At 39.5% G+C, this 72,089-nt stretch overlaps 1 protein-coding gene across 1 annotated transcript; it reads left to right on the top strand.

Moving 5' to 3' along the window:
* The first annotated feature begins 28,221 nt into the window (after nucleotides 1-28,221).
* Gc (GC vitamin D binding protein) lies at nucleotides 28,222-55,778 on the top strand. Its single transcript, XM_051170476.1, has 12 exons — nucleotides 28,222-28,348; nucleotides 38,953-39,022; nucleotides 39,979-40,111; nucleotides 43,402-43,613; nucleotides 45,337-45,469; nucleotides 45,764-45,858; nucleotides 47,992-48,121; nucleotides 49,648-49,850; nucleotides 51,755-51,887; nucleotides 52,363-52,460; nucleotides 53,492-53,624; nucleotides 55,702-55,778. Exons 1-12 carry the CDS (start codon nucleotides 28,291-28,293, stop codon nucleotides 55,735-55,737), a joined length of 1,434 nt encoding a protein of 477 aa, XP_051026433.1. The 5' UTR covers nucleotides 28,222-28,290; the 3' UTR covers nucleotides 55,738-55,778.
* The last annotated feature ends 16,311 nt before the right edge of the window (nucleotides 55,779-72,089 follow it).

Here is a 72,089-nt window from a genome sequence, read left to right as displayed (position 1 = left end):
TGGCAAAAAATAAGTCCATTTGTCTCTTTTCATATATTACATGCAGCTCATTATTATGCAAATTTTCTCTTAATTCCAATAATTTAAAAATATATGATGACAAAGCTTTGCATTGTTATTAGGCAGATGAGAGCTATATATTTCCTATGCCAAATTCTTCCTAATATTATCTGTAATGGCTGCAATATCCTGAATATGCTTCATGTTACCTAATATTCTTTTTCTTGTAGAAATAACTATACTCATCACTTTGACAAGAGGGTCTCACCAAGTTTTTTATTCAAGATCATGGAATTTGAGTGACTGTCTCTACAGTCCCCTGCTGCCCACTGCCATACCTACCCACCAGGATGGACACTCATCCCTTAGAACCATAAATGAACTCTTCCTTGTAGCAGCTGGCTTGGTTGTGATAGTTTATCAGCACATCAAAAAAGAAACTAAAACACATATGGATGTTGTAACATTGATGCTTCTTTGATTATAAATCCAATCATGTTTTGGTATATTTATCTAGAGCACATCTATAATTTTTATATTTGATTAAACAGCCCTAAAACCCATTTTAAATGCATAAACTTAACCCTCATAAAAGTAAAAGAAAAAATTCCATGCTGAAAATAGAGACTAAGAAGATAGGAGAGATCTCAAGAAATGTATTAGCCTAGATGAAGCAGGTCCTTATATAACTGTCCAAATATTCAAGAAGAAAACACAGGCCAAAATAAGAAAAAGAAAAAAGAAAACACAAGGCCTTGTCTGTGACAGGGTGTGACAAAAATCAGAAGCCTCACATTCCTCAATGTCTTCATAATGTACCTTAGAAAATGTGTGTAATTGAGTATAATAAGAAAGAAAATTGTCAAAGAAAATTTTCTAGTTCTTCTTTGCCTCTAAGTAGAAAACAGAAATGTTTCTGTTGAGAACATGACCATGGGCAAAGTGCATACAACTTTGGAGACTAAATTCTTAGGCTCTTCATTTTTATAACATTTACAAGTTGAACAAATTCAAGTAAAGTTACCTGAACATTAGCAAGAGCTAATCTGGAGGAATAGTTGCAAGCCAGTCCTCCTAGAATGAAGCAGATATGAAGCAAAGATGAAGAACGAAACAAAGGTCAAATTAGATGACAACTCTTTTAAAAAGTATAGCTCGAATGAATTTAAAACAATACTGTAGTCTAATCATGGAGCTATGTATTTTCCTTAGATCAAAATGAAATATAAGAGGGAAAAGGTACCATGAGATTTGGAAATGGAACAGTTAGGCCCAGATATTCTAAGGCCTACATACTTTATAGCTGAGAGTGTTACTGAAATATTAGCTACTGAAGACTCTTCACACTAGCTGTGGGTGATGATATGGAGACCAGAGCTGATGGTGCTAATAATACAACTTTGTGTAAAGACTATATAAGAAAGCTTTATAGCTATATGCATACATATGTACACATATATGAACAATATGTTTCCTATAAGACAAAAACAGAGGAAATGTAAGCATAGGTTTACATGAAGACTTATACGCAAATGATAAAACTATCTTTGTTTTTCATAGACCAACATTGTAATGAACCAAGTGTTTATCTGTAGACTGATGGCTAAATCATGTGTGATGGGTCCATCAAACTGCTTACTATGCTAAAATTTAAAAATAAAATTATAAAACTATCAATAATTGACAATATTGATGAGTCTTAAAACAATTATGTTAAGAAAAAGAAAAAACTCAGAAATAATATATTCTGTATGATTCTATTTATACAGAATTCTGGATGGTGCTAAGTGTGTGTGACTATTGAATGCAGAACACTGATTGCCAGAACACAGCACTGCAAAGGGCCATAAGGAACAATGAGGAAAGTGCACTGCCTTGAGTCTTATGAAGGTTCTTCAAATGAATATTACTGTTCACAGTATAAAACTCCTCTAAAATCTGCCAAATCACACAATGATCACTCTATAGCTACAGTTTTACCACAAAATTTTTCATGTTGGTTTGATAAATATTGTGTATCTGTGCACAGTATTACAGAACTTATACTTCTGCATATTCATTCACTGCTTGATTTTTCTCATGCATGTGAAGAAAGAGTAACCCTTAAACACAATGGGCATTGCTTCCAAAACAACATATCATGATGTCTAGGGTATTTGTCAGTTCCTTTAGTCTTAGTCTGAAATGATCCCTGTTGTTAGTAGTTCTGAGTGCCTATGAAAGTTACCCAGGGAAAGACAGCTAAATAAAATTTTAAAAGTATTAATAAGAGAAAAATTAAGCAATTAAAATAAGTAGATACTGTTGCAAGTCTCTCTTTATAATAACAAAGTAGAACATGGAAATATATATATATATACATATACATATATATTCATGCATATTATTGGAAAAGAGAAAATACTAATAACATATGCCTTTTATGAATATATGTGATCTATATATAAATTACAAATTATAATATATACTTTTGTAGTATACAAAATGTGCGTAAAATCCTTAGTCATAGGCTAACCCATGGTTTCAGAGTTCTGTGTAGTGCAAATTATTTGAAAAGAAGTTGTGAGCTCTGGAGAGTCATTTCAGATGATTCGGAATGAGCTCCAATGGTGAAGAAAATATAATTTTACAGATCAATGCAAAAAAAGCCAGTAAAAGAAATGCCAGAGGCAAAGAACAAGGAATGACTGTTTGGGAGGGAAGGGCGCCAGTAGCAATTCTGCACCATTAGAATGCATTCAAGCTTCATATAATTGAGATTTTAAAAAAATAAGCAAGGGAAAAGGTAATAAACATGTTTTATTTTGTTTTATCCTAAATAAGCAGTAATGAGATAGTACTTTTTTATCAATATGTTTATATTATTAAAAATTAATTTTATACATTTGCAAAATCTCTTAGATTTACCAGTATTTAATTTTTAGTGAGCTGAAAGTTAATATTATAGAAACTCTATAATACATTAATAAATCAAACATTAGCTTATTCTCTGACTTGTCTCAATCTATCGGACAATCTATAGACTATACAATGCCATCTCCTCACTATTCTAAACCAGTGTGAGTAAAGCATGTGTTGGGTTTTTTTCCTATCAAATATAATCAATTGATTAATTGCCTGTCCATACACAGTTTTAATGGAACATCGTTATTTTTCACATTGATGAGAACTGATAGATTCGGCATCAACAATAATAGTAATAGCAACAACTAATACTTGATTTCCATAATCCTGATGCTAAGACCTACCTCATTTAAGCTCTACAATGATTCTACAGTAATTCTTACTATAGTGATTGATTCACTATCTAAGTTTGCATGAAGGCACATAGAAGAGAAAATGCCTCAGAATGCCAACTGTCAAGGGATATTATTGGACATCTTTCATTGTGTTTAAATCGGCTACATCATATGGAGCTGGCCTTAAACTCAGATCTGTTTGCCTCTGTCTCCTGGATTAAAGGTGTGTTTATATTCTAGCGGGATCACACAGACCTAGGAGATCTTTGGCTGTGATCCCTTGCCAGTGGGCAGAAAAGGCAATGAGTCGGAGAAGACTTGAGAGAATAGGATGTCCCCAACTCTCACGAGAGGAGAGTAGAAAGGGGAGCCACTTAAGAGGCAGTTTTACAGAGAGAGGAGGCAGTTTTACCAGGACAGTAATAGATGGGTTGCAGAGAGAGAGAACTCAGATAAAGACAGAATGAATCAGAAAATAAGCAGAAGTCAGAAGATTAGAGCGGATTGCTGAGTTTGAAGCCAAGCAGAGCAATTCTGGGCAGAGAGAAGCCAGATTAAATAAGTCAGTAGGGAGAAGAGTTTGGGCCATCACAGCTGAGTTGAACCAGCCAGCCCAGAGCTCAGAAAGAACAAGAAAGGGTGAGCTTATTAAGCAGTAAGTCTCAGAGGCTAAAACATTCTAGCCCTAGGTTAGATTGTATGGAGGCTAGAAGCTTCCAGGACCAGGCCCAAGTTAGCAGATGGATGCAGTAAGCCTCTGAGACAAATAATTGAGCAAGGAGAATAAAAGTCACTTTTACAAGCAGATGTAGAAAATATATGTAATTTATACAGGAGCACAGGAAATATAGTTTTGACAACATAAACACAATTCATACGAGAAAAAATGATAAATTCAACCAAAATTTAAAATATTTGCTCTGTGAAATAATGAACCAATAAAACCTTGTCCTCTGGGAGCCCTGTGCTGAGTTTACATTATTTCATGCCCTTTATTTACCGCAGGAACCACAGAGCCCCAAACTTGAACTTTGAAATTTTCAGTTTCATAACACTTTACTTCTGCTGATACAGTCTAATTCCCCTTTCTCTCTCTTATTTAGTCAGGAATCTTACTATTACTACCATAGACGAGGTGACTGACAAGACAGACAGAGACATTTCTCAGGATTCTGGAGGCCCTGAAGCAAATTGGAATTCTTGATAAGGATTCGCCTTCTGTTCGAAAGGGGCCATAGTTTCATTGTGTCTTCACATTTAAGATACACAGAGGAAATAAATTCTCTCATCTCCTATAGGGACCCAACGCAATCTTGGGGAGTCTCTGCTAATTGGTACTTTAGCCAATACCCTGAGCACTATGGTTCCATCACATGGATGTCAAGGCAGCATGATCATCGATCCATAGTATTTATCCCAACATCCATTCTTGATCTCAAATTCTGTGCTAACAAAACTTTTTAACTAGACCAAATTTTCTCAGAATGTCTCTTTCTCCCTGACTCAAATTTAGGCTCAACATTCCTAATGATAGTGAACTGTCTTGATACAGCCTGAGCCTGAGGAATAATTTCTTTTAATTGAACTTTTTTATTTTTTGCATATACATTAATATTATTACACATATATACAATAAAGCTACCTATAGCAAGAAGAACCATGACACAATCAGGAATTATATAAAGTTTACATTCTCAGTGTTTTGGGTAAGAATAATTTCTTAACAGTAAAGAGAGAAAAATAACCCAAAAGCTCAAGTACAGAAATGCAGAAATGCTATGTTTAGTAGATGAATTCAAATAAACTTCTTTAACATTTTTATTGAAACCTCTGTGCAGGGGAGTAGATAAATCATGATATGTTTTGATGAAACTAACACGCCAGGAACTGGAGTGTCAACTGAAGCTCTCAAAAGACAAATGCCTGGTCCTAAAATCCCAAAGCGCACGTACGATCCAGATTCTTAGCCCTTTCTGTGATAGCTATATATATGTTTTAATCTAATCTAAGTAGAATCATTAGTATGCATTTCTTTATATTGGGTTTTTTTTTTGTTGTTGTTGTTTGTTTTTTGTTTTGTTTTGTTTTTTTAGCTTACTATCTCTTACTTCCGGGGAATTTTATATACGAGTGCTGTATTGATATCTTTTCCATGTTCCCCATCTCACTCCTCTGTCTCTCTTCACGTCCCTTCCCACCAGACCTCAAACTCCTATGCTCTTCTTTAATGTTACATACATAGCTATTTGCTAATCTCTGTGGTGTTGAGATCAGGACATCACGGAACCTCCAAGAACTGAGACCCTGTGAAAGGTCCTTGGAGTTTTGCAACTGAGATAGTTATAATGGAATCCAAAGTTCATTTATAGGGTGAGCTTGTTATAAAAGGAGGAAGCCAGGCTCCTTTAATAGGATTGTGCATGAAGTGTTTCCCCTGAGACACACACACAGTGGCACACCCATATGCACATGCATGATTGCACACACACACACACACACACATGCAAACACTCACACATGTATACACACATTCATATACAAACACAAGCATACACATGCTCACATGATCACACACACACTTGCACACACAAAGGTTTATGGTGAAGGCTTGGTCCCCACATGGTGGCACCAGTGAGAGGTGCTTGGATCAATCAGGAGAGTACTAACTGCATCAAAACATTAATCCCCTGTCTGACAAATTAATAGCCAAATGGGATTCTAGGAAATAGTTACTGGTTACCAGAAATAGGTCACGAGGCGGGAGGAGGGTGGGGGAGAAATTGACTCTGAAAGTCAATTGTGTCAATGGCCACTCTTCTGTCTCTCTCTCTCTCTTTTCTCACCATATCCCACCCCCATCACTGGACCTCTACAGGGTGAGCAGTTTTCATCCTCATATCCGTCTATGTTACACAGACTCTCCATGGGGCCAGAAACGTTGACCTGAATGGCCATGGACCAAAACTTCCAACACCTTGAGAGTAAAACCACAACCATTTGTTTTAAGTTACTTATGTCAGTCGCTTTGTCTCAGAGAAAGACCAGTGTGCCTCCCTCTCTGCCGTTGAGTTCGTGTCTCCTTGCCTTTCACACTCTTGCCAGACCCTGAACCAAGATGTTTTGACTATCAGCCTCCAAAGCTGTGCACTAAATAAACATATTTTATCTGTCTGTAGCTTTCTCCAGGTGTTCTGTGTTATGATAAAAAAAAAAAAAAAAGACTAGCATGTTTTGAATTAAGATACATTCATTTCATTTAACACCAGATTCCTTTTTACCTCAAAAAAGGGTGAAGTTCTCTTCAAGGCGCTAACAGTATCATGAATGAAGTAGAGAAAAATCTTTGCTGTATAACGCAGCTTACGTCTCTACACTAGAGAGAGGAGTCATAACTAAACATGTGCATAGGTACTTTGTCAGGTGGTGGGAACCCTAAGAAAAAACAGAATGAACGTAGACTAAGAGCTGAGATTTACATACTAGTTACAGGGGGGACCTCTGATTGGGTCACATGTTAGTGGAGACACGAATGGCTTGAAGAAGTGAGTCTAGAGCGACACGCAGACAAAGCAGCAGGTGAAAAACCTCTGAGGCCTGTGTATACACAGCCTGCAGAAACCACAGTATATTGGACGGGGATGGAAGTGGGGATGAGGGGGAGGGGAGGGTAGGGTAGAGTTTATGAAGGACTTCCAGGTTTTCTTCTGAGTGATAGAGGAAGCCAGAGAAAGGCTTTAAGCTGAAAAAAAAAAAAAAAAAAAAAAAAAAAAAAAGATGGGATCTGGTTTATCCTGCAGGTATCATTGCAACTGTTAACTGGGTAATAGACAAGAAAAAGGCAACTTTGATAGGAAAGTGGGCAGCAAAGAGACAGGGAGGCCAGCTGGGTCTCTAAATAACCAGAGGCCAGTTGAAGGCTAAGGTTACCTTAAGTTAGAATGGTTTTAAGAAGAAACATCTATTCTTTGTGGCCAGATACATTTACGGCCTATGTAGGAGGCACAGTGGACAGACCTTTCTCATGAGTTAGTTATTAGGTGTGGGAGAAAAATGGAGGCATAAAAAAATGCATTTGTCGCACACTGAAAGAAAGCAGGTTTAGGGCTGGGAGGCTGCTATGTATACATAACCATTAGCTTCTTCCAATGTTGACAGGTGATTTTGGACATTCAAATGAGAGATTGCACACGAGTGTGTGACACAGGGCTTCTAAGCCAGGAAGATGAGGACCGCCATCTGACTGAACAAGCCATTGGACTAGGAGGTACTGTGAACAGAGGGTGGGGAAGTGGGAAGAGTGGCAGGGAGATGGGCATGGCAGCTAAGTGAAGAATAGGCCTAAAGGGAATATATACATGATAAGATATATATTCATACATATAAGATATACATTTTTATTTATAATGTTGTATATACATATACATAACATATGTATGTATGTGTATACCATATATGGTATGTATATATATACACCATATATACATCATATATACATACATACATACACTATATATATATAGCATGTGTTTGTGTGTGTTCACATGCACATGTGCCCAATGTGCTACATGCTGCTGGGAAATGAAAGGAAGGTGGATGATGGACCACAGGGTACTGTATAAATAATAACTAAAAAAAAAAAAAAAAATCTTAAAAAAAAAGAACTACAACTCCCAGAATTCCAAGAAGCTACCTGGCCCTTGGGAGGGCAGGAATTGCACACACAAATGCTACTTTGAGCATCTGTGGCAGGGCATCATATGAAAAGTCTCCTCACATTTTTCCTACTTTCCACAAACCCATTTACCTTATTTTAGCTTAAACGTCAGTTTTTTTTTTTTTTTAAAGCACTAGCTAACTTTCCTATCAGAGCTGTCATTCCCTGGACCACGGGCCTCAATCTTCTATTGACTCACCCATATATCAGTAACCAAATACTTGTGCAGTCTCTATAAACTATTTAGATAAACTCTTTAGGCAAAACCTATAACCCAGCCAGCCTCAAAGCAATGTTCAAATAACCCCACAATTATCTCATTGTTGTGACCGATAATGTATAAGAAATACTGAAGGTTTTTTGTAAGATTTAATTTAATCTGGAGGGCTTAAAAGTAATTGCTCCGTAAGCAGCTATCATGTTTCAGCAAAGTAAAATTCCCTTTGCATCATAAATTTTTTAGTTATTATATATGCCTTAAAGGATATATTTGGAGAAAAGAAAGGGGAATTGATGTGATTGTATGTTAATTAAAATTTATTTTTAAAACCTCACTTTCTTATTTATTAGCTCTTTACAAGGATGTAAATATAAAAATTATTAAGTTTTATATTCATCAGGTTCAAAATAAATTAGAATGAAATCGTTTAATTAAGTTTACATATCAGTATGAACCTGAGATTGCTCAGGCTGCCACAACAGAACAACTTAGATTGAGGAAGGTTAGACAACAGACATTCGTTTCTGCATGTTGTAGAGTTTGGAAGGCTGGGATAACAATGAAGGTGGGCATGGCTAGATTCTGACATGGCTCCCAGATTATTTCCTGTTCCTTCCAGGAGCCAAAAATGTTTCTTGAAATTGAAAATTACAAATATGACAACAAGAAATCACCTGTGTCACTTTCTATAATGTCTGAAAACAAGGTATATACTAGATGCTTGTTTATGGCACATACTCAGAAATGCTTTGATGTGGAAAAAAAAGTCACTAATATGTTCAATAGAGAGATTCTACAAGGCACAGAACATTGTTCTTAACCAATTTTCTTCATTATCATCATTAGACAAGTTTGTTAAGATATATTCTATTATAAAAATGAATAAATTTTGCAGCTGTTCCTCCAAATCTTTGCAAAATGCCTTGGAGGTGACTTGAACCAAAACCTCAAGTTCCCACGGGGACTTGATAAAACTCTGGTTTTCAGGGTCCTAAGAACCTTAGGGTTTGAGATGTCACAGCCCTTTCAAATCCTGTCCAGACCGGACTCCTACATCTAAAAAATAACGATAGTACATTTCTCTAACCCTTTCTGCAAGCACAGATTTCCTAAATTGGTATCTCTGGTAGTGAGCCTAGGAGAAAGCTTTGTCACACATACCTTCTATCATTCCAAAGCCATTATTGACAGTGGGCACAATGACCATTGTTCTAGTAACAGGATATGTATAAGTCAGTGCGTATGCCATTTTTATAGATCTGATAAAAATATTATGAAAACAGATGAATGCTTCATATATATCATGTGACTTATAGGTAACTTATTCAAAAGTAAAGAATAAGTTTTGTGTGGCAGATAAATTTGATTCATAAACAGTCACTTTTCTGGAATATGCACATATATATTGATATGTATGCTTCATATATATATATAAAATTAAAGCATAGAAAAGCACAAACATCACTCAAATATAAAAGCCATAGACATAAAAGACTAATGAGATACAGAGATTAAAAAAAAAGAAGAGATTTTTGAAATATCTTCCTTAACAGAAAGATTTACACAGAAGAAATGCCTCCTTTATAAACCAAGCTAAATCCTCCTCCTATTACCAATATATATGCATATAGTATGGACTATTCCTTTATTCTACTTACAAAGAAAAAAATCCAAGGGGCAATTAAGAAATAGCAATTCCATCACCTACATTGGACTAAAGCAGACAAGTATTTTCAAGATAATTGGTTGCCAGAAAAACAGAAAAAAGAAGGGACACTCTGGCATAAATGACAAAGCAAGAGAACGGCATTGAAAATCGGCCTTTGCCCTGGAACTCGTATTCCAGATCAGGGAAGCTTTTGCTGCACAGTAGCTATAATTTAGGCTTTCCAAAGGTCTGCAACTTTCTTCACAGTCTCTATCAACGCAAGCAAATCTGTGACTCAAACAAGCAGAGGTGTGCACAGGCTCAAAATTGACACCTGCCACCATTGCCACCTCCTCAGGGCCAAACAAATACAAAACCAGCACATGAGGCACAGCAGACGGGATAACAAGCTATAAATTGGTGAGAGTATATGTAGGAGTGCCTTTAATTGGGGTCATCAACTCAGTCAAATACAGAGAACTGGTAATTTCTCAGGATAAACATGTAACAGCCATAAATCTTTGTATATGATTATTTTGAGGATAAACATGATCTAATGCTTTGGGCAGTATCTTATAATGGGCCATAAGAAAGGAGAGAAATGGCTTGAAAGGATGTTGAGTCCATGCCACCATGCCCCTTTCACAGAGCCATGGAAAGCTGTCAAAGCATAGTCAGAGAGCAAACCAAGTCCCCTGTGCACCTGCTTTCTAGTCTGTGGCTTCCAAAAGTACAAAACCAAAACCAAACAAACAAAACTCAGGTTCTTTTTTTTTTTTTTTTTACTTGGCTCAAAATGTAGTTGAGAAAATTCTGAGTCTTTGGAAAAAAACAGTTGTTTTTAAAAGTCTCTACTAAGAATATAGTAGTCCTTTTTTCCGGCCTTCCCCCCAATTTCCAATAGTTTTGAACAACTGTGCTCTGAAAGTACATTGCTAAAGTAAAACATTAAAAGGAGACTTCCATAAGGTAAAATAGAGGTACAAAATGCACCAAATATTACTTTGTAGAAATCATCTTTTTTTCTTGTTTAGTCTTTTTTTTTTAATTTTCAAATTGGTATTTTTAATTTTCTAATGGAATGGTAATATTTAAAGAAAACCTAAATTATAAAATGTCTTTTGTAGTAGAAAAATGAATTGTAGTATGCTAAAAATAGAACTATTACCCTTCTATCTTTGAATTGTTTGAATGAAAGAATACTATGTGTGTGTGATAGGATTAAGTGTCATGCTGCCATGTTACTTGAATGTGTATGCAATAAGATTAAGTGCCATGCCACCATGTCCTCTGAAAGTCATCCTGACTACTTTTACAGATCTTTAACTTAAAATCCTCACCAGAGATGTGGTTAAGCTTCACGTACTGGGAAACAAGATGGCGTCTGTCAGTGGTGTCTCTCCTTTCTTAGTCTTGAAATCCACCTCACATGAGTCAAGTCTAACAAGGAAGACTTTCAGTTTGGTCCAGTGCGTTCACTGTATGAAACTAATCGATGTTTCTCACTTCTTATCACCCTTTCCATCTGGCAAACGGAGATAACCTAGAATCAGTTTCTCAAGTACAAACAGAGACAACTAGTTTTAAAAACACACTCAACTTGCCTGACTTGTATGTAAGAACTGATACCTTCAAAATGAAAAAGAAAACTGAATGTTTTCGGCCAACCTCTCAAACACAAATACCAAAAAAAGATAATTGAGAATGTGAGGCATTGGTTGGAACGTATCTCGGCAGTATGAGGCTTGCCTAACCTGCTACAGTATATAAAAAAAATCCGTGTTATAATCATGAGAGCCCAACGAAATCTGTCACCATGAGCACTCTGTATTGAAGTAAATCATGCCAGGGACAGTGGAGGTCATGTGTAAGAGCCAAACTGGAATAGGAGAAAGGCAGATATTTACTAGACCTCCAACTGACATGTCTCAGAAGCTGTGTGTGTGTGTGTGTGTGTGTGTGTGTGTGTGTGTGTGTGTGTGTGTATAATGTATATGTAATATATGTATATATAATAATATATATATTAATGTAACCATGAATAAAGTTATGTTCATAAATGTAATTAAAGTAGATGGAGGCTCCAGGGATACCTGGAAAGGATCTAACCTTTACAACACCACATCTTCTACCCAATGGACGTGTTTATTTTGATAGCCTATGTTTTCCCAATAGAACACAAATAGCTCCAGAAAAGTAAACTCTCTTTTGAATCAAATCCTTTTTAGTATTTATAGTGACAGTTCAGGGAGAGAAGATAGTCACAAACAAATGCAGGTAATGAAAAGGGGGAAAAAATTCTACAAACAGAGGGAAAATGTCAGTTGACTTGAATTTTTAGACAGTTGCCTCTGGCTTGGCCACAGCATTTCAGCCTTCAGTAATGGGAAACTGGAGACCCAAGCTATCCCTTAGCAGACACAGTTGATTATGGTAAAGGGCAAGCCATGCCTGAAATAAACAACAGTACACTCAACTGGGGTGAAATTAAATTTTAATGTAATTTTTATTTGCATTTTTCTGATGACTACGGATATTGGACATTCCCCCCTCCCCCCACATATTTATTGTATGAAACTAGAAAGTTCCTGCAACGCAAAGGAAACTTTTTTAAACCCTATGCAAAGTGGAAGTTCTGAACCAAGAGCACCATTCATCAGCAGTTCCTCAAGTGCAGAGTAACTAGAAGGCAGTGGAAGTTTCCATAGGAACAGAAATGAAGACGAGGAAAGAATCAGCATTCGCCATTCACATGGAGCCACGTGGCAATCTGACACAGGATGCCGTGACTGGGTTGCATCATAAATACTCTCCACTGGGAACAGTGCTGGGAAAATTAAAGCTGCACGGAGACTTCTTCATGCCACCCCAGTGAAAACAACCAAGAGGACAACATAAGCTTTCAATGATTGTGGGGGAGGTGGGATGGGGTGTGGAGCAACTCCTCTACACTACCGATGAGAGTGTGAATGTGTCCAATCAACATGGAAAGCAGTATGGAGGGAGGGTCCTAAAAATTCTAAAAGCAGAAACAGCGTGGGAGTCAGCTCTACTCCTCCTGAGTATTTAGTTTACCATGCAGATTAAGACTGAAGAGAGACTATATGAAAATTGAATCTCAAGTGTTTACAAGGAGCACTTGATGGGTAACCATGTTTGTCCATTGACTGTTTTCTACGTCCCTATCAGGCTATCTTTTATGTATAATATTTAAGAAAATCATAAGAAGATAAGATAGTAAGGTACCAGGCAGCAGATATTATGTTATAGAGGAGTTTATTAAATAAGTATGGGGGGAAATAAAGAGGGAGGAGTACCCCAGAGAGAAAGGGAGACAGAGATAGAGACAAAGGAAGAGAGAGGGAGAGGAAGAGGAAGAAAGAGGAAGTATAAGGGGTGTGTGTGTCTGTCCTTTTATATAGTCCTGGGTAGGGCCACGCCCCCATGGCAGGTAGGCAATGGCATCACAGGTAGGCAGACCGAAGTAGAATCCTAACATTCCTATCTTTTCCTATAATTAAGAAATGAGGAACCCCCCCAACCCCCACTCCTTTGTAAGCATTGGTGAACAACCAAAATGAATGTTCCTTTGCAGACAAATATGGTCACCGCTTAGGAAGTCTCAAGATGAGTTTTCATGGGCTCATCCCACAGGGGTCTTCTTCCCTTCCCTATTGCTCCATCCATGAACAACAGCTTTCTTCTCTGCTTCATGCCATCCAGTGCAATGAATCCCTATTGAAGTAACTCAAATAAAGTCATTTCCTAGCTTTCTAGTATGTTTGTGTATTTGCCTTTCCCACCTTGGAGGTCATCATTATAAAAAGACTCATTTTTTTTGTATGAAATTATACATATAGATTTGGGGAGGAATAAGAAATCTGAAATTATCCTGTATGGACTTCAAATGTTGTTCTCTTTACTCCCCAAATACATATTATTTCTTACTGAATGCTTTTCTATTAATTATGTGTATGTGTGTGTACGTCTGTGTGGGGGTCTGTGCATGTGACTGTAGGTGACGATGGAGGTCAAATGGAGGCATCACCTCTCCTGGAACTGAAGTTAGGAGTCGTTGTGAGATGTCCAACTCGGTGCTGGGAACTGAGCGTACGCGCTCTTCCACACTGAGTCGTCCCTCCAGCCCTGTACCATCTCTTCATCCTATAGATAACTACTTCAACTGAAAGCTGAGTCCTTTCAATTTTGAGATGTTAGGCCTCCTTTTTATTGTCATTTGTGTGTGTGTGTGTGTGTGTGTGTGTGTGTGCATGTCACAGCATGCATGAGGAGGTCAAAGGACAACTTTGTGGAGTTGGTTTCCTCTTTCTTACAGGTTCATGATTTCCAGGGACTGATTGCAGATCTTCAGTCTTGTATAGTGAACACTTTCTCCACCAAGCCATCTCCACCCATCTCTAGATTTATTTCTATGGTGAATGTTGACTGATTTTAACCAGTCAGTAATACTCCAAGAAAAGCAGTCAAAATGGAAAACTTTTCTTCCAGAAGTTTAGATGACTAAGTTTGAGCTAGCCCCCACAAATTCTAATCCTTTTATTTCCTAGATCATACGCTGCCCAGACATAAGAGACGCCTTAAAATGCTTAGCGCTCCTCTTTGGATCCTACAGATAGTGAGGTTCTATATGAAATGTCAACAGTAAAAACACCCAGATTACATCATTGTCAGTTTTGTAACTTTTCTTTTAAAAAGGAAGAAAGGAAAAAGAAAGAACAAAAAGTATTATTTTGTTGACACCTAAATGAATTGAATTGGCTTTCCCTTGGCCAAACTTCATTAACAGGAAATAGTCCTCCATACAATCTGTATAAAGGTTAAAAGGCCCCTCATTAGCATTTTAGTAAATGAATGCTCAATGCAGTGACCACTACCTTGCATCACCTTTATAATCAGGTAGAGGGCAATTGAGGAGAAAGTAGCCATGCGTCCTTTATTTCTAGGCATTTTTAACTTTTGCCCTCAGACTGGAAATGACTGACCACATCCTGTAGCAGTTTAAGAGAATAGAAAATAAGTCCGTTTATGCTCACTTAGTCAGGGAGTGACATCAGCTCTCCATTCAGCCAAACTTATGTCACATTTTTAATTTCCTTTTGGAAAATTCCCTTCTCCTGGTCTGACATTGTATCTACAGAAACAAAATCATCAAAGGTCAGGTATCCTTTAAGGCAGCTCTCCTAACTCAGACTAGCCTAAATGGCCCTGCCACCATTCCTCCAAGGCTCTAAAAGGAAACATGACTTATTTTCCTGCTTCACCCCTTTGTATATGTTGAAAGTTATTTAAAGCTGAGAGCTTTGGATTACGTGGAGAAAGCACTTGGCATTTTCTACTTCCATTAGAAAAATATTTTTTTCTCAGGATGGCTCACTTCTGAGATAGAAGTGTGCCCTCTGGTAAGCTGTCTTGCGTGTTAATTCTACTAAATTTCCGTATCTAGAGATTTTTGATCAGTTGATTTGAAAACCCATTGTTAAACTTTGCTTTGGGTGAGAAATGCCTTTTATGCTGAAGCCAGATAGTCATAGAACCCTGGCTTTCCTCTTTCTACAAAGCATCACATCAGATCAGCGCAGGAGGAGGCAGCTACCCGCAGTTTGTTGGTAGGGAGATAAGTAATGGCACTAAGATTAGGGGTGATACTCAGAGCTTCACTGCAAACCTTTGCTTCGCATACTATATAATGCATAGTAAAAGTCACAGATTGGATCTTCTACTTGTTGTTAGGTCCCTGCCTGCTGCATGTGTCTGGCATACCCTGCCCTCTTCCCTGAATCCCCTAGCCCAGGGGTGGGCCTCTCATCTCCCAGAGGCTCTTCACTGTATAATACAAATGCTTTGGTTCCCCCTCCTGCCAATATCACACGTCTCTCTCTCTCTCTCTCTCTCTCTCTCTCTCTCTCTCTCTCTCTCTCTCTCTCTCTCTCTTTCTCTCTCTCTCCTCCCCGTCCCCTGCTGCTCTCAATAAAACTGCATTTATATAACTTTGTCTTGCCATTAGCTCATTCCATTATAACCTATCACTCATCCCTAAACACAGCCAGTTGCCTTAATTTCATCCTGGCTATAAGGACCAGAGAGTGGAATGGACAGCTTACATATACTACAGTATTGGTCTTTAGTAGGTTCACGAATGCCAATGGTTTAAAATACCTATTATTGAATGGTTACATGTGGTCTCATATATCATAAAAACATAGTGATCACTCTATGAGAAAACTCCCTGCTTTTCTTTTATAGAGCTATCAAGGTCAAACTAAACCTTCACCTTTTACAGCAAACAGTCATTGAGCACTTGGGTATTCCGGGTACTCTGCCAGAAACTGCGTGCACAGTGTCTACAAATCTGAATAGTCTCCCTCACCCTTGAAGCCTGAAATCCCAGCTTTTAGGATGATAAAGCCGGTAAGTGTTAGGAGAGCACAGATGAACAATCAAATGCCTCCCTCCATTGGATGTTTAAGTTGAGACAAAGTAAGTGGCTCAGTGCTAAGATGCAAAGAGAATAAGAGGAAAAAACAGCATGTGAAAAAATACAAAGGCCAGAAGGGAGCTGAAGACACTTGGGAAGAGTGATAAGGTGCTTGCAGTGATGACAGTAAAATGATGTATTGTAAATAAGAGGCACAGTTAAGACCAAAGGATACAGGCTCTTTCAGGCCACGCCAAGAACTGTTTATGGTGACACAGATGGACAAGATCTGCATAGTTCTAAATATTAAAGTCTATTCCTAACAATGATGAGTTAATACATTTTAGTAAAAGTAGAGAGCAAAACATATAAACAGATAAAATCCTTTGAATTTTAAGATTCTTAATATGGGGTATGAGAGATGGCTTGGTGCTTAAGAGCATTACACTGTTCTTATAGTGGACCAGAGTTCAGTTCTCAGAGTTCAGGGGCTCACAACTGTCTTTAACCACAACTCCAGGGGATGCAACACCTTCTTCCAGCTTCCATGAGCACCCCACACATTTAGACATACTCAGACATAGACATGTGCAAGTATATACTTTTAAAAAATGATTTTAAATATAGAATTTAAGTAGGAAATGCCCACTATTTTTGTGTGCCCTGCCCCCATAACCTACTGAAACCACACGACTTCATGTTAAAAGGAATACAATAGCTATAGGGTAATTAACATATTTCTTAACACTAGGAACAGAGACTTTGGTCATGCTACAGCGCCAGGTGCAGGTAAATATTCCATTTTTTTGCTTAGTGTCAGATTGCTCAATGAAAAGTTCATGGTTCAACCAAGATGTTCTGTTTGCCCTTTTGAACTGTGAGGACAAATAACACAAACTAAAAATTAGAAACTAATGCTCCGTGTTGAAAATAAGGAAAGAGGCTCAACCCACAAAGCATTTTCTTTGAACACTTATCTTAGGACATTTGTAAATTCATTCTATAATTCTTCGAAATGTATAAAGTCTTGTTTTTAAAGTACAATCAACTTCATGCTATCTCTACAATTCAGAAATGACTTTTTAAAATATCTGAAAGCTATCTCCTTGAAGTTTCTCAACAAAACAGAAGACAGCCCGCCTACATTCTCTGGAGAAATAACCTAATCTCACTTTGTGTCTTGCAGTGAAACAGCCCCCTGTCTCAAAATGAAAAGTCTGCTTTCTCTTAGACAAAAACACTCAGCTAACACAGGGGGATGTCAGATCACAAATAAAACAGAACTCTATGTGCACTCATGTTATCTTACCTGAGGACTAGTCACCACTTATCTTGAGAACATGCATGTATCTGGCTGGCTGTACAGTGGGCTAAGATTTCTGTCTCTTCACTCACTCCAACAGACTGCCTGTTTTCTTTCTCTCCAACTTTGATGGAGAACTTTTATTTTAAGGATGAAGAGGGTAGTTGGTACTCTGATGATATTTTCCCAACATCATTCACTTCAGGCTTCTTGTTGTGTCTTTTATATTTAAGTGTATTGCGAGAATCATCCTTCGACCAGCATCTATACTTCAAGAATGGATTGGTATTGAGTCCCTGGGTCTTAAGGCTGGCTAGGAACTAAGCCTGTCACTAGGGCATTGAGCCTTGGACCTTCATCTGGTTAATCAAGATGATTATGAGGAGAATGGTCTTTCATTCATTTTTCTGACATCTCTTTAGTATACATACTATAGCCATTTTCCTAGGCGATAGCCGTAATATAGTAAACCAATGAATCTATATTTTAAATCCTGCTCTATTCTAGGGAACGAAAGTAATAAGTAAATAACTAAATCACTTTTCACATGTTAACGTTCTGACCATTTTGAAACTGAGGAGCAATGGCGGCAGTGACCCTGACTAGCCAGGCAGAGGGACTGCATGCCACTCATTGTAAGCATTTGCCTGCTTCAATCCTCTTCAGCCAAAGGCTGTGTGTGTGTCACAGTAATGATGTTCTCACAGCTCAAGCTGGTACCTGTGTCAGGAAGTCCCACCAGTGCCATGCTGAGTCAAGAGAAAACAAGGACTGTAGGACAAAGACATGCAGCAAAACTATTGTTAGGTCCCCACTGAGTGACTGCTGACTGGTGAGACACCACCACAGTGATGACATAAAAAAAAAAAAAAAAAAAAAAAAAAAAAAACAAAAACAAGCTGGCTGTGGTGTGGAGAACTCACAAAAAAGATAAAATAATTGATCTGCCATATGACATAGATATAGCATTCCTCAGCATGTGACCCAAGAACTAGGCATCCTACTCCACAGATGCTTGCTTAGCCATATTCACCACGCCTCTGTTTACAACAACTAGGAGATAGACATAACCTAAATGTCCTCCACCTGGTGACATATAATGAAAGCATCCTGCACAGACACGATAGACTACCTTTAGCTGTAAACAAACAAATTAAAAGGTGAAGTCATAAACTTTTCAGGCAAATGGATGGATCTAGAAGAGACCATATTGAGACACAGAAAGACAAACATTGCATTTCTCTGTTGTCAGAGGCTCCTAGCTCCACATCTTCAGGCATGAGTACCTATGCTGGTGTAACTGCAAAAACCAGGAAAGTAAAAAGGACCCAGTGCTGGAGTATAAGGGTAGAAAAGCAAGACAGAGGGGGGATATCCGAGTACTAGTGATCTGATGTACGAAATTGGGTTGGGAGGGGAGTCCCTAATTAGAGATAGGAAAGGAAATAAATACAAAAAGTGGGAGGCAGGTAAAATAAAAGTAAGGATGTCTGAAAAAGTCATAAGAAATCATTCTATTAACTATTTACCCAAAAAACTACAATATACATAACTCTGTGTATAAGTATACATATATACTTGAAATGAAATTTGCTCATCTATGCTAACAATGCTCCCTCCAAGAGCCAAATGCCACCTAACAAAAGCCTCAACACCAGGCTTGCGAAACCTTTTCAACTGTTAATCAGGGTTGTCCAGGAAAGTCCCAGAATGTGCAGGCTATTTCTATTACCCTTTGCTGCCTCCTAGGAGTAGAAAGTAAAGTCCTTATTGCTAAAGACTCTTTGCATTTCAGATGTAGAGCCCAGAGGTCCCTGAGCTGGAACTGACCTAAATGCTTGCTCATTTTTATGGTACAAGAAGGTACCTTGCAAGCTTCCCAAGAGGGAAAAGCAACCAAAAGTGCTACCCAGTTGTGATGCCTAAGGACCACAGACATGACCAGCATGGCCTGGGTACAGTAGTGGCACATATAACTTGGCAGTAACCAATAGCTCAATGATTGAACTTAAGACCCACTCAGCAAGAGTAAAAATACACCTGGTACTAGAAACCTAACCAACTAGCAAGGGTTACTAGAGTCATGGATCTTGAAGAAGAACATCTAAGAACCACTTCACTAAATCAACATAATCCCCAACTACATTCTAAATGTTTGTTCTTATACCCAACAATGAACATAGTCCTCATCCCTCATGAAGAAAATTTCTTTTTCCAACAGACAGAGGCTATTACATAAAACCACAACTGATCAAAATTCAGGCTTGTGGAGCCCAGTCCCAACGAATATATCTAAAACAAGTCCTGTACCTAAGGTTCTAGGAACAGTGTAGATGGAGGTGGAGCGGGGTGGGGGGTGGGGGTGGAAAGATGGTAAGGGCCAGAAGATCAGGGAGTTTCCTGTAAGACTGTATATCCTAGTAATGTCAAAGCCTACACCCGTAATGTCTCACCAGTAGACTGCCTAAACAGAGCTGAACAAGGACAACAGAAATAAATGTGCCAAAGTGGATGTGGAAAGACTAAAAGGCCTTAGCTTCATACAAAGACTAAACCTTATACTAAAGGCGACTAAGGATTGCTGGGAGTGAGGGAAATAGTCTTCTCCAGGGAAGACCACTGCTCTTAACTGCTGAGCCATCTCTCCAGCCCTTCCAATTGGTTATCTAATATCAGGTGGTCAGTCCTAAAGGCATACATGCAAGTAACATTATGTAGACTAAGAAGGTTGCATTCAGGAATATATATTTTTCAAAACATATATGAATATGTAGATATATGTATATATAAGAGCATATGCATGTAAAAACATTAATATAACAACAATGAATGAAAAGAGTGGCTATGGGTTTGAAAGAGAACAAGGAGGGCTATATGGAAAACTTTACAGGGATGAAAAAGAAAAGAGAAATTATGTAATTATATTATAAATTCAAAATTAATAGAAAAGGGAAAGTGGAAAATAAGTGAGGATGAGAACCGAAGAAACTGTTCAATACAGTCTTTCATTTATATAACCTACACAATTCCGTGCCTTATATTAAACTCCATATATCACAAACAAGCCACATTGCCTGCTGCTATGATTCGTCCTGAGGCTATCAAAAGATCATTCTTTTTCTCTCCCATCACACATCTTAAGTTGCCTTAAGTCTCACAGAACAATGCAGCCCCTCTAGGCTCCTTTCCTAGTGAGGTCACACAGATGACCCAGGGAACTCAAAGACTTCTCAAGGCATGGTGGTTTGCCACAGCTGGTAAGATATCTGTGTTGATAACTGGGTACAGACGGATCAACACGCTCTCTCAGCTTCCAGACGTTTTCCTTATTGCCCCTGTTGCACAGTCTGCATTCCATGGGTAATAAGGAATACATGCCCCACAATTATGCCTTTACTGTCTAGGCGTTCAGCAGCATCAGGAAGTAAGACAGTAGGACAGCAGTGTGGCAGAGTCCTGCTTGTGCTGTCTGCTAACAGTATCTCTCTGATGGGAAACAGGACTCTGCATAAGCAAAGCCAGGCAATAGAAAGCATCCTGCCAACGGCAGATGCTGGAGAGTGGAGCTGATCCTCCCTGCATCCTCACTCACGTTAGAGGAGAGTATGCCGTTATTCAGTTCAGCGCGTGCACCTAATCCTGAAAGGCATCTCAAAACCAGTGGTCAGCAAACTGACTTCTTGCCAAAATCATTTCTTGTTGTTGGCCATTTTTAAAATTGGATGGCTCTCAAGTCATGATAGGAAAGTCAGAAAAGTCCTCCAAGTAGATTGTATGCCACCTCTAAAGAAGTTGACTGAAGACGAGGACTTTTCAGTGACCGAACACCTGAAAACTTTGCTTACATTGGAGTTGTCTGATACTTCCTGAGTTTATCCCCCACCCCACTGCCACTCACAAACTCTAGATAACAACACACACCCACTCCAGACCAGCATGTCCTGTTGTGTGGGGAAAATGAATTCTCCTATATTTGGGGAAATGTCAAGGAGTACAATTATTCTGAAGAACAGAATAAAAATGCCTGACAAGCCCTCTCTTGGAAGGGAGATCACAGGTCCTGGCAGGGAGCAGGATACCTGGCTTGGTGGAGATCACAGGTCCTGGCAGGGAGCAGGATGCCTGCCTGGGTGTGCTAGGTGTACTTTACACTTTGTTTCCAACACCCATGTTCCTAACTGGCTTGGAAAGTCCATGAGGGGAGAAGCCATGGAGCTCTCTTTGCCCTTGGGTTACATAGCTGGCATGTTATCTCGCACAAACTGAGATGAATTAAATATATGTTAAGTGAGTCAACTAAAGATGTCTCTATTGAAGGATGGGGACAGAAACCCCACAAATAGAAAGAGAGAGAAGAGGAGCGTGAGCAAAGACTGTGCAGAAAGCCCAGAGCAGATAAACAAACAAGCTGGTCCTTATGTCATCCCATTTGATTGATGCTAAGCCTCTGAATGGAGCTTGAGAGGCTCTCCACAGACAGACTTTAACACTGTCTTGTCTGTGTTTTAGATAAATGGTGGCAACAGAGAGAATCATTTAAAGTTAGTTAAAAGGCTTTTCATTCTAGGCACAGAAACGCATGTGGCATACACGTCAGTGAAAGGAAAACATCCATACGGGGCTGATTGAGGGAGGTGGAACTTCTCACAGAAGTCAAGAATGGAAAAAAATCTGGATTGCACTTTGCTTCTCTCTATGCATATCAACTTCCAAAGTATTGCTGTTAATTCTGTATCTCTTCAGATTGCTCTTGTCATAAAGATGAATCCCCCCCCAAAATGCTGCTGAGTATGTGGAGAAAGCAAAACACTTAAATATTGTTGGTAGGAATATTAATTAGTACAGCCATTGTGTAAAATGGCATGGAAAAATCTCAATACTGAAACTAGGGCGATCATCCACTCCAGAACTACCACATTTGGGTACACACCGGAAAGAATTGAACTCAGTACATCTAAGATCTACCTGTAACGCTATTTTTACTGCAGGATTATCAACAGTAGTCAACATATGCACAAAGTAAATGGCCATCCATGAAAAAGAGTTAGAAAAAGCCAGACCTATCCAGGAGAACAGTCTTGGCAGCTTGTGTGGAGATTTCTCAAGAGCATACCTAAATGAGATGTTGCAATTCTTGCAACATGTAGTTTATCATTAAATAGCAGGAGTGTATTTCCAAAACCCAGATATAGCTATAACTAGAAAATAGTTATAATAGAAAAATAATCTAAATGTATCATTAAAAGAACTCATTATGAAACTATAACTGAAATATTAAGTATTCTCTAACATATATTTATAGTGTAATCTTGACATGAAAAATATAAAATTATACAAATATGTTAACATTTATACTGATCCTTGTGTTCTTGGTGGTCTTGATATTTTGAGATATCCATTTCCAAATAGTTCATAGTTAAAAACAAAACTCTCTTTAAATTAACTTTCCCAAGGGAAATAAAATTGTGAAGATTTGTCTTAAACATGAAAATAATCTTTACCATATTTATCACCATGCACAAAACTAAAGTCCAAGTAGATTAAAGACCTTATCTTAAAACCAGACACCCTAAATCTCTTAGAAGAAAAAGTGGAGAAAAGCCTAGAACTCATTGGTATAGGAGACAACTTCCTGAACAGAACACCAATAGCTTAGACTCTAAGATCAAAAATTAATAAATGGGACCTCATGAAAATGAAAAGCTTCTGTATGGCAAAGGAAACAGCAGAACAAAATGACAGCCTATAGACTGGGAAAAGACCTTCACCAACCTACATCCAACAAAGGGCTAATATCTAAAATATATAAGGAACTCAAGAAATGAAATACCACAAAACCAAATAACCCAATTAAAAATGGTGAACAGAGTTAGAGATCTCAACAGAGGAATATCGAATGGCTAAGAAACACTTAAAGAAATGTGCAACATGCCTAGCCAGGAGGGAAATACAAATCAAAACTACTCTAAGATGTTGTCTTACACCTATCCAAATGGCTAAGATCAAAAATTGAAGTGACAACGCGTGCTGAGGAGGATGTGGAGAAAGGAGAACACTCCTCCACTGCTGGTGGGAGTGCAAACTTGTACAATCACTTTGGAAATCAATCTGGCACTATCTCAGGAAATTGGGAATAAACATACCTCAAACCCCAGCCATTCTACTCCTGGGCATATACCCTAAAGATGCTCCACCATCCAACAATGACATTTATTCAACTATGTTCATAGCAGCCTTGTTCGTAATAGCCACAATCCGGAAAGAACCTAGATGTCCCTAAACTGAATAATGGGTAAACTATGGTTTATTTACAAAATGGAATACATTGCAGCTATCAAAAACAAGGAAATCTTGAAATTTGCAGGCAAATAGATGGATCTAGAGACAATCATCCTGAGTGAGGTAACTCAGACCCAGACAGACATGCATGGTATATACTAACTCATGAGCGGATATTAGCCACTTAATACAGGATAACCACATTACAATACAGAGACTGATGCACCAACCAAGCTCCGTGTATAATATGAACCTAGACCTTCTGCTTAGATATCCTAGATATGTAGCACAGTCTCTGTGGGTCCCACAATATGGGGAGTAGGGACTACTTCTGACATAGACTCCCAATGTTGATCACTTCCCTCCTGGCAGGGTAGCCTTGCCAGGCCACAGAGGAAGAGGACACAGGTAGGACAGATGAGACTGGATAGACTGAGGTCAGATGTTAGGGGAGTGGGGCTCCCCTTTCTGAGAACTAGGGGAGGCTGAGAGAAGGGATGAGGGAGGGAGGTGGGATTGTAAGGTGATGAGGGAGGGGCCTGCAATCAGGATGCAAAGATTTCAAACTGCAGACCAAGCGGGTAACTTAGATTTCTAATTCCACTACACAGGAATAGCTCTGAGACTGGCTGAGACATGAATGTCTAGGCATAGAGAAGGCTTCGTGTTGGTGACAGAAATCCTATGACTTATTATTAGATGCCATCCTTCATATGGCATGAATGAAGATTTGCAGATGTCTTCTGCTCATACAAAGAGCAGAAAACCAGCCTTAATTGTTCTGTGCATCCTCACCCCTCATACAATTATAATTTTAGGACTGTATAATGCTTGCGAGAAATTATGTGTTTTCAGAACAAAAGAACCAGACACTGACATTGGATCAGACTTAACAAGGACTCATTTTTCTCAGCATGCCGGACACTGACATCCTGCATCCTTCATGTTCCAGCCCCAGGCACTTCAGTTGCTGTTCCTCATCAGAACAGGACAGCTTCCAGGACAGAGTTTTTTGGTTTTTTGGTTTTTTTTTTTTTCAAGACAGGGTTTCTCTGTGTAGCCTTGGCCATCCTGGACTCACTTTGTAGACCAGGCCTGCCTCTGCCTCCCTAGTGCTGGGATTAAAGGCGTGCACCACCACGCCCGGCCCAGGACAGAGTTGTAGGGAGCTTCTGATCCCAATTGACCCAGCATTTCAAACTGTCACACACAGGATTCCTATTAAGCTGGAACTTTTCAACATTTAGAAACTGGACCACAAATGCTATTCCCGGCTTGTTCAACCATTTCTCCCATTCTCATTTGCACCCCTACAAAGGTATTATTCATCCCACATCAGCCTTAAGAGAATGATACCCCATTTCCCCTAAGGAGGGGTTGGGTAGGTTTTTGTTGGCTCTCTTGGGCTACAGATGCTTATTTTCATAGGGAGTTGGCTATACATTTTTATTGATCTTATTCAGAGAGAAAAACAAGGTTGGACTCAGGGATGTCTCTCTTTTCCTTTATCTTTCTTTCATAGGTATGAAGATAAGAGTTGAATAGAAAGAAGAGGGCTATAGAAGTGTATAGGGACAACAGGACAAAAAGTAGATTAATGAATCTAGTCCTCAACTTAAGGCTTTAATTGTTATTCACAGATAAGGTTACTTTTAATTCATTGATATAGAATTTTGTATATTGATGCAAAATAAGTTTAATTTTGATACATTGGTATAGAATTCAAATTTACGATTATTCTTCACACAAATAGGTATTTCTACTATATCTACAATGAGATATTGTACCCATCCAACTCAATTATAATACAAGGTTTACTTACAATACCATGAAAGTAGTACTGCAGGCGGTTTAGGATAATTAAGTAATACAAGCTAATTTTTAGTTGATCAAATCATGGTCATGTCAATTACTAGTCCAAGAATATATATCCTAGGTTTAACAGATAGATATGATTTTATAGCTATATAAGGTAAAATCGTTAGATAAGGTCTTCAAAAGCCTCAGGGACCTACGGAATATGGCATTTGAAGATTTTTTTTATTATTTTAAAGATTATTTGACAACAAGACAGATTAACTCCTGGTAGCACCCAGCCTACTTCAAAAAAGATGATAAGCATAAAAGAATCTCCTTGTGGAGTTGACTTCAAATATGGCAAGCCAGGCACTGGGCAAAATGTCCTCATTTCTGCCACAGACAAAATTCTGCCTAAAGATGGGCAAGCTTGGATGCAGGCAGAATTGATGGCCAAACTCTGCCAAGACAGGATAAGCAAGTCCTCAATAGTTCCTGCCTCACAAGTATGTCTGTCAGATATATTAGGCCAGAAGGCTGAAGGTGATGCTCCAATGTTATAGAGAGTTTTGGGTGACTGTTCAGGCAGTAAAAACTGTCTCTATTATTTGGGAAGCTGCTAACATGTACTTCTGGTTCACTCAGGTAATTAAATTGTATTCATTCTCAAGTCTCTGATGGGGTTGAAGACCAGATAGTTTAGTCTTACAATTAAGCTTAGTTATTTAGGGGTTAAGATGTTTTTAGGTCTAGATAGATGTTTTAAGTTGATAGAGATGAGATATGATAGATATCGATTTTCATTCAGAATGTTAGGTGCACCAAGATAGGAAAGATGTTTTGGTCAAGTTTGCCAAATACAAATATACTATGAATGTAACATTTATATAATTCCTGATTGTTTCATGGTTCTTCCTGCTGCATGTAGTTTACTTTATTTATGTGTAATAATACAAATGTATATGTAAAAAAATAAGTGTAATAAAAATTAAAAAAAAAAAGAAAATAATCTTTACACAGAACACAGCTAGTGTGTGAGCAGAAAGCTGCCTCCTGTGAGTCTTCAGCATTGCTTCTGACCTCTGCTAATGTCTTCTTCCAGGTGTGTTTCCACTGGTTTTACAGAAATAGTTTGTCTTTACTCTTGTACCACTAGCTTTTCCAACTAGCTAGGCTCCATTTTCTGAACCTAATACTCATTCTTTTTCCATAGAGTCAGTGATCTGACTGACCATGTGAATGTTTGCCGTGCCTTGAGATGCTGGTAGACTCTGCCTGCACAGTTAATCTTTAGCTACTGAGTTGGTTGGTAAGAGTGTTTCCAGGCATCTATCTACAGGAACCCAGACATGAGGTAGAATTTTAAATCTTCAAATGGTGTATAGGTTTCAGTGGTTCCTATGACTTCCTCAGAGAGTGTAAACATAAAATATCAGGGAGAAAGTGGCAATAATTAGAATAAAAGAGGCAGCGTTAATGTGTGTGTGTGTACATGGCTCATCATAATCCCACACAAGTGACAAAGGAACTCAGAGTTATTAGCATATTCCACAACTGAACAATGGGACTAGACAGAGGATAAGACTGTGGTTCACAAACCTGTAGGTGCAACTGACACCTGACCTGATTTCAGCATAAGATTGATACCTGGGACTCTGGACAAGGTACAGGATCCACATGATGGGCCTTTCTCTAAGATGAAGATGCTAGACTTTGTGTCCTACAAGGTCACTGTGAGTTCTCAAGTTATGCTACAATAAAATATACCGATCACATAGTTGTAGAGGGGACTCTAAGCCACCTGCTGTGAACCCAAGATTTTCATGTGTGTGTGTGTGTGTGTGTGTGTGTGTGTGTGTGATTGAGGGCAAGCCATTGAAGCTCTCCATTTATTATTTTCCCCTCCCCAAGAGCTATTCTAAACATACAGTTGATAGTATACTATAACACATAAATATAAGGCACAATATCACCAAAATTGTCTTATGACATTAAATTCATGGATTTGGAGAATTACTATAAATTAACTGGTGTCTTGCTCTTTAGTCATCTTATAACTTAAAAGATCTAATGTGTGATAATCTGTGTAATGCTAATTTGTGTTAGCCTTAAAGAAAGAACAAAAGCAAGCAAGCAAACAAACAAGCAAGCAAGAAAAAAAAAAAAAAGAAAAGAGAGGGAGGAAGAAAGGGAAAAATGGAGAAAAATAAGGAAACATAATCCCCAAATTTTCCAGTGATACCTAAGAATGGTAGGGAGTATTCAAAGAAGATACATATGCATGTCTTCTCCTCTATACAGAGAGGGTAAGTGTGCCCCCACTAGTACAATAAGTCAATTCAGTTAAAAAAAAAAAACTGCGGTGGGAACATATCTATATGCCTTGGCTTTTTTTGCAGTGACAAAGTTAATGATTAAAATCTCCCAGTCTCTCCTCCACATTTCCCATGGGTATCTATTTGCCTTGATGATGATATTACTTTCTGTCTTTGGGGACAAGGCTGACTGTCCCTTGCTCCTGTGTGGAGATTAATAATTGATGAGTCCCTAGTTAGGAGCTTTGTAAAGGCCCCTGGGACCTCTGTGCTCCTGTCCTTTGTATGGTGTGACCTACAGGTGAGAGGAGAGGTGCTGCGGGACTCCCTGGCTGTGAAATGAAGAAGGTTCTGGTTCTCCTGTTGGCCGCAGCCCTTGGGCACGCTCTCGAACGAGGTAAGGTTCCCCTGGGGACGAAGAACTGTGACTAGTTCAATTTTCCTTTGCCGTTGTAAAAAAATCAAAGGGGTGGCAACAAGCAGAAGAAATGGCGGACGTTTTGGAAGACGGAAGAAATGGCGGACGTTTTGGAAGACGGAAGAAATGGCGGACGTTTTGGAAGACGGAACGGAAGAAAGAAGGATCTAAGGGGTGTTGCTCTGAGCCCGGCTGTGCCTTTACAGCATTGGAAAGCCACGTTCCCCACACATAACAAATAAGCAACTCGTAGAAGACACAGCCGTGTGGGGGTGCGTGTCTACAACCTCAGGATGCAGGAGGTAGAAGCCAGAGGATGAGGAGTTTAAGGTTTCCTAGTGAATCAGCTACATAGAGAGTTCAAGGCCAGTCTGGGCTACCTGAGACTGTCTCAAAACAAGCAAAAAAGTAGAGTTATAAAGGCTTTCAACTATCTCTCCCACATCAGGTAAATACAATCTCTAATGCAACTGGAGACTGATATGCAACTAAGCATTTCCCCCTAAACATTTATCCTCCTCAGCAGCATCGTACTGTTAGTGGTACAGGAAGCCAATTGAGAGATTTCTTTGATTCTTCTTAAGGAATCGAACTCTTCAGTATTTGGAAGGAATTGGGGTCTTTAAAATACTTCTCACACAACACAAGAATTTTGGTAACTATGAAATAAAACAATAAACAAGGTGACGGGGCTGGTTTCTCATGGAAATCACCCTCAGCAGAGCATGTTCACCTCTATGGTGTGTTAAGGCTTCCAGCAGTGGTAGCACATCACTGGATGTGTGTAACTTCATAAATCCCACAGTTTGAACATTTTCCATAGATGCTTCCATTTATTTTTACGCTGATCTCTAAACCCCAGTTTAACCCTTTATTGTACAGTTTGGGTGCTATTTTATGAATTTCCCTGTAAATAATTTTCTTCATTGGCTTATTTCATGATGCTTATATGGGTCTCTGCATACACTCTGTTTTGTCAATTAAGATTTCCATGTTCTCCTTCCCCTTAACAGCCTCATTCAAGCCTTTCCTGTATATTCATAGTAGTAGCATTTAACCAGTAATATGTGTGCCTCCCAAGGAACTATCACATCAATTATGCAATGAATAAATTCAGTCTTGACTCTATTTTTATTTTATGTGCATTGGTGTTTCTCCTGCATGTATGCCTATGTGAGGGTGCCAGATCCACTGGAACTGGAGTTACAGATAGTTGTGAGCTGTCATGTGGGTGCTGGGAATTGAACCCAGGTCCTCTGGAAGAGTAGCCAGTGCTCTTAACCACTGAGCCATCTCTCCATCCCCTACATCCATATTTTCTGTGTTATTTTATTATCCAAATTATGCTAAATTCATTTTGATTCATCCACAGATGCTTAAGTCACAAATAAGTCCTGAATGAAGATGACCAAATCTTAGAAAAATAGATATAAATGAATAAATGAGTGGTGTAAGTGATGCCCCAGGAAACCATGAAGTTGTCTTTGCAATAGTTTCAGGTGTCTCCTGAAATCCTTGAAAAATCCTGCTGAAGCTAGTTCAGATTGAATTTCCAACATCAAAAGTCCAATGGGAGCTATATTTGGAAATGTGCTGACTCAGCAGGTGCCACCTGGCTCTGCCTCAGAATCACAGTCATCTTCTATCGATAGGGCATTCTGCCATCTCTAGTTCAACATGTTCAGCAGCCAGTCACATAGGAAGGAAAAAAAAAAATCAGTTCCCTCAAATCTTGCCCATGTCCTGTAGGCCAGATGACACCCAAAGCCATATAAAATACACTTACAAGGAGAAGTCACTCAGTATTTGCCAGGACACGCGTCCTCCATAGTTCCCTGTTCACTCAAGGAGACATTTCATCAATCAGTTCCCGGATTCAATTAACATCAAGTTCATCAGCCACCGCCAAGCTATAATCCTTTGGAGGCTGAGCGCACCCCCTGCTGGTTGAAATGGCAGAGCACAGACTGAGGAATGCCGCTGGCTCCCAGTTCAGAACAGCCACAAGCAGAGGTGGAAGGTGGAGATGGGGGGTTGATAGTTGACAGTTCTCTATGTCTGCCGCATTCTGGAAGACCTAACAGTTTTCTTGAACACTGTCCCAAACACCGTGTGCTCACGACACGCCTTGAAAACTGTTCCTAGGGCCCAGCATACTGAAGAAATTAGCCATTCCTTAATGGTTCGCCATCAATGCCTTCACTGTCTTCAAGGCTCTCATAAATCCACAGGGAACCTTACTTAAATCAGACGTCTCTAAACACACTGGATCTTTCCTCCGTGCTGGGACCTTTGGCGCTGTCCTTTGGAAACTGGGTCTGAAACGACACCCGCCGCAGCCCAACACAAACCTCGGTTCAGATGCCCGGTCCTTTGCCATCAGAGGACATTTTGGGAACTGGGTACATCTTGGGGGGGAAATGGACTTAGCAAATCTGCCAAATCGTGGTGGTAGCCACCTTTGCTGGCCCAAGACTTACAGAGGCAGTTAATGCTGGCCGATCTGTGTTCTTTCCCAAGAAAGGAAGCAGAGACTGCACTAATCGGCTGCCGTCTTTCCCTGTACCCTTCCCACACCAAAATAAGTAACGGGAGCTATTGACACAGCTTGATTGGTACTAAGTTAATGACTGTGAACAGAAAATAAGCTCCCTGTAAAACTTTTAACCTCTTTTTTACATATGTCTTTCTATTAAGTATAATGCCAAACTGAAAAAGACAAGTTAAGCTCCCTTAGAGTTGGTAAATGAACTCTATTTCCTCTTCTTTACAAAAAACAAAAAAACAAAAACAAAAAAAACCAAAAAACCAAGCTCTCAAGTCGGAGAAGTAGCTACTGTCATCATCTAGAGAAATATTAGTCCGCTTGAAAATCAACAGCAATGTCATAGGTACAAGGCACAATGCCAGGTGTGTAGTCACCATTATGTGCATGATGTAAGATTAAACATGCTTACCCTTTACAAGACCATGATATCAACCTCTCCAGGAAGAAGATAAACGGTCTTTCAAAATAATACACGAGGTTTCTGTTCTCATGTAATTGTATCCTACAGGCAGCCTCCAGGCTTCAGTCTACTGGCTCCTGACCCAGTGGCCTTCAGCACACATTCCATGTTTTATATTTCCAGTCCTAGGTGATCCAGTGCCCTCCTCTGGCTTCCTCATGTAATTGTCATGAACACGTGTATACATACATACAGCCACAGCTTTATACACATAAAAACAGATGAACAAAAATAAAATATTTTTCAGAGGTTCCTATTACACTTGTTCAATTTTTCTTTCTTTCTATTGCCTGTCCTTCTGAAGACAAGTAAAAAAAAAAACAAAAAACAAACAAACAAAAAACAAAAAAAAACCACTGTTCAAACCAATATGATTTAATTGTATATGCAATCCTATAATTGTTTTTAATAGTCACATACTTGACGGGTCTTTCTTTTTCTTTTTCTTTTCTTTTTTTTATTTTTTCTTTTTTATTTTTTTATTTAATCTATTTCGAGTTCTTTTCTGGGGTTTTGAAGCAGATCATGTTTGACTACCCAACTAACGAAGATCATTGCCACTTGCTATCTGTGTCATCTCATTCAGTACAAACAGTACAGAAACCCAACGGTGCCACCTCATCGGGCAGCTCCTTGAAGGTTCACAATGAATGGTTAATAGATTGGCTCTGTAAAAACAGGCATGCTGTGAACAAAACTCCAGGTCTACATATGATCTTTTCCCATTAAGACCTTTAATAGAAAATGGAAGTGTGCTCAAAAGAGATATAATTAGCACTGCTCTTTTGTGAGATTGGTCTGTATGCGCCCAGTGTTGCTTCAAGTCCTTGCATCTGCTGAGACCAAGAAGTTCACTGAGAAATTCAGCCAACACTTTTCCGTTCTATTTTCCTGTTCCAAGCCCTGTAACTTTGTTGCTTAAAAATAAAAATTGGGGCTGAGTATGAAAAGTTATAATGAGCTTCTGAAGACATAATAACCGTAACTAAAACTTCAGAAAGACATTTTTCATTAATTAATTAAGTCGTTTTACATCCAAATCGTAGCTTCCCCTCCCTCTTCTCCTCCCAGTCCCTCCCTCTCACTACACACGCGCGCACGCACGCACGCACGCACGCACGCACGCACGCACGCACATACTAACCCAGACCTCCTATGGCTATCAACCTGCCTTGGCATTGTTGCCATAGGACTCGGTCCACTGTCTCCTATTGGGGCTAGACAAGGCAGCCCATAGGTGTAAGGGATCAAAGGCAGGCAATGTGGTCAGAGACACCATCTGTTCCTTCTGTTAGGGGGGTCCCACATGAAACCAATCTGTGCATCTATTACATATGTGTAGGGGACCTAGGTCCGTCCCATGCATGCTCTCTGGTTAGTGGTTCAGTCTCGGTAGGCCTCTATGAGTCCAGGTTAGTTGACTCTGTAGGTTTTCTTGTGGTGCCTTGACCTCTCTGGCTTCTACAATCCTTCCTCCCCATCTTCCACGTGACTCCCTGAGTTCTGCCTAATGTTTGGCTGTGGGTCTCTGCATCTTGTTTTCTTTCAGTTTGTTTACATGGTGGGTTATATCCATTGATTTCCATATGTTGAATCATCCCTGCATCCCTGAGATGAAGCCTACTCGATCATAGTGGAAGATATTTTTCTTGTGTTCTTGATTTCAATTTGAGAGTATTTTAGAGTATTTTTGCATCAACGTTCATAAGGGAAATTGATCTGAAATTCTTTTTCTTTGTTGACTGTGTGGTTTAGGTATCAGGATGACTGTGGCCTCATAAAATGAATTTGTCAGTTCCTTCTGTTTCTATTTTGTGGAATAATTTGAGGAGTATTGGTATTATCTTTTCTTTGAAAGCCTGGTAGAATTCTGTGCTAAAACTAAGGGGCCCTGTGCTTTTTTTGGTTAGGAGACTTTTAATGACTGCTTTTATTTCCTTAAATTCCTTAAATTGTTTACCTGATCTTGACTTAACTTTGGCAAGTGGTATCTATCAAGAAATTGTCCACTTTGTTTATATTTTCCAACTTTTACAATTTTGTGGAGTGCAGGTTTTTTAAGTAAGACCTAGTGATTCTTTAGATTTCCTCGGTATCCCCCCTTTACATTTCTGATTTTATTAATTTGGATACTCTCCCTCTGCCAGAAAGTCATTTTAATGATGAATCTTTCAATATCATAAGGAGAATAATGTCAAAATTTTAAAAGTGATTCTCTAACTCATAGAAACAAATGTAACAAAAGTTATGCTAATTAGCAAACATAATGTTTTCTAAAAACATCACACACACAAAGTTTCAAGTTCTAGGGCACTTCTATAGAGATGGCTTGGCATTTAAGGGTGCTCACTGTTTTTGAAAAGGCAGAGTTTGTTTTCCAGAACTCATATCAGGCAGCTTGCCACCTCCTGTAACTTTAGCTCCAGTGAGTCTGACACCCTCTTTTATAGAATTTATGGACACCCACAGGCACACACACACAGATATACACAGGCACATGCATGAATGCACCCACATGCACATATCATCATCATCATCATCACTATCATCAATTTTTAAAAAGTCTTTTTAAAAGATATTCTACACATGCTGCACACAAAGAACGTAGTTAACAGTGGGGTGAGCTATGATAAACTACCCACTTTACCACATTTCTATAAAGATTAAACAGCGTGATATGGATTAAATATTTACTACAGTGCTACTCAAATCACTCACATATTAGCTATTGTTATCATGATGTTAATTATCTGTGTTAGAGTTGAGCATTCAACTTATATTTAAAAGTTAACAAATCTGGGCATCGGGAAGATATAAAACAGGAAAAGAGCAGCATGAGATAGCCTGTAGCATGTTGTAGGGATGTTGACTCAAGCCATTGTTATTCAAGATTTATTCTCTGCATGTGGCAAAAATAGTTTTCCTAAAGGGACAAAATCAGAAGTTAATGAAGGTCATTATAACATTCAAAGAACCCAAAGTATCTGTCTTTGTGGGCTTTGTACTAAGATCATGAGGCTGTCCTTGGCTCCTTTTCTCAGAATGAACATCCCATGGGGTTGAGGCTGTACCTGTTTTGGTCTCCACTGCACCTCACACTCAGTGTGAACCCCATGTCTGGAAGAGAGTACACGTCACAGAACACATTTGTTGACATGAATGTGTGAATAATACCAAGTTTGTTGGAAGAACTTGTAATGTGCATGAAGCAACAAGATTTCCCAAAAATAAGTACAACTCATTTTCAAAAGTCCAGTATTTGATATGATTTACCAGAATATTTCACAATGTAGATTAAATTGGACAAGATGTTAAAAGTGTTAATGAAATTTGTAAACATTTGGTACAAAAAGGTCACTTGGTGTGAACATGATTTCACAAGAGACACTTAACTTCATGCCAATAATTTCTGTCACCAGACTGAAGATCAAATTGCTCCCTTTCTAAGTGATGCACTAAAGGACAGAATATTTATAATTCACTTAAAGTATATATTTAACTAACTTTAAATGAGCTTAGTCTAAAAATACTTTGGATGCTGGAGAGATGGCTCAGAGGTTAAGAGTCCATATTGCTCTTGCAGGGATCCAAGTTCCATCCCCCATACCCACTTCTGGCTGTGAGGGAGAACACATAACTGCTTTGAAGCTTCTGTCAACCCACATGCATATTAACACACACACACACACACACACACACACACACACACACACACTAAAATCAAACTAATTTTAAAAAAGTGTTTCATTGGTATGAGAAATCAATCTGCAACAATCATATTGCAAGTCAATTTCTGCATTTATTTGCTGCTTTGTGCAATGAAAAAATGATTAAAATATCTACCTCTCCATGCCAGGTATTGTCTCCTGTATACATTAATAAATTAATTTGCTCAAAAATACATCCAAAGCCATACACCTGAAAGATCATGGTAACACTTTCCTCTGTGGCTTATCTCTTTAAGACTATACTTTGTACCTTAATGTTACACCAATGCTAACCTTTGAGACTTTATTGCTGTCCTCTCCTGCCAAAATTACTTTAATTCTCACACAGTCTCATTTCCCACTTTCCTTTCGGCAGTATGTTTTCTAACTAAAGCAGTACAAAATTCCTATGAGACACTAGACACTTGTGTGCAAATAAGTATATGATTTACTCAAAACAACTGAATGGGCTAATACATAATGCTTATTTACAATACCTTCTCAAGCATACTGATTGCTGAAATACATGGAATGAAGCTCCACATGTTTAGTGAAATGAGAATTCTGAAACTGAAAAGCTAGAAATGAAACATTTCTCAAAATATTTATCGGTAGTACCCCACTTTTATAGAATGCATTTTGCATATTACTGGACTGTCACAATAAAAGTACCAACACAAACAAGACTAGTTTGATAGAGGGAGTTTATTGAAACAGTTACTTGGTGTGCATTGAAAGGAAAAACATTTTTTAACAGGGCTATGTTGTTTATCTTTTGAATACTAGAAGTTTAGGGGAAATGTTCCAAATTTACAATTTGTACACGTGACTAATTTCTTGTCTCCGGGAAGGGATCATAACACAAGGATGGTCTTGTGTAAATACAAGAACTTAAATACATATGATTATTCAAACTCGTTGCAATATTTCCAGTGACTAAACAAACTCATTTCTTCATGATGTTGTCCTCTCAGTTGTTCATGAGCCGTGCTTCGAATGAGGGATTTAGACTGATTAGGTTACACTGTCCTGTAACTACCAGCCATGCTTCCTGACATTGTTTTAGACATAAGATAAAACAGCTGGTGGTGCCTTAAAGTATAGCTCTCACTCACTCGAGCACAGTTCTGGACTGTACTCTTTCCTCCTGCATTCCAGTCTCCAGTCCCACTGACTACTACTGATAATTAATGAATGTGGTCTACCTTGCCTTAACCTTTCTAACATGTCACAATATCCAACTTTCCAAATGGACTGACAGGTTTCGGGGCAGTGGGCTGATGTCAAAGTCCTCAGAGCAGAGACTGTTTGCCCGGGGTCTTTTGTCTTCCACTGACCATTAGTTTTACCGTCTCATTGTCTTGTCTTTATTTTCAGGAATTAACATCAAATAGAAAACTATAGGTCCTTATATATCTTGTGTGGAGTTTTGATGGCTTGTGACTTTAAGTCTCGTTATAAAATCACTTGAGAGGCAGAAGGACTATGGAGTTGAAGGCATATGTGGAAAGACTCTTCCTGTCTCAAAGAAGAAGGTTTTTGACATCTCCTTCAACTCTGACCTTTCTTACTCTGTTGGTCTATTTTGTATTGTTCATTTGGAAAATGTACAGTACAAGAGCTTATTATATAGGTTATTTTAATTTAAAAAATCTATTAGTACTAAAACTTTTTAAATACATCAACTGCCAAATTTATATCTGTCCATTATCAGTGCCGTTTCAATTGAAAAAAAAAAAAAACAGACACACGCACAAATAAACACAACAACCACAAACATTTCCTGCCAAGTACCTTCAGTCTAATCAGATCTTTACTATTTGAGAGTAGAGGCCACCTTTAAGATGAAACATGCAATTGTGATAAGATGCCTTCCCTGGTACTTTAAGCCTAGTGGATAAATCACTTAAGGCTACTTAAAACAGAGACAAGGCTGCTTCTATCCTTGTTAACAGTTATTCAAAGCCCTAGTATCCAATGTGCTGAGAAATCTCCTGGACTTATTGTTATAAATGATGAGTCACAGAAGGACATGCTCACAGGCTCTCTGGTGTCTACCTTCAGACTAGTGGAATGTGTAGAGAGAGTCTCAGATTCACACAGGAAAAAATTATACCTCAGGAATCTGACTATTCCTGCTGCTCAAGTGGACTTTAGGCCAGGTCTCACATTTCTCTCTTCTCAAACACTAAACAGGTCCTCTTGTACTTTTGAACCCTAAAGATCAACGTCACTGAAGGCATTTAAACTCAGGTCATGAGTTCATTGATGTTGAAACTGCTTTCCTAGTCAGGCCTATGATGAGAAAAATGAACCTTTTGGTCCCTTTCTCTCCCCTTCCCTTTAATCCTCCTCCATTATCTAAACTACTTCTAGCATCTCTTGGACTAACAGGAAGATGTTAACAGGAGAGTCAGCAGCAGAGAAAGGAGATCCTGTTGGCAGAGATGTTTTCAGCCAATGTGCTCTTTTACTTTTGTGAGTTTGTTTTTGTTTCATCTTGTTTTGTTTGAGGTATACTCTCACTATTGATCTTGACCAGACTGGAACTCTGTGTAGATGAAGCAGGCCTCAAACTCACAAAGGTACACTTGCCTCTGTCCCCTGAGTGCTAGGATTAAAGGTGTGCATTCCTTCCCTGGCTTTTATTTTCTTTTAAAACTCTGTCCGATCATCCCTAGGAATGTTTCACATCTGTCTGCCTATAACAACTCCCTTGGGACTGATTTTCAAATCATCTCACTCCACAGAGGGGACTCACTGTTGGCTGCCCACTGCCTTCCAGAAAGCCCAGTGGTTTTGTCATTCTTGCTGCTGGTAGTCTGGGTCTCAAGGTGTATAAGATGTCTCTAGGCCACCTTGCTCCCTTCCTTGTCCAATACCAGATCTGTGAGCCACTGGTTCCCAGCCACGGTTATGTTCTTTGTTCCCTAGGCTACTAGACTAATCCTGCCCCATTGCATTTAGATTTCTAAAGTCTGGATCAGATACCTGTCTACTGTATCCCAACTTCTAAAGGAAACCTCACAAGGACTAGTGATTATGAAGGTGCCCTCTCTACAGTTGAGGGAGGAAGTACTCCACACGGTTCCTTAGAGTAGCCATTTCCCTAGCTGAGTTCTGTACAGAGTCTGGCCTCCGGGGATCTGAGGTGGTTACAGAGCCAAGGCAGAAGTTTTTGTCATCACTGGCCTCTTCCAAGGTCAGCCTTAATATAACTGGAAAGTCACCTCCGAGTACAGAAGCTTCTTCATTTACTTTTGTCTTGTTGAAGCCTTAGGCAAAAACAGGCAATAAAACAGGAGAGAATAAATAAGGAATACGTTAAGGATAAATAAGAATACATCAGGAGAAAATAAAGAGAGAAAGAAAGAAGAGAGGGGAGGGAGAGAAGAAGAAGAAGAAGAAGAAGAAGAAGAAGAAGAAGAAGAAGAAGAAGAAGAAGAAAAAGAGAGAGAGAGAGAGAGAGGGAAGAAACAATCTCACTCAGCATTTCATACAGAAGGGCCAAAGAGAATGGCTTTCCTGTTGGTGAATCTACTCACTAAATGGCGTATAACATTTGACTTACCCTTATTATCACTTTAGTATTTCTACCTTTTTTTTCATTACATAGTAAAGGTTAATTAAAAAATCATAAAATCAAGGCTTATTGTAAGAAAATAGGTGAAAAGATACCTCTAAGTGGAACTGAACACTGATATTGAGAAATGCCTTTACCATAGATTGTGCAGAATAGTAATATCTATCATCTGTCTATCATTATCTATCTACCTATCATCTATCTAGAGATGTGTATATATACATATATATAATGTAATATTCATCAAAAGAAAAAAGATGCTTATTTCCTATATCTGCTTCCTAGGCCGAGACTATGAAAAAGATAAAGTTTGCAAGGAACTTGCCATGCTGGGAAAAGATGACTTCAGATCTTTGTAAGTTGCAGGATCCATGAAGCTTTTTTGGGGACTTGACCTTAAACAAACCAAGCATAAGCTCACTTCCACATGGCACAGAATGTCAAAATGGTCTCTGAGATGAGGCAAGACCCGGGAGCCACTGTGGGCCAACAGGTCAAACAGGTAGAGGTCAGTCGAAGATGCTAGCTGAACAATGGTTACTGTGGTCTAAGAGACTCACTGGTAAATTTAATGAATGGCTTTGTAATAAAGGGCAAATACATATTTCTGAGCTAAATTAGAACTGCCCATTTTAGGACTCTGGAAAATACAAGCAAAGGTCTACAAACTGTGTTCCTTGGGTGAAGTTCAAAACAGACTCCAGGCTGTTTTGATCAGAATTACAAATCTAGTTCTTACTTTTGTCTTAGTCAGGGTTTCTATTGGTGTGAAGAGACATCATGATCACAGCCACTCTTATCAGGGGAAACATTTAATTGAGGATGGCTCACATTCTCTGAGGTTTAGTCCCTTATCATCATGGCGGGAAGCATGGTGACATGCAGGCGGGCCTGGTGCTGGAGAAGGAGCTGAGAGTTCGATACCCAGATTGGTAGGCAGCAGGTAGTGAGCAGGTTTGAGAGTCAGAGATCTCAAAGGTCACCTGCAGTGACACACTTCCTCCAGCAGAGCCACACCCTCTCCAACAAAGCCACACCTACTCTAACCAGGCCACACCTCCTAATAGTGCGAATTCTTATGAGCCCATGGGGACCATTTTCTTTCAAGCCACCATGACTGTATACAAGATAAATCTTCACAGAACAAATGTTTTACATGCAACCTCATAATCACAGCCTTAGACAAATAAAGAAAAGTCACTGTATGAAATGTTTTATGTGAAAGTTGAAAAGATATCCTATTTTGGCATGAGTCAAAATGCCAAAAGACAATTCAACTCCAATTAATATAATCACTTTTCCCACCCTCAGATCACTAATCCTATACAGCAGGAAATTTCCCAGTGGTACATTTGAACAGGTCAATCAGCTAGTAAAGGAAGTTGTCTCCTTGACCGAAGAATGTTGTGCTGAAGGGGCTGACCCCAGCTGCTATGACACCAAGGTAAGTATGTTTGCGGCCATCTCTATGTGGCCCAGAGAAGGGAACAACACTAGGCCTTATGTCACTTATTCAGGACACTTTAGATGCCACCTAGTCCCAGTGGCATGGAAACATAAAGACTATTATTTTTAACAGCCATGGTTATTTTAGCACTCAGTTCCTTTTATTTACTGCTGCTACAGTTTCAAAGGAAAAATAATTGGGATAAAGTTACTTATGATTTACTAAGTATGCACTGATAATGAGAAGTGTGTGTAGGATTTAAATACAGATTGCACTCTTAAAAAACATTTAAAGATATACTCATAGACTGGTACTTAGCCCAATTCTCATGAGAGAGGCATTGCCCAGTGAGTGATGGAAACAGATACAGAGACCCACTGCCAGACATTAGGCAGAGCTTAGGAAAACCTGCAGAAGAGGAGGAGACAGAGGGGTCAAAGACACCATAAGAAAACCCACAGAATCAACTAACCAAGGTTCATAGGGCCTCACAGAGACTAAACCACTAACCAGGTAGCCTGCATGGGTCTAACCCTGGGCCTCTGTATATATGTCACAGTTGTGTAGTTTGGTGTTTTTTGTGGGGCCCCTAACAGTGGGAGCAGGATCAGTCTAGGAGTCTTTTGTCTGCTTCTGGAATCCTTGTCTTCCTACCTTGGTGCCTCATGCAGCCTTAAGATGAGGGGAGTTACCTAGTCTTTGTCAACGTACAGCTTGCCATGCCATGTTTGGTTTATATCCCTTGGAGGCCTTCCGTTTTCTGAAAAGAAATGGAGGAGAGTGGATTTGGAGGAGGAGGAAGGAGGAACAGGGACTGGGAGGATGTAGGGAGGGGAAAACATGACTAGAATATAATATATGAGAGAATAACCAACCAAATAAACAAACTTTTAAATAATTTTTAAATCGTTACAAATTTGAACCTCATATATAAGGAACCTCTTCAAATTAGTAATTTTAACTACATTCTGTGTAGCTAAAAATTCTGCATACATCTTAATTACTATTCTAGGGTTAGGACTAAAGGCTACAGAATAATTAAATGTTGGCCTCAAATTACTTAGGCCACTCAAATATTGCTATACACACAGTTTGTACATATATTTGGGTTTGGGTATAAAGAAAAACCACATGTTACAAGCACATGTGCATGTATTTTCTTTCCGATAGCATTTATATGGAAATTGAAATGCAGAAGGAAGATTAGAGTTCAATGTATAGACAGGAACTGATAGAGGTGGAAATAAGTAGACAGAACTTTGCTAATGCAGTTATCAGCACATATACAAATAACTGTAGGCAGGTTTGGCTAAAGGCCTCCAAGGAAAGATTTTTTTGTCTGTTCAAATACCATTATTATCATAGATTCTGTTCAGTGAATATTCTTACCCCTTGATTGCTTTGCTTGCCACTTTCTAGCCTCTATAGCATATCATTTCTTTCACCACCAAGTTTATCAATACCCACCATTTCAGCCTACTCTGTACCACGTCAGACTGGACCTGCTTCTAATCATCCACCGCACTCAAAACAGCACAGTACATTTTTCATCTTGCCCCATCTGTTTGCTGCTGCAGCCTTGCTGAGATGTGACGGGAGAGTTTAAGGGAGCAATAACATGGTCAGACCTTGAGTGACGCCTTTCTCCTGCTCACTCTAAGCACTCGTGTATTGTTTGTTGCATACTGATATTTGTTCGCCAGGAAAACCCAGAGGAGTTTCTAGGGAAATTAATGAAAAGTAAAAGGTGGTTGATGGAAAAGAGAGATGATCAGCAAAGAAAACCGAATTCTTGAGGCTGAAGGTATGGGTCAGGATATAAGAGCACTGTCTGCTCTTCCAGAGGTCCTGAGTTCAATTCTCAGCAACCACATGGTGGCTCACAGCCATCCATACTGAGATCTGGTGCCCTCTTCTGGTGTACATTCAGGCAAAACATTGTACATAGGATAAATAAATAACTCTTTTTTTTTTTTTTAAGCAGCTTTATTAAAAAAAAGAAAAAGAAAAAGAAAACCCAATTCTTAATTTCTAAGAGTTGTGGGAGGATGTGCTGTCCATTGGCTAGATCTGGATAGGAGTTCTAGGTTTACTGCATGCATTGTCCTTGGTGGTACCCCCCATTTGACCACTTCCCCTTGGTAAGGAGACCTGGTAGCACTCAGAGGAAGAGTAAGCAGGCAGCCAGGATGAGACCTGATAGGCTGTGATCATGGTGGAGGAGGAGGTCTCTTTCTGTCACAGAACTAAGGGAGGGGAAGAGAATGAAAGAGGGAAGGAGCAGGAAATGGGAAGATACATGTGAGGGGATAACAATTGAGATGTAATCTGAATAAATTACTTAAATAAATTAAAAAAAAAAGAGTCATGGGAGGAAGGCAGCACCAGTAGCAATGACTTGGATTGAGTGATTTATTCAGCATATTGCTTTCCTTCGATATTAAGGAAGGTCTTTAGAAAATTTACCTTAAAAAGATAAATAGTATATATCAAAATTTTCTTTTTCCTTCATAAACACCAAAGTGACTTTTCTGTGGTAATTTCTACTTATTTTTCTCTATGTCTATTCTTTTATACCAGTGTCTTTCAAGTTTCAAATTTCTTCCAATTTTTTTCCCTACTGTTGCTTTGGTAGCATTCCGTCCTCTGAGATAAAGGAGCAAGCACAGCACAGCCAAGGCTGTAAGTGGCAGGGACTGCTAGCTTCCAGCTCTTGCCAAGGATAAGACCTAAAGCTGAGGGGAACACAGATTCTCAGTCCCCATCTTTGATCCAATATGCAAGTGTTTATTGTTGTATATGCCGGATGAGTAATTGTGATGTACAATCTGCTGCCGAAGTGGCAGGCAACTGCAACATGCAGGAAGCTAAGCCTGACAATGTCCAGACGGTGCTCATTTAGTAAAGGGAGGCGAGAAGGCGAAGGGAGTTCCTCCTTGCTGTTGGCCTAATTTAAAAAAGTAGGTAGGAGACAAGATGATGAGAGTCACTACCAGAACTCTCAAGTGTTCCTCGCCTCAGAGGTGCTAAAAACCCATCATTGAGAAACACCCGGCCATGTGATAAAGGTCAAACAGCTACAGTCCGATAAGCTTAGTCCATTTATTGCTCTAGCCTAGGGAGTCATTGACTAACATAAACAAGATTCTATGCTTGCCTAAAACCAAAATTATGCAACTTTAACTTGATTACTAATGAGACTTCTTAAATTACAAAATATGTATTATACTGAATGGAGACTCACATGGACTGTACAAGTTTTCCTTCTTTTCCCTCTCTTATTTCAGACCTCAGAGCTGTCTGTTAAGTCCTGTGAAAGTGATGCCCCTTTCCCTGTGCACCCTGGAACTCCTGAATGTTGCACCAAGGAGGGCCTAGAGCGGAAACTTTGCATGGCTGCCCTGAGTCACCCGCCGCAAGAATTCCCAACCTACGTGGAACCAACAAATGAGGAGATCTGTGAGGCATTCAGGAAAGATCCAAAGGGTTTTGCTGATCAGTAAGTGATCTGTTACAGTAATTTGTATCTGTTTGGCCTATAAAGCAAGTAACTGACACAGGGAGTCTGAAATGTACTTTAAAGCTGCCAGCATTTTGCTGGGCAGAGTCTGAACTGATTCTAATCTACTTGTAAACTAAACAAACTACTCTAAACCTTATGACATACATATATTCCAAGCACTTGCCACTATGACCCATTGGCTGGTCCTCGGCAAGTCCCCAATGTCCTCCTCCAACCTTCAAACTCCTCTCCTCTCCAGGAAATCCCGCCTTCCACTTCCTGTCCTTCTGCCCAGATGATTGGCTAAACAGTGCTTTATTGACAGTTGATACATTCACTCAGCGTTCCTCCATAGTGATCCTTATAATAAGCCAAACTACAGCTCTTCTATATCGACTCATATGCTTCCCACTGGGAAGGCAAAGGCGGGGTGATTAGTGTGGGTACCAGGGTACTTGGTCCTCATGATAAGACTTTCTCTAAGAAATAGAAAGGATACAAGCAGGAAAGACAGGGACACTGGCATCATGCAGATGATGGAAACAAATTTACTAACCTGCACATTTTAAAATGTTTCAATGAAGCACAGAAATAAATGCCTCCAAACACTCATGTACATTTTCAGAAATGGCTGTGAACATGACACATATTGCCAATTTAACATGTAGTGTGGACCTCTTTATTGCTTAATCTATAGGAGAAGCCACGTTACATTGTAATTATGTCCATCTTGGAAGGTGGTAAAATGGACAGAAATTAAGCAGGCCATGGTTACAAATGCCTTTATTGCCTTGGAGAGAAGAACACTGGGGGCAAAGGCAGGGGGATTGCTTCAAGTTTCAGGCCAACCAAAGCTACTTGCTGAAACTTTCTCCCAAAGAACAAAACAAACCAAAATAAATAAGGACCAAAAATGGGGCAAAAGGCTACTCATGATGACCAAAAATATCTATATGCAAAGATAAAGGGCAATAAAATTAACGCTACTCATAATTTTATAAATATTGGTTGGTATGCACATTTTTGTTACTTTCCTGATATTTTGCTCAAGATTTCTTATGTATTTTTTAAAATCATTTTTAAAAACTTGCCTTATTTTTATGTGTCTGCTAGTACCTTCAAGAGGCCATCATATTCCCTGAAGCCGCCTGACTTTATTGCTTGGAACTGAGCTCAGGTCTGGAAGCGCAGGAAGCACTTTTAACTTTTGAACGATCTCTCCAAGCCCTCAGAACATTGTTTAGAGCCTCAGGAACTTGTGTTGCTAAAAACCAAAATGATTCTTCTTGTCACATAAGTTAACTACATATGGGAATTGTCTAGCATGGTGCATTTAAGTTCATGATGATGTCATGACCTAATGGGCTGGGGAGACAGCTCCATTGATAAGATGCTTGCTGTGTAGACATAAAGACCTGAGTTCAGATCCCCAGAACCGATATGCTGGGATAGGGCAAAGACAGGCAGATCCCTGGGGCTTGCTGCCCAGATAGTCTAACCAAAGTGCTGAGCTCCAGATTCAGTGGAGACCTTGTCTCAAAAACTAAAGTAGAGAGCTATAGATGAATATATTTAATGTCAACCTACACACACAGACACGTGCACACACACATGCACGCACACAAATCAACATCACATGCATGCTTTCTTCATCAAAATACTACCAAAAGTGAGGTTTTGTTTTCCTATAACTTTTTAACCAACCCACTTTCTCTCTCAGGTTCCTCTATGAATATTCCAGTAATTATGGACAAGCTCCACTGCCACTCTTAGTTGGTTACACCAAGAGCTACCTCTCTATGGTTGGATCTTGCTGTACTTCTGCAACCCCCACTGTATGCTTTCTGAAGGAGGTAGGCTCCACCTACTTATTACAGTTGCATATTACTCTTCCTTTCTAAAATAGTATTTCTTTAAATAGTGGTAGAGGTTGGTATTTCGTAATTAGCAAAAGTTTCTAAAATGCATTCATTGAATTTTGTTAATTGGAAAACAGTTATGCCTTTAAGGATTTAACAATAAATTACAGTGGCTAGACCTGAGCATTATATTGATTTTTAAATGTCAAGCAACTGATCTTTTTCTGGATTTATGCATACTATATTCCACTGGTTATGATTCTCTATATTTCTCCTTTTACTTTCTAGAGACTCCAGATTAAACAATTGTCGCTTCTCACCACTATGTCAAACAGAGTCTGTTCACAATATGTTGCATATGGGAAGGAGAAGTCAAGGCTCAGGTAAAGATGCCATATCGTCGTCATTGTAAAAGTTTGTCCCTTCACTCTGCACTCTGTATCCCTAATAGGCCTGGGAAAGAAGCTGCAGAATGCAGTCTACTAACAAACCACACAAACACTTGGGCACTTTCTCAGTCTTGCCTTCGTTTTTCTTTTACACTTAGAAATTATTTTTTGTGAGTATCACATATCATATATATTGCATAATTAACCATATGGTACACTTGCATTATTGTCTAGGAATTTACCCCAAAGGACTAGCATTTAGATGTGAACAAAGGTTAAGTTTCAAAATACTGCTGCCATATTTTTAATAAGGAAAATTTGAGATTCCCTAAATGGTCCTAGAATAGAAAATATTTCAACTGTACTATATAAACATAAAATATATCAGTGTTTCAAGACTATGCTGTAAAAATATTCTCTCTCTTTTTTCTTTTCTTTTCTTTTCTTTTTTTTTTTTTTTTTTTTTTTGTAAAAATATTCTCAATGAAAAGTATAATACATTGCGCAAAAAAAAGTCAAAGATAATACAGTAAAAGGAAAGGCACTCCATGTTTGTGGTTTGAAGATTTAAAACTGTGAAAATGCCATACTAGCCAAGTGAGGTGATGAGCTACAATACCAGCACTTAGGGGCCTGAGGCAAGAGGGTAGTTTTAAGTTCAAGGCTACCCTAGGCTATATAGAGAGTTCCAGACTAGTCTGGGCTACATAGTGAGACATTGTCTCAAAACGTAAATTAGTACATATTGAAAATAATAAATGAAACAAAATGTTGAGCTGTTTTAAAGCAATGTACATAGTCAAGCCAATCTCTTGAAGTCTTAATGACTTAAAAAAAAAAGTCTTTGTTAGTTAGCTTTCTATTACTGCAACAAATATCTAAATAATCAGCCTATACAGAGAACTGTTTGTTTTTTCTTACAGCCTTTAAGGTTTCAAGGTTTCAGTCTATAGTAAGTTGGACTCATTAATTTGGCCTCTGGTGGCACATTGGGGTGGCAGCATATGGTAGTGCAAACTACCACCTCTTAGCTAGAAGTAAATGACAAGAAGAATTGAAAAGGTTCTACTATGTCCTTTAAAAGTTAACTCCAAATGACCTAGAGACTTCCCGGGAAGGCCCGCCACCCAAGGATGCCACCACCTTCCAGCACCATCACCTGAGTTCAAAGAATTAACACATAGCTGTTTGGTGGACATTCAAGCTCCAAATGTCATCACCATCTAGAAATTAATGCTTTATCATAAGGGAACCTCAGGGGACTCCAGATAGACAAACCACTTTTGAGAAAAACAACATCAAGGCTTAAAGCAACTACCAAGAAACAGTAACCAAGTTAGTGTGCCACTGGCATGAAAAGAGAGGTATAGATCCCTGAGCAGAATAAAAGTCCCAGAATTAAACTAGTATATTTGGTTCAGTGATTTTCTACCAAGATGCTAAGTGTATGAAGCAGAGTAAAGGTAACTTCTCTAACAATGTTGAGAAACTAGATCTTCACATGCAAAACAATGAGGCTAGACTCTTAGCTCACACCATTAAAACATATTAAAAACCTAAATGTAATATCTATAATTACAAAGCTCATAGAAGAAAACAGGGCCTTGGCTTCAACAATGATTCCTCAGATCTTATCGTCAAACAGAAGCAATAAAAGCAAAACAAGAAAAACCATATCAAACTTTATAACTTCTATCCAGAGGACACAACCACCAAGGGAAACCAAAGCCAGGGAAACCACTGGCAAACTGTATCTAGACAGAAGCTAATATTCAGAACACACAAAGCATTCTATAACTGCTGACAAAACCACTGAATTAAAAGAGATATTATAAAAACATCCTAATAGACTGTGAGCTGCCATACTCCCATAACACTGGCATTGTGAACTGCTTTCAGTCCAACACAGAACAGGAGCAACGTCTCAGTGTTGAATATTTGAAAATCTCAGCTGGGGATGGTTTACTCTTGAGTATACTGTAACTTTAGTGTGTAGCATAGGTCACATGTGCCCCTTCACTTCTTGATGCCAAAGGACTACATTCTTCCTCTCAGAAGTACATCTGTAATGAAAGCTAGAAAACTAAGAATATTAGTTACCTAACAAATTCATTTTTAATTCTCTAGCCATCTCATTAAACTAGCTCAAAAAGTGCCAACTGCTACCCTGGAGGATGTTCTGCCACTAGCTGAAGAGCTTACTAAAATTTTGTCCAGATGCTGTGAGTCCACCTCAGAGGACTGCATGGCCAAGGAGGTAAGGTGGTCCATGTGATCACTGTCACGTGCTGTACTGAGAACTGTGACCTAACTGCCACACAGTCTTCTAAGTTGTTTTTCATGTGTATAGCATCCTTATAGACCTTTACAAAATATAAATCCATTCTCAACTCTGATCACAGATGAGGAAACAGATTAATGGGGGCCAATCATTTGGGACCACTCAATCAGTGACAAAATCCACATACATACAAGGACAATATTCCTGGATTCCTAAGCCTTGCACTGTGTGGAGTATCCATTACCCATACACAGTTACTCAAATTTAATTCCAGTTGTCAGTATTACATTTAAATTGGACACAATTTAAAATTCACTTATGGCATAAAGTCTTATTAGTGCTAAAACTATGCAAGCCGGGTAATGTTTTTATTATACTTTGTACAGTTTGATAAGCATATCAGATTTTTTCCTACTTTCTCAACTCGCATGATTTTCTCAAGTTGGTATAGCTTCAGATAATTACATTAGATGAAGACCAGTCTCTAAGGTCTTGTTGCCATATTTTTCCTTTTCAAACACACAATCGTGTGCATATATGCTTTGCTAATGCATGTTAATATATGATGGCCAATAGGATCCCACTGGTGTGGTTTTAAAACAAAAATCCCATATGTTCGATTTTACCAAAAAAAGACTCAGGAGCCAGATGCTGGAGTGAAAACCTGCTAGCTCAGAAAGGCAAAGAAAGCACCCAGCTGCCTTCCTATTCAGCTGAAATCCCAGAAGGAAAAAGGCCCTTCTCCTTCTCCACGCTGTCTTAAAGACTCTTCAAACGGAATCCCTCCTTTATACCTCCTGTGCATCTTTCTATCAGTCCTCCAGACCTCTTCTCACTCTGCTCTTCTTTTTGTCAACTGGTTGCTTGCTCCACCTCTTGACATAGGGTTAACTTTATTTAATCCTGTCTACAGAAAATTCTTGGATTAAAGGTCTCTGCTAGGGCTGAGCCACACCACAACTAGAAACAGGTTTTTCCAGTACACAATCACGGGGTTCACAGTGAGATCAAATATCCTGCAACACACTGGATTGCCAATTGTATGCATTACATCATCTCCTGGGGTGTATCATATCTTTAACTAGTCTTCCAGTATTGCCTCTGTGTTGGCTTTTCAGTATTTTAAGCAATGCTATACTTTCTATCACTATAGTTCTCTTTATCCTAATTATTTTAAGCATAAATTATTCTGTTTGTTTTTTATTAACATAAAGTACTGGATTTCGATGTGGACTTTTCATAAATACCACACACATATTCTCTCTCTCTCTCTCTCTCTCTCTCTCTCTCTCTCTCTCTCTCTGAGGTGAAATTGGACTTTATGTGATAAACTCTTATGTATTAACAAACTCCCTTCCTAAGTATTGCATCAATTTGGTTTCTACGAGCATTCACACTGACTTTTATGAATATCACATCAGTGCTTGAAAGGCTAAGTTCTATTTTTGGTCAGACCAACAAGAACACTAATTGTACAGACCCACCGTTCTCCCTCCTTATAGCTGCCTGAACACACAGTAAAAATCTGCAACAACTTGTCCACAAAGAACTCTAAATTTGAAGAGTGCTGTCAAGAAAGCACGCCCATGGACATTTTTATGTGCACCTACTTCATGCCGGCCGCCGAACCACTGCAATTACCGCCTATCAAGTTGCCCACAAAGAAAGACCTCTGTGGTCAGGGGACCACCCAAGCCAAGGACCAGTAAGTAGAGTGTTGTGTGATGTGTTTCTATTAAGGCAGGATGAAGGCGCCTCTGCAGAGGGCCAGACTGAAGGGAAGGAAGCTGCTGTTCCTCTTTTCAAACACAAGTCACTTTATAGGGTTTCTATAGAATTTAAGTGTTTGTTAATTGGTTTTAAATTACTCCAAGTCTTTAAACTTGGATAAGGAAGGAAGAGCCTCCTAAATCTGCCTCTTGAGATTACTGTGCATTGGCAAAGAGGCTTAGCCTTGAGAATAACAACACTGCCTTACTTAGTGCAGAGGTGGCCACTAACAAAGGCACCTAAAGCTGGCCAGTGGTGGCACATGCCTTTAACCCTAGCACTCAGAAGGCAGAGGCAGGCAGATCTCTGAGTCTGAGGACAGTCTTGTTTACAAAGTTGAGTTTCAGGACAGCCAAAGCTACACAGAAGGAAACCCTATCTTGAAAAACAACCCCAGCCCAGCATGGTGGCTCATACCTATAATCCCAGCACTTGGGGAGTTAAAGGCAGGCAAATCTCTGTGAGTTCAAGGCCAGCCTGGTCTACAAAGTGAATTTGGGACAACAAGGCTATGCAGAGAAACCTTATCTCAAAAAAAAAAAAAAAAAAGAAGAAGAAAGAAAGAAGGAAGGAAGGAAGGAAGGAAGAAAAAAAGGAAAGAAATACTCCTAGTAGGTCAACATAAATAGTTTATAGGATAAAATGTTCCATGCGTATAATGGCAACATTAATGTATAGCATTTCATCTCCCAGTTTGACTATATTCTATTCCAAGTCACAAGTCACAAAAAATTAAAAGTTTATCAAACTTTTGGGAAATAACCATTTGATAATAAGTAAAACCTCAAATTTAGAATGTTCTTTTCTTAACAGTATTGAAATTCACTGCCACTTAAAAAGACACTAAATAGAAAGAAATAGTGAAACAAATATACAATGTGATATATACATACATACATATAATGAATATCTCCACACTTGTACCATGAAAATTATTTATAAACAGCTTGAAAAGGGCTACTAGGATGTCAGTTGCCCATGTAAGAAAGCAGACTTTAGACAGAACTAAAACAAATTACATTTTTCTTATAAATAATAATTGATTTGATAAATTCATAGAAAGCAATTAGGTAAGCCAAAATGGAAGACTTTGCATAAATTTACATATGAAAAACTTCCTCCGAAGTATCCAACTAGCATTAGCCATGGGGGAGAACTGGGTTATCCTCACATACAGGACATGTCCATATAAGTGAGCTTAAAGTGCTGTGATATGTTTATGTGTTATATGTTACATGTGTTATATGTGTTCAGTTATTAAACCGAGCATTAATAAAATATTTTCACGAAAACATTGTCTAATCTAAAGCTACTCTACAAGGAGTCAGTTTGTATTAAGTCATTTAAATATAATGCTCTACAAACAACAGTGAGAGGACTCAGCAGGTTGCATTGATGTATTTATTCACACACGTGCATATAGAACACAGTAATAATCAAAGGAAAAGATGCCGTGAATTTGGAAGGGAGTAGGGGAGACATGGGAAGGGTTTAGGGGGAGAAGAAAGGAGAAAAGGATTATACTTTAAATAAAATTAAAATAAATTAACAAATAGCAAAAAATCCAGGCATGCCAGTCAATGCTTGAAATCTTAGCACTAGGAAGATCGAGGCAGGAAGTGAGACAGAGGTTTCAAGATGAAGGACCCACCAGCTATGCTGTAAGTTACAGAGTGAACTGGGATGCTCGGTGTAAGACTGCCCCAAACAGAGCAACGGGGCGAGTGGAAACCGAGCAGAAACAAGGTGCTCGCTCTGCCTCTGTGGTAGATTATTCCATCTCCGATTCTGGACGCCCCCCAGACACACCTTGAAAAGCATCCTCTCTTTTTCTGCCAGGTATACATTTGAACTAAGCAGAAGGACTCGGGTTCCTGAAGTATTCCTCAGCAAAGCGCTGGGGACCACGCTGAGAACCCTTAGTGAGTGCTGCGACAACACTCAGGACTCCGTGACCTGTTTTAGCACTCAGGTACACTTCTCTAAGTTTCTTTATCAATAACACGGGCCACAATTGGCATACTGAAGTTTACCGATCAAACCTGATCCACTGCATACTTATGTATGCCCTGCAAGCTAACAGTGGAAACACAAGTTTGTGGTATTATTTGTATTTACTAAGGGCAAAAAGTCAAAAGAAGATTGGTATTTCGTGATGTTGAAATTAAGTAAAATTCAAATTGCAGTGGCCATCGAGTTGCATTAGAGCACACTATGCATGTTGTTTGTATGTCATATATGACCTCTACCGTGCGGAGTAAGATATATCTATAATAGAGATCACATATAACCTACAAAAGCTAAAATCGTTACTAACTGGCTTTATGGAAAAAAAAAGAAAGAAGTATTTGCTGATGCCTGGGGTAGGGACATAGAATTCTGATCTACTGGCTTCATGGGACAGTATTTCCACACAAGGGATGTTGATGAGCAATATTTTTTTCCAGAGTCCACTACTGAAGAAGCAATTAACTTCTTTCATTGAAAAGGGGCAGGAAATGTGTGCAGACTATTCTGAGAGCACATTTACTGAGTACAAGAAAAAGTAAGTGGCTTCATACTCCAAATGTGTCTATTGCGCTTGTCTCATTCTTGGGATTGAAGAGTGCAAGTGAGCATGTAGGATGTAGTGAGTGGAAGATAGAGAAGGGTTGGGATTTTAAAGGCTTTAAATGGTGATGATAACTCTTTTCTGGAGGTACTGGGTATGCCATGGCCACTAGGTGAGGGGCCAATTAGAACACAGCCAAAAGAATAAAAATTATCCGTGGGGATTTGACTCAACATGGCCACAGGAGCATATGCTTGGCCAGTATCCATGCCCCTGGACATACCTGCCGACATTTGTTCTCTGACAAGAACAAAGGTTTTCTGCTGGCCTGATGCCAACCATCACTAGTGTGTGTTCCTTATAAACTGGAAGTAAAACATACCAACCACATGTCACAACCATTGTTGGTCTCAAATGAAGAGGAAACAGTCCACTGTAAGTAGACATCAACAATAAAATAGCTGGCCATAAAAATATGAAAGACATGGTATTTGTTGGGTTCTTGGGGGGGGGGGGTATCTCTATCCTATAATCATTTTAAAAGCGAATTAGTGAAACACCTGGCAACAAGAGCCAACGGATGCCGGTCCCATTTCAGTTCAATCTGCGTAGTGAGTTCCAAAGTCAGCAAGCTGAGGCACAAAGAGGAGAAAGCATAAAAGTGAAACCAAGGCCAGTGAAGGACACATTTTTAAAGAAGCTTGAAATTTAACACTGGAGAAAAGTGAAACGCCAGGGAAAATAGAAAAAGGCATCACTTGTGTTGTAATAACGAGCAACCAAAAGGAGCAGCAACTGGCTTTCAAACTCAGCGGCAACTTCCGTTTGCTTGAACAACTTTGAACAAGGCATAGATTTCAATTCTAACTTCAGCATGGCTCACCCAGAATCCACTCCACGATTAGGGTTTCTATTTCCACTGTACATGATCTGAAATAGCTGTTATTTTGTTTAAGCAGTGTTTCTACAATACCTCCAGCTCAACCTTACAGAGAACTGTTTTGTTTTGTTTTGTTTTGTTTCAGGCTGACAGAGCGACTGAAGACCAAAATGCCCAATGCCTCCCCAGCAGAGGTGCAAGACGTGGTGGACAAGCACTCAGACTTCGCCTCCAAGTGCTGCTCCATAAACTCACCCCCGCTCTACTGCAGCTCACAGGTAGGAAAGCCTCACCACTGTTTCAAGGAGGCAAGAGTCCTCCAAAACTCCAGCGTCCTCCTGACTGTTCCGAATGTTCCTAAAGTGTGCACATGTGACAGCCTTTCCTGAACGGTAGTGACCTTGCTAGTTGTCTTAGGAAAGGAAGTAAGAAAAATAGTTTCCAGGTGGCACTCTCCGAGAAGTAAAGAGAGATGTCTGCAAAAGTATTAAGTGCAGCAAGCTTTAAGAAACAAGGTTTGTCTCGTCTTTGTTGGGTGGGTGCGGGGTCCTTGGTTGCTGTCACCCACTCTGAGTAGACTGATAAACAGAAATGCTTGTAGAAAAGCAGCATCGGCCCATTTTCTTGTATTTTAACTATAAAAAGCTACATCTAATTTGCTTTAATATAATAAGAAAATGCCACATAAGAATTATTTTTGTAAAGAAAAAATGTTAATGTTAAAATGGTAATCATTTTTAAACACATCATCATTTTTCAACTTTGTACGAGAGATGACCTGTATGTAGTGTTTCCCTATTCACTACTACTAAGGTGTCTTGGTTGTCTCTTATAGGCTGCAGCGGGAAGCCCAGTTAACTGTGTTACCTCACTGACATTAGACCTGGGCTATACTGTCTTCCAAGATGCTGAGGGACTTTCCTCATATCTCAGTTAACAGCTCAGAGTCTGCTTGACTCCACCAGATTGTGTTGGTTGTTGACAGAATTTAAGAGTGCCATTTGCACTCATTGTGCCTATTGCTCTCCAGCTGCCACTTAACTTATTACAAGAGACCAAAGGTCAGAGCAACACTGCATTTTGTTTTGACCTTAATTGAATGTACAATAGTTCTGGGACTTTTGCTATTCCCCACTCCATTTCTGGACCTTGGTGAGAATAATCCAGCAAAACACATCTGCCTCATGGTGTCAGAAAACAGCTGCAATTGATAGAGTTGTTCACTAAAATCAAGTAAACAGAAGCAACTGCTGGACTGGCAGTCTCAGTGATGTATGCTCTCTACCTGCCTTGCTCTTTCCAACTGCGTACTCTATATGACATACTGCCTTTAGGTTAATATGATTCTTGGTAGAGATTTTATGATATGTTAAACAAAATAGCAATAGCTCTCTGCGTAAATACTTATAGAATAATCTAAGGCAACTATATACATTTAAATACATGCTATAAATGAACTAAATGAAACAGATCATACAATGTCCTGGGAACCACGTATTTCTTAGCTTCCTGCTTCTTTTTTCTTCATGCTATTGTCATAGATTTCCATATAACCAAAACTACCTAGTCATGACAAAAGGAAAGTGTTGATACCAAAAACAATTATTAACCAAAAATCCAAACTTACTATTATTAAAATATTAACAGCAAGGTCTGTACCATGTTGGTAGTGCTTACTCTAAATTCCATCAAATTCCCTTCCTTGAGTAAGACCCCTTTTCCTTTTTGCTGAATCTGTCCAATGTATACTAAAGTTGTTTTCCCTTATGTCAAAACTAATAAATGTAATGCTTTAAATACTTCTTTAGAATTTTCTTTCTCCCCTTTCTTACTATTCTCTTGGCCAAACAGTTTCCCTGTCTTCTGATTCCCTATAATTCTCTGAATCACTCAGCTCTTGGGTCAGGACTGTTGGCGTGACTGTGTTGGTAGTGATATGTCGTCATCAGAAACCAGACGATACCACTACCAAGCCAGTCACACCAACATCCTTACAGTTAAACTCGACAAATATCGTTCCATCTCATCGGCCTCCTTTGTGATACATGTGGTACCCACAACTATTCCTTCCTCTTTGAAATGATGTGCTGTGTGTGCGCTCATGCGTGCATGCACACGTGTGTTCTGGTGTCCACATGAATATATGCGTGGTCTTGGTTAGGCAAGGCTGGCAAGAGAAGGCAGAACAGAACTGAACCGATGTGAAGCATGGCGAGCAACAATGACAATGAAGGCCTGCATTTTGGCAAGAGTCTTATTCCCGGACAAGGTTTCAAAATGCAGTGAGTCTTTCATGATCAAGTAGCCTACAAGTAAAGCACTGATACACTACAGAACATTCTGTTTCTTCTTCAGATTGATGCTGAAATGGGACACATCCTGCAGTCCTGAAACAGTACATATGTACTGCCTTGCGTAAGTACATTTAAAACACATCACGATAGAATCTAGAATTTTTTTCACATATTTTATGAGTCGTAGAATAGGATGCAAACTTTACCAAACTTATCCAACCTACTTACTATCTATTCCAATTCATTTTTCCAGTTGAGCCTTGAGGAAATCTTAAGTGCTTACAAAGCACACAGAGAGCTTCTGGCGTATTTAAGATTAATTCCAGTTTCTGACGTCTCCAGCCTAGAGCTTCACCCATCAGAATGATGTTATGTAGGATAACTACACCATAAATGTCACACAAGGGGCCCTCATGCACAGCAAGAGGAAAAACAGGTTAAAGATGGGCCAATTGAGCATTAAAATTCACAGCAGAGTTCTCCATTAACCGCACCACGTGCTTCCTTCAGCAGTTCCACTTTCAACCATTTAAAAGTGACCAATGAAGATATTTAAATTGCAAAACTGTAATTGGACATAACCTATGCTTTAAGCTGAAAATGATCTCAGCCCTATACATTCTGACAAAAGTTTTTTTTTAATCTGTTATTTGGTTTTGTTTGAAACAGGGTTCCTCTGTGTAGCCCTGGCTGTCCTGGAACTTACTAGGTAGACGAGGCTAGTTTCAAACTCAGAGATCTGCCTGCGTCTGCCTCCCAAATGCTGGGATTAAAGGCATGTGCTTGGCAAAAGTTTTTTCCCCCAGTTCAATTGTGTTCATTAAAAACAATTACAGTTGAGATTTTAAGATGTTATAAACAATGATTTGTATTAGTCAGACTTTTCATAGAGTTGGTAAGAAATAAAATAAAATCATTTCTAGAACCATATAAATTAAAAGCCCCAGTCCAGTTATCTGTTTTTCTCAACTTGAAGCCATTGATCCATATTACCTATAGATCAGGTTCCCTTCTTTATAAATGGAAGTTTCAGTATCTACTTCAGCATTAGTGTCTAGTAAAACATAGTAAGGTAAATGACAGCAGGGTCCCAGACTAAGAATGCATTTCCACTAGTATCTACCTTCCCAAGAACAAAAATGCATGATGTCATAAAATAAAGTAAATTCTCTATATTCTGAAGAATAGAACTGAAAGGATGAGTTATCCATGGTGTGTATGTTATAGAGTTAATAGTATCTGGACCACTGCTGATATATTATCTACACCCCATTTAAGTGAACTCAGTTTGTTTCCATCATAATTTGTATATAATAATCTACGTAGATTGAAGAATCCAAGTACATTATTGCTACTTTCCAAGCCATCCTTCAAGGCATATGAAGTTTTAATTAAGAATCAGGTTGTTTAGAAAGCCTTATGATCATTTCAGCTTGAATCTGTTTTTATGATGGAGTCGGGGGTGCTGTCCCCAGTAGCTCATTGTATATTTTATCAACATTTTAGAAGGATAATTTTAGATTCTCAGAGGACATATTGAAACAGGAGAAAATAGCCATTTAAGAAAGCAAGGTAGGGTAGATGAGATGGTTCAGCGTATAAAGGTGCTCGTTGCAATACCTGACAATGTCAGCTAAGTTCCCACCACCAACATGGCAGACTCCTCCAAGTTGCTCTTTGACATCCACACAAGTGTATCCTGGCCTATGAACTCCCCATAAACACAACATAAACAAGTATATTTTAAAAAGAAAGAAAATTAAGCAACATTGAGCTGATATACTTCAAGAGAGTTCCTTTTAACCTGACAACTTTCAGGAATATTTTAATGCTAACCAAATCAAGAGATAAATTCACTTAACACAGTAACACATGAATGAAGATTCTAAAATGCTGATTTTCCTGGTTGATAGTAATTATCTTCATCTTCTATAGACTTTTTGTGTCATCCTCCTCAATTAGCATTATTTCTTTAACCTTTAAATAATCTTTTAATTTCTGCACCATGCAATTATATGACCACTGAGACACATTTCGATCACCCAAAAAGAAACTGAAAAGTCATTTACACTGTCTTCCATAAATTTATGCAAAATGCATTAAATGTTTCAAACCCAATTTTAGCAATGTCCTGCTAGGCATAAACACAATCTACAATGAAGAGTTACTAACAGTCAATTGTTATCAAGGTAATTTTGTGGCATGGAAAAAGAGTTACACTTTACTTACAAGGTTATAGCGGATGGAGGCATCATGACAGAGCAACAATACTACAACCCAAGCTTTTCTATTAAATTTCAAACAGCAACCAATACATTGTGATTCTTAGAATCCAGGAAAAAAATTGGGGTGCTATTCAATAACTCTGGAGTCATTCCACCAACAGGAAACTGCCCAGAGATGACTGAGTCCTGCCATAGCCACCCTGCACCCAGTTTTCTACTCAGTGATATCAGACAAAATGTTGACTATTTCCCCTTAAACAGATCAGTCTTTTCATCATATCTTAAATTGGAATATATACATTTTTTTTCTACATTTTTGACACCCTAACACTGTCAAGGTTACTTTGACTGGTCACCTAGTTCCTTTTCAGTGAACGCCCACTACTCTCTAGTAGAGACTAGAATGCAAACTGAAGTCTTTTGTCTCTAGGTGTTCTCATCCCCAGCTACACCTCTGATTTATGTCATATACAGCCAACAGACACAATCTATCTCATACTTTAAAGTGTCATCATAGCTGGAGCTGTCATCTTGACATTTATCCTCTTAGGTGAGCCTTCAAGCCCCCAAACTGATGTTCTATTGGATATGGAGTAAATTTTTCGGTCTTACAATTTTTTCTGGAAGAAATTAAATTAGTGTTCCTAGGAATGCCAAGATAAGAGTTGCTTCCTCCTATAGGTGAAAAATATTTTATATACTGGAATCAAACTTCACACAAACTGCTCGCCATATGACAGAGTGCCAAGAAATGACACTTAGGTTGTATATATTCGTGTCTTCTGTCTCATCCTTTCTCCAAGGCATAAACTCTGTGAACATAGTAGCAAATAAAGATTTTCTTTCTGAATAACTTAGAAAAGAAAAAAGAACAAGGGCAAATGTATTTTGCCATAATACATACAAGATTTTTATATGCAACAAACAAATAGCAACAACAACAACAACAAAACAAAACAAAAACCCATCTCATACCCAATAGTGTCTTACTAAAGTGAAAAACACTGAACTGTTATCTCAATCCTATGATCAGAGACATTAGTGTCCAGTTTCCCATAAGTTTACCAAAATAACCAAGATAATCATCTTATTAGAAGAAAAGGTTTGTTTCATCTCACTGTCTAAGGTGTTCTATGCCATAAGTCTCACATGACCCCACCTGCCTCTGTGCAGGTGTCAGATGGCAGCCATGGGGAGCACATGGCATAGCAAACTGCTGAATCAAAGGAGAAAAAGCAGGAGAAAGGCCTAGTGTCCACCCATATTCTTCTTTAAGGGAACACTGATCCTTAAGACCTAAGGGCCTCCTACTGTAGCAAGGCTCAATCTTTTCCCAATATGCCACACTGGGACCTGTCCTAATCAGGGTTCCTATTGCTATGATGAAACACCATGACCAAAAGCAAGCCAGGGAGGAAAAGGTTTATCTGGTTCGTGCTTCCACACTGTGGCTCATGACTGAAGGAAGCCAGGACACATGTGGCATGAACCTAGAAACAGGAGCTGATACAGAGGCCTTGGAGGGGTGCTGCTTACTGGCTTGCTTCCCATGCCTTGCTCAGCCTGCTTTCTTATAGAACCCAGGACCAGAAGCCCAGGATGGCTTCACCCACAGTTGGCTGGGCCTCCTCACTGATCACTAATTAAGAAAATGCCCTACAGGCTTGTCTACAACTCAACCTTATGGAAGTATTTGCTTATTTAAAGTTCCCTCCTCTCACAAACTTTAGCTTGTGGTAAGTTGACATAAAACAATCCCCATGACCTCTGTGGGATAGTCAAAACACAAACTATACCAATGGCTGTTATCTATTGCTTCTCTTTATTCCTGTAGAGCAGGCAGTCACACCAGCCTCACTGGATCATGTACTAACGTACCTGGGCATGGCAATTTTTGCTTTGGGAATTGAGAACTTCTTACTTTTAAATTCTAAACACCCCTTCCCTCCTGTGGGCTTTACGGGATATATGGGTCATGCTAGACAGGTTTACCTTTACCATAAAAGCAAAATAAAATGGCCTTGTATACATCTGACGTTTCCCTAATGCACCATTTATTCCCATTTTCTCACAGACCTATAACTGGCCACTGATAGCCAAATCAAGCCAAGACCGCAGAGCTGGTTTTCCGGGAAGACCACCAAGATAATTCCATTTTCGCCAGCTACAATGTTTGTACTAAAATAAATAAATAAATAAATAAAAAGAAATGCAGTGCAAACTCTAAGTACAATGGAGAGTGGTGTTTATCTTGAGAATGGTCCCTGGGAGGTCCACACAGCTCTAGCCAGCCACAGAAGCCAGGCTTCTCACTAGACATCTGCTGCTTCTCTAAAAGACTCCCACCATCAGCATCAACTCTGCGAGCCCCAGCAGGCTCAGCTCCATTCCCTGACCATTTTTCAGAGTTCATAGGAACCATTAAGGAAAAGTTAGTTTGCTTGCTAACAATCAAGATCCCTCCTAGGAAAACCCCTCTTATGTCCAGCTGCAAGCGGCAGCAGTTAATTCTGTAGTATCTATAAGCCTTGCAAATGAAAATTCTCCTGAGCATGAGTGGAGAGGGGGGAGGTTTGGCGCTCTCTCTCTCTCTCTGTCTCTCTCTCTCTCTGTCTCTCTCTCTCTCTTTGTCTGTCTCTCTCTTCTCTCTCTCTCTCTCTGTCTCTCTCTCTCTCTCTCTCTCTCTCTCTGTCTCTCTCTCTCTCTCTGTCTCTCTCTCTCTCTCTCTCTGTCTCTCATTTTGGTTTAGGTTTTTATTTTTGCTAATGACTCCTAAGAACAATTTAGCAACCTAAGTTATGGAATATCACAAGTTTTCAGTTTAGCTTGATTTGCAATGTACTTAAAATATGCATGAATTTCTATGTGTGTGTTCTTTGCTCTGAGAAAATGAAGGTGCCCTGGTTCTATATTCTTCCTGGAAGACAGATATATTTTTGGATAAATATATCTGAGAAGCTAATAAAAGCCAAGGAAAATCATCTCCTTTAATTGCAGTAGGGAATTTGAAGTCACCTCATGGCAGATATAGTTACACAGTAAAAATGAAATGTATTATACGGCATATGTAATCAGAATTAAGTTCAGCACAATCAGTTCTTCATTCTCCAAGACTTTAAGTCCAACACAAGAATTTCATTAGTCAGCCTGAGTGAAGTTCCTGCACCATTGCCAACAGAATGAAACATCTATAGCACCTGTGGTGGAAAGGGTATTCCACTTTGGTGAGATACAAGGGTCCAACATGAGAAATTAACTTCAAATGGAGAAGTCCTTGAAGGTTACAATGTAAAAAACCATCTCTCCACTACATAACTAGGCAACATTTTAGACTTTTGAAAAATTCTCTTTCACAAAACCAAATCCTTACTAAGGTTTCAAATAACTCCAAGTAGTTGATCATTGATAAAACATGAGAGGACAGACTCCAAAAAGAACTAGTGCTCAAGATCATAGGAGGCAAAAAGCAGGACAGATAGTCCCCCAGTTAACAGTGTATGTGAGATTAGTGGCCATGTTTGAAGGACAGATTCTTGAATTACATTTCTTTTGAAAATATACCTCCTCTTTGGAAAGCCATGGTTTACTATATATAAGTCACCATTTCCCAAATTTATTTATGCATTGACCAGAATTTCTGCTCTGTCAATTTGGGGGAAAAACCATGCCCTGTTTGTAGATGAGAAATTGCATTCATAAGTCATTTGTGAATGGATGCAAACAGCTCCAGTTTAGTCAAGTATTTATTTTTATTTATTTATTTTTTCATTTTTTATTTAAAAGAATGTCTTATATATATATATATATATATATATATATATATATATATATATTCATATTACATCTCAATTGTTATCCCATCCCTTGTATCCTCCCATTCTTCCCTCCCTCCCGCTTTCCCCTTATTCCCCTCCCCTATGACTGTTTCTGAGGGGGACTTCCTCCCCTGTATATGCTCATAGGGTATCAAGTCTCTTCTTGGTAGCCTGCTATCCTTCCTCTGAAAAAAGAAAAAGAAAAAGAAAGAAAGAAAAGAAAAGAGACCATAGTTTTGTAGTTAGGTATTTTTATGCTTGATCAGGTAGAACTGAATCCTTTTGTGACCAAGTAGGCAATAAAGTTTACATAGCTCGCCAAAGTGGTATTTTCACTATTTTTTATTGAGCTCATCTCCACTGTTTTCTTATGTTAAGAGTCACTGGGTTGAATGTTCCATCACTCTAGTATGAGGTTTAGGTATAGCTATTATGTTCCTAATCACTTCCTTGTGGTCCCACCTCCTATGAAGCAGTAGTCTTTTGATAGGATAGCCTCTCAGTGCTGCCTGACACTAAGGGGTGATTTTCCATCTTTATCTACTGTCAACTATACATGATTCCACTAGGCAATTTGTTTATATGAGCTTTCAATGATTTATAACTTTAGGCATCAACTTTATCTGAAACCTCACTATATAGGAAAAAAACAAAGTTCTATTTTGTTTCTTTAAAAATGACATAAGTTATGCCAGGGTTGTTCTCCTAGGAAATGACAGAGGATAAATTTGTTTTAAAGTATTGACTTATCCCATTGTGAAGCTGGTAAGTCGGCCGTCCATAAGGCAGGCTGACAGTATAGACACTGTGGAAGGATTTCCATGTCACAAACTTGACGTACAGTTCTCTCTTGCCTGGAAACTTCTGTTTCATCTTTTAAGGTGTTGCAACAAATTGGATGACTCTCTCCTTTACTTAAGTTGGCTGACGGTAAATGTTAATCACACTACAACATCTATGTCTTTCACCAAATTCTCACCAAAGCCCGCTCAGCCTGATACATAAAAGTCAACAAGCACACAAGCTCTCTGATGCTGTGCTTTGTAGACTTTAGTCTTTTACATTGCAGTATTAACCTACCATGCTTTCTGGATGCTTAGAGCATCACACAGGTGGTTCCCACATGAGACCTAATAGATTTAAAATGCTCTCCACAGGGACTAGCTTATTATTATCTCAGGATGAAATTCTTCAGAATCCATGTTCCCTATTCTGAATATTTAGATGTTAAATAACGGGGAAAGCTTTTATGCCTTTAAAATCATGGAAAATAATCTCAAGTAATACAAGAATTTGATCTGACTTGACATTTACCAATTTCCATGGGGAAAGAAATAGCTAGAAGGAACCAAAGGGGTTTGGAAGGTTGCTCGTTCAGTCGGTCCCCCTTCATAGAACCCCTCTGTAACAGAACTCTGCCTCCCATTAGAAATCTGAAATACAAAGTTCTCCTTCCCAACCCCTTCCCCCCAGACACTCAAATTCAGTTAGGCTTGAGTAAGCCCCACCATACCACCACATCTCAGCCAAACTAGACAAGTAAAAACTCCAGAGAGCAGTGAGTTCATCGCTACCAGCTGTTGGCTTAGTGGCTGGGCATACCTCAGGCAGGGGTGAGCATACCCAGCTAAATTATCTGCAGCTGCCACTGCATTGCCAACACTCATCCTTAATGACAGACTGACACTTTCATCTTCCACTAAGCCTTCCCAACGGTGGGTCATCAAACCAGAATATTTCCTTTCCCACAGGTTATTTCCTTCTTGGTTATTTCTTGTAAGATTAGAAAATTTATTTTTTTCCCATTAGAAAAGCACATACTTAAAATTGTTCTTTCCACTCACCACTCCAACAGCCCAGCAGTGCTCCTAATTTCTTTTCTTTTTTTTTTTTAACTAGTTACTTAGATAGTCAGTGGTTCTGAACCATGCCGTCTCTCCAGCCTGAGCTCTCCCACTTTTATAACTAAAGTTTACTGGCAAGTATCTGCTACCTGTCTATAGATCAAGGATAGAGATTTTTATATTTTTCCAACCTATAAGAAAGTTTTTTGAGGTACAAATTAAATGCTTCGCCCCATAGTCTTCAACGTAAGAAGAATGGATTATTGTAGTTGTGTAGTTGCGTAGTTGAAATCAAGTCCTTTGCCTCCACCCTGTGGATGACATGTTTAAATGCAGGTGACTACAGGAAGGGATTCTGAAATAATCTTTTCCATTATTCTAAATTTTACTTATTTTTTTAAAAATACTATAGAAAGTATTATGCTTTATTAATTTGTTTTGATGATTTTTTTTCCTCTCCTCTTCTCCCAGTCCCCTTGTCCTGCCTGGTACCCTTCCTCCCAGTAGCCTCCTTTTAGCTATCATGCCATATGTAGTCTATCTACCCAGTTCCTCACTATTTCTCTTTTCTCTCACCTTTTCTCCTTCTCATTTTCATTGCCTGTACCCATATTCACACATTTTTCAGATGATTTAATGTTGCCTATTTTATTAAGCTATGTCTTAACATTTATATATAATATTTATTTATATATTATAGAATATAGAACAACATAATATAATTATATTATACATATTTATTTATATCTAGTGTACATGTATTATACACACACACTCACATAACACGTATACATAAATGTTAAAATAGACCTTAATAAAATAGTCAATACTAAACCATCTAAATATATTTTGCATTATAACTTTACAAAAGCATGAAAAGCAGCTAACAAGAAAGAAAATTTCCAACTTTATTCTCTAGTTTTTAATAATTATTGTCAAATTGACCACTTTGTACTCACAAAGCAAATGTGTTCCCCTCAGATTCTTTTACTTACCTTCTGTTGCTAAGATTCTTTAAAGTTTTATAAAGCATTCGGTCTCTTTTGTCACTTAAAAGATAGCACTGCTTGACTGGGGAGCTAGCCAGTGGTAGTGCATTTTCCTAGCATGCAGGAGGCTCTAGAGTCACTCTCCAACACAACGACAAAACTCCTTACCAGTATAAGATGATTTTAAAAAGTTATTTAAATGATACTAACGCTTCACTTTTTATAGACTTCATTTTTTTTTATAGTGCTTTCCAACGTGTGACCGCATCTAAAATTCATCACAAATACCCGAAGATAACCCAGGTCCTATGACACGGAACTTTCAGGCAATTGTGCTATCAGTGAGATAACCCACTAACAGTGGCATGTGCTGGTGAAAAGCAATGATCGATTGATCCAAGAGAACACTCAGCACTTCCTGTGGATCAGCTGCCCTCTGTCACTGTCCTGTGAAGCACCAGCTAGCAGCTTGTTGGCCCTGAAAAGAGCACTTTAAGACAATAACAACTATGAAACAGTTAAATAGCAAACAGCAACAAACCAAGCCGAGGGTAGCCGGGCCAGCATGTCTGCAGTAATTGCAGTCACAATGTGACCAACAGAAGGAAGCCTTCTTAAACACTATCCCATTCACGTGCTCAGCCCTGAGGCTGGAAAGGGTCAAGTGGCTGGAGTCTGGAATACTTAAGGCTCCATGGTGGTCTCTCTCCACAGCAGCTGCAGGCCAGCCAGGCATTTCACGTGGTGGCTGAAGGCTCCTGGACTGAGCTTCCTACGGCAGTTTTCCTTTCTAATTGAGTTTCAGATTGCGTTCTTTCCATCTCTATTCTAGTCACCAGCTAAGTGCAAAGACTAATCCAAGCCAGGGGAAGGAGAAACTGGCTGCGCATGTCGAAAAGGGAAGTAGCAAAGAGTGTACAGTGTTTCAACGCTAGCACGTATACAGTGTGTCCACTAACGCTTGCGGTAGGTAGTGCTAGTGTCCTCAGGGCACAAGTGGGCTAATTAGCCCTCTGAAGGTTAGTTGTTAGGAAACACACACACCAAACAGTAGAAGAACACACTGGAGCTCCTCATTGGAGCTTATGTTCTCTACCTGCCCTCTCAACACTGAAACTGGTGGCTGGGTATATGCAGAAAATGTTGAGCGGTGCTTTGACGTCCACTACAACTTTGCAGAACACAGATCTTTAAGCAGTTCCAGAGCTTCTAGTCAGCATTTACCAAGCTTGGCCCTAAGTAGTGAGCTGGCTTATGGCCTGTCTTTATGCAGACAGACATGGAGATGAGTAAACCAGGGAGGGACAAGGGAGTGGACATCAGGGGTGCTGGAGGATCACTGAGAATAAAGGAGAGGAAAGCTGGCTCACTGCAGTTTCCCAGACTCAAATACAGGATGGTTCTCTCCCTCCCTCTCCCTCTCTCTCTCCCTCCTTCCCTCCCTCCCTCTCTCTCTCTCTCTCTCTCTCTCTCTCTCCCCCCCCCTTCCTCTCTCCCTCTTCTTCCCTTCTTCTCTCTCTCCCCTCCCTCCCTCCCTTCCTCCCTCCCTCTCTCTCTCCCTCCTTCCCTCCCTCCCTCCCTTCCTCCTTCCCCCTCTCCCTCCTTCCCTCCATCCCTCCCTCCCTCCCTCCCTCCCTCCCTCCTCTCTCTCTCTCCTTCCTTCCCTCCATCCCTCCCTTCCTCCTTTCCCCTCTCTCTCCTTCCCTCCCTCGCTCTCTCTCTTCCCTTCCTCTATCCTTCTTCTTCTCTTCTTCCCTCTCTCACCTTCTCTCCCCTACCTTCCTTCCTTCCTCCCTCCCACCCTCTCTCCATCCCTCCCTCTCTCTCCTTCCTTCCTCCCTCTCCTTCTCTTTCCCCTTCCTCCCTCCCTCCCCCTCTCCCCTTCCTCTCTCCCTCTGTCTCCTTCCTCCTCCCTCCCTCTCTCCTCATCTCTCTCTCCCCTCCCTCCCTCCATTCTCTCTTTCCCTCTCCCTCCCCACCCCTTGCTGTCTGTTCCAGGCAGGAGTCCATTCACTGTCACTTCTCCACCTGTATCTCACCAGCCAAGTTGATTCTTCCGAGTTTCCCTTTAAGAGTTCACAACACAAACAATGCCACCATCACTGGTCTCTCCCTATAAGTTGTTTGGCTTAGTGCTTTGTTAGAGCTTGCTCGTGATGGGTGGAAGGTGACATATCACATCATTAAAATAAATCACTCTGCCACCACCATCTACTCAATCAGGCTCTGGAAAATCTATTTGGGCAAACAGGAAGGAGGCAAATGGTGGCTTACAGGGCCCTCTATCACCGGCTCTGGACTCCTCCTTATCATGCCGGCAATCATACTTCTACACAAACCTTCCTGAAGGGCTCTAAGGCCCTGAAACCCCGCCATGGTCCCCTCATTTTATATTATCTTTCAATTCTTTTCAGTGCATTTGTGTTTCTACACTTGATGTATTTAATCTCCAAATTTGGTCTAATAATGTCAAGCCATTTAAATGTATTATTCTCTTTTCCAGAAATATTTGCTTTTGAAAAAAACCATGTGAGCTGGAAGAAGAAGCCAAAGGAGCCCATATATTATAAGTTTTTGATGTGCACAGATGGAAAAAGGCATTATAAACCAGGATACTCCCCCAACCAACTCCTAAGAGATGCACAAGTGCTTTCTGTTCAGCATCCTTGTCAGATCCTTTCCACCTGACAAGGCTCTTGCCTTAAACAGAAATGTTCCAAGCGCTCCCCAAGGCCTGTCCTTGAAGACGTCAATTCATAGAAATGTGTAAACACATGGCATACAAATACTTTCCTAAGTTGTTTTGGGACAGGAACAATGGGGATGAGGTTCAAAACTACTTAGCAACTGGCATGGCATCTGCCCTCACTAACCAGAGTAGGACACTGAGAGTAAGGAGACATGGTGGCCATGAGCAACTGGTTCTGTCATAGGGAGGACACTAAGGCTGCTCAGCAACAGAGTAGCTAAGAGATCTGGGGGACTCCTTAGAGAAAAGAGGGCAGAAGAGAAAGTGGGACGATCCGGGTACACTTCACTCACCCAGGAAGTTCCTACGTCAACACTTTTATCTTTATGCTCAAAGTTCCAAACATAACAAGGCACTCCTAGTGCGGGTGAGATAGTTCAAACATACTTGAAACCAAACAAGGAATTCCTAAGGAGGCCTTTAAAATTTACTTCCCATATCAGCAATCTAGGAAGTAGTTCAAGAAATAAGCTTAAATACTATAATATTCATCCCATAAAAATAAATAGCCAGTTTAAAATGAAAATAAAGGTTGGTAAACTTATTCTAGAGGCTAAAACTCATTTTAATCTATAAGATTTTCTAAACTACCTCAGGAAACACATACTTTGCTGTCCTTTGTAAGTTTCCAGCTATGCAGTTTGAAGCTAAGCCAACAGTCACACAGAACCATAACTTGAGTTATTTCTGTGTTAAAAGCAGAGACTCACAGTGAGAGCAAGCTTTAACAAGTGGCTCAAAAGGCTGAAATGAGGGCTCAGTAACTTGATTTGATTCAAATAACTTCATTACTCTCATCCACTGGCTATTCCAGAGTCAGTTTTTAGTGGCACAGCCGCATTGCAAAGCATTTCCAGGAGTCTTGATCAGACACAGTGGACAAGTTCCTGGCAGGTGAAAATACTTTAAACAGCACTGTTGTCACAATTTGGGCAGAATTCTACTTACAGAAAGGATACACACATCTTTTTTTTTTAATTCTTTCATTCCTTCTTATCCCTGAAGCACAACTATCAAACTAAGGAATGTTGTGGTCTTGATACTTCTATTAAAAAGTACCAATTCTTTCAGGAGTCTATGACACTGGTCACTCTAGCTTCTGCAGTATGGGGAATGACAAATGACTGGGCTTGTGTGTGGAAAGGTCTCTCAAGGTAGCTACAACAACAATCTCCACTTGAAATGATCACCTTTCAAGAATTTGAGGCCCGGGAAATTAAAAAACAAAGAAAGAAAGAAAGAAAGAAAGAAAGAAAGAAAAAAAGAAAGAAGGAAGGAAAAATAAAACCAATACAAATCAAAACAATAAAACCTGTAAACTTTCTGTCTCTAAACTCACAAACCTATAAAATCCTAGCCTTTTCTGTCCATCACTCCCAGTCAGAAGCCGGTTTGAGTACCTTCCACCCCTGTGCACAATTTAGCAAACTTGGAATGAAGGTCAAGTTTCACACTCCATCCCTGCCATACTCCTTGACAAAAGACTCCTTTCATCCTCACATAAACTGTAAAGAACACCCTGATGATGGGGGGATTTGCAGAATTAGGTACTTTTATCCATAGCCACATCATTAAATCGAAGCGTTATTTTCTTTAAACTCCAAAGCAGCCAGTTGTAAATCAGCTACATCATCTTCATTCACTGAGGAATCTCTCTCTCTCTCTCTCTCTCTCTCTCTCTCTCTCTCTCTCTCTCTCTCTCTCTCTCTCTCTCTCCGCCCTCCCTTCTTCCTTCCCTCCCTCCCTCCATAGGTATTTTTTTTTAAAGATTATTTGTTTTTACACAATGTTTTGCCTGTATGTACACCTGCAGCCCAGAAGAGGACACCAGATCTCATTATAGATGGTTGTAAGCCACTTTGCAGTTGCTGGAGATTGAACTCAGGACCTTTGGAAGAGCAGACAGTGCTCTTAACCTCTGAGCCATCTCTCTAGACCACCCCCCCACCATGGGTATTTTACTTTAGCTACATACATGTGTGTTGGGGGTGGGGCAGAGTGTACAGATGAGCCCAGGTGCCCTCGAAGGCCAGAAGACGATGCAGAGCCATGGCAGTCACAGTTCCAGCCAGTTGTGAGCCTTCTAATGTGGGCGCTCAGGTCCTCTGCTAGAGCAACATACTCTTAACCACTGAGCCATTTATCCAGCCCAATATTGGAGAGACGCTGCCTCCTTCTTTCTATCAAATAGAAAGTATTTCTTATTGACTTGGTACAAACTATATGTTAAAGACAGTGCTAAGTATTTAAATATATTGACTCTATTACATACAGAGTTAGTTCATAATAGTGTTTTTACCACTATACAGATGAGGTAACTTCAGCCTTAGAAAAATAAGTGATGTAAAGCTGCCTTCTTAAAAACTCTTTTCATTGAGCCAAAGAGATGACTTAGACATTAAATTCGAAGGCTCACAATCAAAACCTTATCTTTATTAGTTCTTTGAAATTTTCTGACAGTGTATTTTGATCACAGTTACAATACACTCCCCCCCCCCATTTCTGCTCCTAATTCCTCCTCCCAGGTACACCCTCCCCACCCTACTCCCCAACCCCATATCCTTTTCTTTCTTAAATATGAGCCCAATTTGAGCTGCCTATGTATCCTGAGTATGGCGTCCTACACTGGAACACAGTAGGCCCACTAGAAGCCACACCCTTAACCTGATTCTTCCTCCCCCATCAATTGTCCACAGCTCCTCTTGTGGCCCTACTCTAAGATTTGCTGATTGCCTTGAACTTGTGAAGGTCTTTTGCAAGCAACCGTGGCTGCTATGAATTAATGAGTACAGCAGTCACATCATATCCAGAAAGCAATGTTTTTGCTCCAGTCTTCCCTGACCTTTGGCTCTTCTGCCCCTTTTTCTAAAATGGCCCTTGAGCCCTCTTGTGTAATGACAGGTTTCACTTTATCAGATTATAATCCCATCCAAAGCATGCCCAGAGCAGCATCACTTTTGTTACTTATGAAGAGAGAGGAAGGGGAACGTTTTCTTAGCAGCCCTTTCAGATGTGATCTGAGAGCCACCGGGATGACATGCAGACATTGCCTGCCCTCCCTGGGCCATAGTTCCACTGACCTTTGCATGCTGACCTCGGTGAAATGCTTTGCTGCGTGATTTTTTTTTCTTTTGAGAGAGAGAGAGAGAGAGAGAGAGAATTACTTCAGAGGCATTCTCAGTTTAGCCTCTCACTTTTCAAATAAGTTTGGGTTTTACAAACTGAAAGCATCCATGGTATAAGGTCTTGCTCCAAGAGCACTTTCCTATTGTTCCAGTGAGAAGAGTAAAAATTCCTTTTAATAGTGCCAATGCTTACATTTATAAGTTGCCTTGGTCCTGGTGTCTCTTTACAACAATTTAAACAACAAAAGCAAAACAAAACAAAATCTAAGACACCATGAAGCAAAACAAAAGCTCTCTTGTCTTGAGAAATTCCTTCCTTCAAACAGCTTAGTCCATTCTTTTTAAATTCAGCCTTATTTGGGCTCTCAGACTGTGAGAATGCACAAACAGACAAGGGGTAGATGTTAGAGTAAGGCCCTTGCCCCCATGATAATGTCTCTAAAGACAGACGCAAACAAAACCTACCTACTCAGCCCCACTATAGCATACAACCCTAGTATGAAAGATACACCCCACATATTGGACAGTTAGAAGACACCAGCAGATGGACACATAGTAAGATGGATGGGCCTCAAATAGCAAAACAATGCGAAGAAACATGAGGCTCTTTAGCCAAGACTATCAGCCCAAACTTAAAACACAGAGCTGAAAAGATAGCTCAGTTGGTAAGAACACTTACTCGCAAAAAAGATAGCTCAGTTGGTAAGAACACTTACTCGCTCGTGAGCCCACCACAAGCATGTCTCTGTCAGAAACCAGCTTTGCTTAATGTCCCCTGCCCAGAGCTTAGTAGTAAGGCAGGGACTAAGAGAATCTTAGCAGTCTTCATATACACCCGAAGAGCAGCCTACTTCATCTCCTCTTGGGAGGCCAGCCATTTCTAACATGTTCTGAGGAGGAGAAGGGCCATGGTCTCCCCTGCATTACTTTGACCCCCGTTCTGCTATGGCGGCACAGCCCCTCACAGGATAAAACAGAGACAGACGAAAGTGCCTCTCAAAGGAAAAGCTGTTCTTTCAATACACCGAGGCATTATCACCCAAGGAAGAGAATTAGCTCCGAAGGACTGGAACAAAAGATGGGTCCCGACAGGTGTTGACTGACTCACTTTGCTAAGCCTAACCTTAGTTAATTTCAAGATCACAAACCAGAGCTGGGTAAAAAACAATTATTGTACTAGCTTTAAAAAAAAAAGAGCATTACCATATTCCAAGCACCACACACACACACACACAAACACACGCACACATCCACAAATAGACTGTGTGATGGTGATAATTATGCTGTTTGGAAATTAATTGGCTGGATAAAGGCCAGCCATTAGTAAAGTCCAGAGTTTCAATCCTGAGAACTGGGCAATCTGCCTTAGAAGCCTGAAAACACAGCTCATCCCTGCTGCTCTTCGCTGGGCACTGTGGTTCCTGGAGGTCAGTGTGTCTGCCCATCAGTGCTGCAATTATGATAAAGAAATTGCTTCAGTTTGGTCAGACATGTTCCTAAGGATACATCGACTAGCCATGCCCAGTTCTTATAATGTGAGTGGCTTTGTATCAAAGGGCTTTCGTTGTTGTTGCTTCTTTTTCCCCTATTTTAAAAACGTTTTTAAAAAAGAGTTTAATGTTTTTAGGAAAGACTTTGAGCTTTGGGTCCAGGAGTGGAAAGCGCCTCTCGTTTCCTATTTGTGGACTATCAGGGGAAACGA

Source organism: Acomys russatus, chromosome 28 (genome assembly GCF_903995435.1).
Source record: "Acomys russatus chromosome 28, mAcoRus1.1, whole genome shotgun sequence".
Taxonomy (NCBI): Eukaryota; Metazoa; Chordata; class Mammalia; order Rodentia; family Muridae; genus Acomys; species Acomys russatus.
This window is presented reverse-complemented; position numbering and strand designations above follow the sequence as displayed.

Excerpts from the sequence above, each read along its gene's own strand:
- Gc (XM_051170476.1), top strand. The coding sequence starts at position 28,291 with ATGAAGAAGGTTCTGGTTCTCCTGTTGGCCGCAGCCCTTGGGCACGCT. Across the intron at positions 28,349-38,952 it reads TGGGCACGCTCTCGAACGAG|GCCGAGACTATGAAAAAGAT; the intron begins GTAAGGTTCCCC and ends TCTGCTTCCTAG. Across the intron at positions 48,122-49,647 it reads AGGACTGCATGGCCAAGGAG|CTGCCTGAACACACAGTAAA; the intron begins GTAAGGTGGTCC and ends CCCTCCTTATAG.